Here is a 72,089-nt window from a genome sequence, read left to right as displayed (position 1 = left end):
TCTTTTTATAATCAAGGCATTGTTTAAAAACTTGTTATGTAAACGTCTAAGACTTCCAGTTCCCCATTAAAATGTAGACCCAATTTGAAGCGCCACGTTTCCTCAACAGTACGCTTTCGATATCCCACAAGGTCAAATACTTAGGAGATTATCTTGGACAGGGAACTGAACTAGAAGTGTAACATTTAGGTAAGTACTGAGAAGTTCCACAGATTTGGGCACTATGTAGACGGGGTCTAGGCTTGAAATGGGCTGCACAAGAATTAGACCAACATCATTACGGACAGTTAGATGCCCATCGGGTTATAACAACCAGGACGATAAGGTCACGTACACTCCTGTAGGGTAAAAAGGAGGTTAACGCCTTCACCTGGCCTCTCCGTTTTGCCATGCTGAAGCATCTTATATTGTAGCACGCCTTAGCAGTCCCGCTAGATGCACAGTGTTTGTTCATTGGTGCTTATTGCTTCGGGCCCTCCTACTTCTTACTAAAGCGGGACATCATTTCTGTACAAGAATGAAAAAATTACTTGCGTCTGCATCCGCCCGGCATTTAGACAGGGAGTGCTCGTACGTAGTCGGAGGGTCGGTACCATCTGAATATCGATCTCCCTATGATAAAACACAGTGCCAAGTCTGTGTCCATGGTTGCGGATATGAAAACGGAGGCGAATGTATTCTGCGCAGTGGATTCGTTTGAACCCTACAAGTCATCGGGTGTGGAAGATGTATTATTTGCTATGTTGCAAATAGGCGAGACCATACGCCATACGACTCTTTAAGATGATTTTTAGGGTGGCTGCAGTTTTTTGAATTTGGAGATGATTCTTCTATTGGTATATTGAGAGTTCAAAGCTGAAAGGAGGGCACGATTTAAAATATAATAGTTCGCTTATAAAATATAATAGTTCGCTTGAGCCAGAGTAGGTATCTCGTTCGGACTTGAGCAAGCTTGTCTCGACTCTGAATCGCTTTCCGACATGGGGTTAGACTTCACAGCCTCCACTATTTTGTGGCTTTTGGTTATCAATCGGGTTCTGAGGTCTTTCGAGAGGGAGAGGGCAAAGGTCGTTGTCTACGCGGATGACGTCTTCATCAAATATTACTGATCGCTTTCAGCGACGTTGAGGAAGCTATCTAAATGGGCGAAAGCTAATAGACATTGGCTAGAAAGACTCAGCTGGGACTTTTGACCAGGAGGTGAAGGCTGTAAAGAGGATTGTAAAAAGTGGGGTTTTATCAAGGGCTGCAAAGTCGATGTTTAGAAAAAGATTCGGTCGATTCTCATCTATGGATGAACTGTGCCCTCCGCAGGATGATCTACAAGGGTACCGTGGCGGTGCTGATCTCTGAAGCAAGAAGAAGTGCTTGAATGCCATGCTCGATCTTAAGTCTTTGCACCTGTATGTATGTTTGGTGTGTGGGAGAGAAGATCACCCTTAGGCTGAGAAAGCCAGGAACCTGGTTCTCCCTAAAATTTAGACCTGGTTCTCCCTTAAATTTGGTGTGTGGGAGAGAAGATCACCCTTAGAGTGAGAAAGCCAGGATCCTGGTTCTCCCTAAAATTTTGGATTCTTCTATTTTGCTTAGGGATCGGGGCGGCATGCTTTAGGTTTTCCTTCAACGTTGCTTTCCCTGAAATGGATCTGTGTACACGGATAGGTCTAAATTGGAAAGGGACTCCAGGGTAGGAGCCTTCATTCCTTCCCTCGAATCAGGGCTTCATTTAGACTTCTCGACGGCAGTAGCGTCATTCAGGTGGAGGTCTTCACTTTTCAGATTTCACTGAAGATGCGGAATGCACTGAAATCCGGGAGTGTCAACCCGATCGAGCTATTACGATATACGTAAACGTAATGTGATGCCGAGGCTGGTTAGATGTAAATAACTTCAAATCATGGGAAGGTCGGTCAGTCCCGAAACCCAGAGCCATCAAGGATTTACGGGCGACCAAAAAGTTACCCAGGAATAGGTCGCTATAAAGCGCAGATCGTACTACGAAGTAAATGGACCTTCCCCCGTTCTTGGTAGGCAACCAGGCATGGCCTGGCGCTGTGGGTTTCTTGGTGGCAAAGGTCCTGTGGCTGAGTATTTGCGGAACAGGAAATCCCTCATCCTGGGACTGAGGAAGCATTACCTCGGACTGCTATTAGAGTCCTTACTGGTCAGTGATAACCCAGTTCCTGCACGTCGCGCTAGACACAGGGACAGGTGGACTTCTGCAAGTTGTGCGATGGCGAGGTGAATTTGGTGACGGTGAAGCACCTTTTGTGCCAATGACTCGCAATTGGAGGAGAATAGAGAGGATAGTGGATGAACACCTTTTTTCATGCCTGAAATCGATCTGTAAAAGCCTGAAGTGGCGGACTGGGTGAAGCACTCACCTACAAGAGATGCTCTCTGGTCCTCCTGGTTCCCTTTTTGCCTTGTGCATTGGTTCCCATTCCCATTACTTACCTACATTGGTGTTTGCCTTTACGCTTTTCTTAGTATTCTTTTGCTCTTTTACCTTCCCCTGGGGCGAGGTCTCCTATTGACCACTAAATTTTCCTAATCGACCGTAGGTAACACCAAGGAGAGCACAGTTGTGATAATGGGGCCCTGAATGTAGTCAAGCTAAAGCCACTCAGAACTGTTACTTTGTATCTTCATTCCCTACGTCAACCACAACATTGCAGTTTAATGTACCTACTTTTTTGGCCACTACGGTATGCTTAACGAAAACGCTACTTGAACTGTACTACAACTTCATTTTTTATTTGCCATAATAGAAATATTTTCTCTAACAAACATGTCTGTCTTTTTTTCAGCACAGACAGGATGAGTAGGTAGATAGAGAGACAGGAAAAAGATTTAAAATATTATTATTTCACTATTATTATGATGGCGAGAAAAAAATCTCCTTCTAAAAAATTATAATTTATTGTATGAGATTTGCTTAATTGCACCAGGTTAACAGATTTTCTAGATCAGTGCAACAATGGCAGTGAAGGCGAACTTCCATACAACGGCAACCAACTAACAACAACAATCACTACTACCCACTTGCATAGTGGAAGAAAAAAGAAAAACTGTATCAATGCAAGCCATAGCATTGTTGTTGTTGATGTAACCATGTATTTTTATAAAGTTCATTAGCTTGTTGTTGTTTTTTATAGTTGTTGAGCTTCATTGTTTTTTACATCATTCTTTTTTTTTGTTGGGAATATTTCTTAACAGAGCACTGCTGCAGCACAACTAGTCTTTAACAGAGTACAAAGCGAGGGGAGTTTTGTTGCATTTGCTCTCTTTCTCCCACTTTCATTGGGGAGCTCTGACTTGAGACTGACTGAAATGGGGAAAAAACAAAAAACATGGCCGTTAATGGAGAGGGATAACAGAATTTTACAACACGTTAACACAAACCATACTACGATACGATGATTAATGTTCTCGGTCTACCAAGAAAGTTTTAGTTTTTTTGAAAAAGAAACCCAAAGCATGTTATACACATATATGTAGTGTTTGTGTAAAGAGAAAATAATGAATAATAAAACATTTGAAATGTTACAGTTTTATATAAAGGCGGGTACTTTGTTCGCTAGAGGATTTAAATATTCCATGGGGTGTATAAAAAATAAGAATCCGGACTTTAATATAATATTTGCATTTGTTTTTGTATTGTATTTTGCAATAAAATTTAATTCCGAAGAGGGCTCTAGAGTTCCTAGAAGAGTCTACCAGACTGAGAACCACTTCTACTAAATGTCCCATGAACATTCCATTTAGGAACAGGGGATATTTCTCCCATATCAATGAGTGCAGTCAGATTAAAGTTTAAGCCCAATGAAAATGGGCCTCATTTTTATGCCAAGACCGATCTGCTGGTCACTTAGCGACACCACTTGATAGAGAAGCTTTAACACGGCTCGATAACTTGCAAATGTAACCAACACTAGTAAGGGGATAATCACTTTTTGGGAGTATATCACAGAATTTCTAGGTAAATCTCCCTGACTTTTTAGGTCTCCCAGACCTTCTTCGAAAGTCTTTCAGACTTTCTTGGAGAGTCTCCAGAACTTTCTGGGAAAGTTTACCGGTCTTTCTTCCAGATTTTCTAGAATTTCTAGAAAGTCCCCCGATATTCTAGAAATTCCACGAAACTGATTTAGAATATCAAATGGTCTTTCCCAGAGTATCTGGAAGAGTCTCCCATTCTGTTTCGAAGAGTTTTTTAGACATTCTAGGAAAGTCTCTTAGACTTTCTGCGATTGTCTCTCAGTTTTTCTAGGATAGTCTCTCAGACTTCCTAGGAAGTCTGTCTTTCAAATGTCTCTCAGACTTTCTAGAATAGTCTCTCAATCTTTCTAGGATAGTCTCTGAAATTCTCTCACACTTTCTAGGAAAGTCTCTAGAAAAGTCTAGGAAAGTTTCTAGAAAAATCTCTGAGACTATCTAGGATAGTCTCTCAGTCTTTCCATGATAGTCTCTCAAACTTTCTAGGAACGTCTCTAAAACTTTCTGGGAAAGTCACTCAGATTTTCTAGAAATGTCTCTCAGATTTTCTAGGACATAATTTCAGAATTTCGAGGAAGTTCTCTCACACTTTCTGGGAAATTCTCTGAGACTATCTAGGATAGTGTCTCAGTCTTTCTACGATAGTCTCTCAAACTTTCTAGGAAAGTCTCACAAATTTCTAAGAAATTCTTTCAGACGTTCTAGAAAAATCTCTCAGACTTCTAGAAAAATCTCTCAGACTTCTCAGAAAATCTCTCAGAATTTTTAGGAAAGTCTCTCAGATTTTCTAGGAAGTCTCTCAGACTTTCTAGGAAAGTCTCTCAGACTTTCTAGGAAAGTCTCTCAGACTTTCTAGGAAAGTCTCTCAGACTTTCTAGGAAAGTCTTTCAGACTCTCTAGGTCAGATTTTTTAGGAAATTCTTTCCGACTTTCTAAGAAATTCCCTCAGACTTTCTAGTTAAGTCTCTCGAAAGTCTTCCATACTTCTCAGACCTTCTAGGAAAATCTCTCAGAATTTCTAGAAAAGTCTCTCAGACTTTCTAGGAAAGTCTCTCATACCTTCTAGGAAAATCTCTCAGAATTTCTAAAAAAGTCTCTCAGACTTTCTAGGAAATTCCCTCAGACTTTCTAGGAAAGTCTCTGGAAAATCTTCCATACTTTCTAGGAAGTTTCCATAAATAGAAAAGCATAACCGATTTTTTTTTTGGGCCCGGGCAGGTTCTTTATTTGAAATCTCCAACGATAATTCTTCGCTATAGATGCTTTTCTAACCCAAGGTCTCACTTCTATCATTACACCCACCACCATAAAATAGAGTGTATAGTTATATAGTCATTCTGTTTGTAATCGAAATATAAACTGCACATATTTATTTTTAATGATAGCGGTCGAAAGCGTAAAGCTAGTCTCTTGAAATTTTAAATAGATACTTCTTATCGATGTAGATCGTTGGGATTTGCAAATGAGTCATATAGGCTCTGATTTGGATATAGCTCTTATATAAAGTGGTCTTGCGACTTGACTTCTTGAGCCTCTAGAAAACGCAATTGCTATCCGATGGAGTTGAAAAAGATATTTGGCATGTAGAGTAAAATAATGGCCTTCAACTAAGTTAATTTTGTGTACATTTTTAGCAGAATCTATGGTGCTGGTTTCCCAAGATGCGGCCCGGTCAAACTAAGCACGTTTTTAATTGTTCTTCTTTTCTATTTCGCTCCCTCACCTACTTATAGCAATTTTGACACACCTTAATGTTGGCATGATGTATGATGTCCAATACCGTGCATATGTGTAAATAAAAAAATAAATAAATAAATATGACGAATCAGTTTCGTTCCCCACACAGTTGGGGGTAAATACACTCGCGACCAAATGACACACTGACTTGGGGAAGTCTTGACTAGGGACACAGGCAAACAGAAATTTCTGTGCGTAGCCAAATGGGAAAGACATTCATGCACGGTACAGCGAACAATGAAGCGCCGCGATAACAGGTGGGATTGGGGAAACACAACAAAACACATGCTGTATTAGACAACAACAACAATCAGTATTCACTAGTATAAACTTCTAGCAAAAGTATGGAGGGGGAATAGATATAACGTAAGAAGGTAAGTATGTGCTTTTATTCTCCTCGTCACGTTATAATGGGAGTGTTGGGGTACTGAAGATGATTTTGCGCACAAACTCAAGTGTTTGTGTATTAGAGATTGAAACTGGGATGCATTCTTTGACAAGGTAGAGGGCCAGGGTTGCCGTTGTTACACCGCAATAGAATTTTATAACAAATTAGGGGAGAATAAATCAAATGTCAACCAAAAGCCGGATTATAGGAATTAGGCATACGTTTGTATAAAACTACTGATATGCATTGTGGTAGTAGCCGAAATTCTATCTAGGCTTTTGACAAGGAGGTCCAAGTTATGGTATTACGCATATGGCCTAGTTACTTTTGCCAATGGCAGAATTCTGTCTTAAACTGGAGATACTAGATGGACATCTCAGAGGAGGACGGAGTTAGTTTTTACGAATGACGAAGATTCCCGAATTTAGACTGCCTCCTCTACAAATGGTACCTCAAAATGTTTAGTAAAATAGCGCTGTGATGTGTATCGGATACCAGTAATAAAACTTTAGAGGTTCTTTTGGAAATCAAACCAATATATGTGTACATTGGGGAATTGGCTGAAACTCCCTCTGCTGGGATGGGTTGCCAGCGAAATATCCAATTCTTTCGACTGACTTCTGTACTTGTCCTGGAAAACACATTTTCTGGTTGAATCGGTGAGATTGGAAGATGAAGTGATGAGGTTCGCCGAGTCAATCCAAACAAAACGAGAATAAACGAACCTAACCAGGAGATTAGCATATTGGTCGGTGACCACAAGCGGAACATATTAAAAACTGCAAAACAAAAAACAGGCCATATGTATAGAGGCCATTTTGTCAGATAGTTCGTTGAGCACCCAGGAAGAGATGGGGCATAAGGATGTATCTTAAAAAAGGCATAGAATATGCCACCCGATGCCAGACCTCAGCTTTCAGAGCTAAAAATGTTGCTAAACTCATTAGCATAGCCAAACCATCAGAAGGTATTGACATGTTAATGCCTAAGCATACGGGTGACAAAGGAGTAAAGTAACCAAAGGAATCTCTTAGTCTGTCCATCTGGTAAATATATGTTAAATGTGTTTGGTGGACCCTGTCCTCAAGCTTGCGAATCAAGAAGGAGAGTGATATATACCGACGTCTCTCCTTTAATTTCATACCTATCTCTACTCTGATGGGAGCACAACAGTTACATTACCGCCATAACCACACGTATCAACCAAAGGCTGGTGGGAAAATACCCTCTGAACGTTGGGTTCTTTTGGCACGAGATATATTCCGGAAATTCAGTCCGGATACGGTCGATCTCCTCTTACTTCAATGCCGCTAGCAGGTCTAATCTTCTAATATTAGCCAAGAGGGAGATTATGAACTAAATGTGTGACCAATAGTCCGATGTGGAGTTTAGGAACTCAAAGTCGAAGCTCCGTGTTTAATATCTACCTCACTTTGATCTTAGCCATAAGGCCGAGAAGTGGTCGTCATCATGATGGTTGGTCATATATTTACTATTACGGACCTCGTTCAGGGGTCTTGAGAAAGCAGTATGGATGGCGAGGCCATAAATCCCAGATATACCGAACTGAGACTTTTCACCAGGGCGTTTTTAGAGGACCGGTCCTGAAGGGGTGGAGCTGCCGTCTTCTCCGGAGATTAAGTACCTGGGCTTGATTTTTTGCCATAGACAAAGCTGGTGAAAGAACATCAAGTAAGGGATCAAAAGAGGACTAAATTCAATCTACTTCTAAGTCAACTTGATAGGAAGGAGCAAAGGGCTAAAGGCTATAAAAAGAAGGCTCCTTATCATTGAACTTAAACTTGAATTGGACAGCACTCAGTGATATAAGTTTACCGCTGTTCCTTAATGGAATAGTCATACAATAGTCTTCTCAACGGGTGCAGCGTCTTTCAGGTGGTGGCTTTTGCCATCTGGAAGGTACTGCGGATGATTTCAATGCGGGAGCGGATGGTCATCACGATATACCTGGAAAGCAAGGCGTCGCTGGAGACTCTATCGTGGAGCCATTTGACTTCGAAACTGGTTAGACGATGCATAGAGCTTCCTCGAAGCATGGTAAAATCTGTCATGCTCTGTTTTGTCCCGGACCAAGATCTGGCGGGGAACGAAGTGACCGACAAGTTAATCAGGAATGGATCACTGGTTAGGCGATACATAGAGCTTCCTCGAAGCATGGTAAAATCTGTCATGCTCTGTTTTGTCCCGGACCAAGGTCTGGCGGGGAACGAAGTGACCGACAAGTTAATAAGGAATGGATCGAGGTGTTACATACGGAATATATATATATACCACCATCCTATAGTGATGGATATAAAAATATAAGGAATCACAATATAAGGAATATGCTAGAAAAAGTTTCTGGAATCATGCCTGCAGCTGAAAAACAGAGAAAATATGTCCAAAATGCCAACCATCCGTTCTGCTAAGGTGAATTTTGAGTTACGGCAACTCTGATACTGGTACACCACTTGCATATAGGTATGTATACATAGTATATGCTCATAGGTGTTTTCAATTTGTATATATACGTATGCGGTATTAGATGAACAACCAACTTGGGAGAGGAAAGGAAGACGCCAAGTATAAACGACTTGTGCTAGAAATTTTTAAATGAAAAAGGAATTGTTGATGAATTCTGGTTTCCCAGGGAATGTATTAGAAATGTTTAGAATTTGGGGAAAACCCAGGAAGAAAAAAGGAAAGAGCTGGTCGCCATCAACAAAAGAACGCCACTCGTGGTGTTTAGGCATCAACGATTGTAGTAGTCAGCGCTGAGCATTAGAATCTAATAATTAATTTGGGTGGTTGGGGGAGGTGGGTTGCTGTGAAGATGATTTCTGGTAGATAATTTGTTTGCAATAAAAAATCGTTTAACCAACCCCCTTGCCTTATCAACTATACTAAAAGGCAAGCACCGTTTTTTTGTTTTTGTAGGTGATATTGATGGCGACATACTTTCCTTTCCAGCTTGCTTAGTTAGTTTAGGCTCTATCTACGTTCCAACAGAGAGAGTACAAACATTTTTAGTGAAATTTTCAATTAGGCGCACAGCATTCGTAATATAGGGCCCATCTACCTACCTACTGCCTCCTTTGAAGCAAATGTTCTTAGTCAAAGCCAACCAGCTGACGTAGTAGTCGCTCGTCGCACGTTAAATTCAAATGTTCTCATACATCATCATCATCATCATCAAAAAGCAACAATAACAACCAAGGCAAAACAAAAGCGTCGACGAATGGCGTAGTCGCCAACGTCACATCACATCCCCACCACATTAAAATACAAGTGTATGTGGGGGATATGTACATATGTAAGAATGTTCAATATGTAGGTAGGTAGGTAGGCATTTACCCCCGACTAACTAACTAACAATCAAACAAATCTACATTCAACCATATGCCTGTTGGTGAACTTATATGTACCTCATACACATGAAGGTGTGTTCGTTCGGACAGGCAATCTGCCAGCCGACTAACATTACCACGGAACAACTGACCGTTTATTCTCTTGTTTGTTCTTGTTCTATCTGTACCCCCAAAAAGGTGAATCTTGACAAATCAAACAAGAACAACAACACAAAGCATTATAAAACAAAAACAGCCATAACCTCTTCGTCTCTCCATGAGATGCTACAACGTTGAACCTATGGTGTACAGTGATGAGTTGAGAGCCATGGTGAGAAGTAGGGAGGGGTGAAGGAAAATCATGTTTGTGCTAAATACAATAATAATAAGGCAGATGATAAGTATGACTGCCAGCAATATCGAGTGATTTACGCAAAAACATCCATACATACCTACATACATATTATGTTTTATACTAATGGGCAACTACTACTAATAAAATCTACTGTGCTAAAATAAAAACAAGTCAGAACTTTATCGATAATGCCATATATTGTGTATAATTATATTTTTGTAATACATACATACATATATAAATACATATGTAGTATATTTGTTTAGATGTATGTACATATTTGCAATGCAAACGTTGCCCATTAAACATTTTCGCGCTCTATTTTGCTTTTTTTCTTTAGAATATGACTATTGTAGAACGTGTGCTCCAAGCATTTATTATACGTAAAATGTACACACACAAAATCCTCTACTTAAAAAAAAACGGGAAACAAAAGCAGCAATAAACAAAAAACAACAACAAAATCATAAAAAAAAACGCAACACATCACACCAAAACCGCATTACACTGCTGTAATGGGTTTCGGTGTGCCAGACTCTCCTCCAACCCACCCCTCTCCCACATATTTCTAAACTAACATTGACTCTGAAAATCATTTGACATTGGTGAGATTTGCCGGTTAATGTTTCTTCTCTTGCTCTCATACGCTCTAACGTACGAGTGCTTTGCAAGTTGGTAAATGTAACAATAACACAGTTGATAACACCCTCTCCACACTCAAGAACACAATTTCCCGTATACAACAACAACATACCATGAAGAAGTTCTAATGTGCGTCGCACCTTTGTTTGGTTACCTCTAATAGAGACTTCATAATTGTTAGTTTAGTTACAGTGTTGCCATTAGCAAACAGTTCTACAGTATAGAAATTCAGCATTTAATAGACGCATGATTTCGTTTCAAGTGGTTATTTTTTGTATAAATAACTAAATGTAGGGCAAAAAGCAATGCTAACTTTTAACGTTTGTACTGATAATGAAAGAGGAGCTAAAAATAGAAGACACTTGTAGGCAATGTTTAAAAAGCACTGGTTGCTTGAAAGTGCTAGTACAGAAACTGTATATCGTGGGTGACAGTGTTGTAGGATTGCAGGGGAAATGCGTATCTTTACTAAAAGCAGCGTGATTAACTCTGTTATAGTCGTAGATGACAGTGACATTGTCTGTGCGGTGGTTATACATGTTCGAAATTCATTTGAACAAAATCCTTTGTTTTTATGGTTAGGTCAGATATATTTACAGCTTAAGCTTCTTAAATATGAAATGTATTGTCTTATGCATTTCAATTCAATTTATTAATCAAAATTCGCCCTCCCGGGCTTTACATTGATAGTTATAAAATATTCCTAGTATAAACAACAAAATGACTTATCCGATATATGCGAATAATACAAAAATTAACACTAAAATAAAATAAATTAACAATTTAATGAGATGAAATAATGCATGTAAAAAGGAATAAAGACCTTACGCACCATGGCGAAACAATTAAAGGTGGTCTCATTTGAACAACAACCACAAACCATATGGTGTAATCCGCCATCTTGTCATCAAGCTGATCGACGTTTTGCCAAACACGCAAAACAAATTTGTATGTGTTTGTTTAAACGTGTGCGTACACGAACAGACAATATGCGAGAAAGAGGATAACAACAAAGAGAGTGCAAACAAAAATCTGACATCTTAATACCGTCAAATCCTGCCGGCTGTTAACAGCTTTTCGCGTGAGACCACCTTTTTAAATCCACCTTGCTAACGCACATTGATTTGTTTAAAACATTGTGAATGCTGCATGTGTGAGATTGCAACAGTGATGGAATTTTAGTTGACCAATCCATGGAAATGATCAGCCAGTTTATCTTTAAAAGTCCGCTGACATAACGAAATGTTTTTCAGATCATTTGGCAAAGTATTCCATAATCTCACCGAACGTATTGCCAAGGATCTCTCAAATATAATATGATGAAAACTTTCAATGCGTATTTGCGAATTTCGAGTTAAACTCAAGAATTGAAAGTAAGGGAGAAGACAAATCGGTTCTCCAAGCTTTAAAACCCCGTTTACACTGCTCATTAAATCCGGATTTAAGGCACTCGTCAGCTGATTTTATAAAGGGAAAACAGATGATCGTGCCATTCAATCCGGATTTAAAGAGCAGTGTAAGCGGTGTAAGAAACTGATGAGAAAAGTATTCATAATCCCGTTTACACCGACGACCGTAGATAAATCGCAGAATACCGTGGAATCACTTTTGCAGTTTATGAAGATTAGTTCTATTTGACCCTGTATAGACCTCGGCACTGAATGAGCCAGTGTATATTTTATGTGGGTTGGTAAAATAGCGTATAGACTGTATAGCTTCTTAAGGATAACGTTTAATTTAAGACATATACATATGCGTTATGTGCAGTGTAAAGAGGACATTGGAATCAATTTCCAAGCTTAAAGAAGTTACGTTATCTTCTTAAGTGATAACATTATTCTGGACAATAATAATCTGAGGCGAGTAAACACGGCGAGATCCACTGAATACAATACATTTGGTCATGCCAATATTAATTGTCAGGTTATTGGAACGAGCCCATTGACGACATATTCGACCAATATCATCATCAAGATTTTAGATGCATCTCTCCACGCTACCAGGGTCTAAAGTACTCAGTAACTGAAAATCATCAGCATATTTTGCTATGTCAGCATGTTGCTACAACGTCTAACGTCATTAACATAGGTTAGGTTAGGTTGAATGAGTTGCCTACCAAAGGTGGGTTCACTCGGAGGCCAGTTATCCGACATTAGTAAGGGGATAACCACCGCTGATGACTTTTCCGATGTTCACGCCGGGATTTGAACCCAGGCGTTCGGACATGCTAACCTCTGTGCCACGGCGGTCTCCACGCCCAATATAATCACTTTACTTGTTTGGGCCATTTAATTTCTTAGCTTAGTCTTCAAAAGCTATCCGCTTTTGCAAGCAAAACCAGGAACTTCCAAACCCTAATTTTAATAGGTTTGCGTATATCGGAGGAATATCGTATTTGGTTTAACTTAAAGATTTGGTCAAAAGTTTCTCCCAGCATTTTTCGTACAAGTTTCAAGTTTTTTTTTTCGCAAAGAACTTAGTCATTGAACTTAACGATTTGAAGCTTTCCCTCCATCGTATCTGTGCAAAGTGTTCTACATACTTGAGAAAAGTGTAATACTCCTCTTGCCGCAAAGCTAATGACTTACAACCACAATTTGAGTCGCTTTGCTTTCTATTGGCATTAGAAAACAATGATAAAAGAATTGACTTTCTCAGTTGGTGAGTGTAAGCTTTCTCTCAACGGACGCCAGCAGCAAAAATTTAATGAACGAATGAGGCAGCATGAATTGGATGGTAAGACGACTGTCAAACGCTCTTAACACATTTATACAACTTTGACTCATCGTTTCATGGCGGGTCACTTGCTACAAATGCTGAAAGTCTATTAAATGCAAAACTAAAGTTTGCAATAGTTCAAACAGTTTGGACTGCGCATACATGAAAGGAAACCAAACTGCCAACAAGCATTGGGGTAGATAAAGTTTGATTCAAACTGTAAATAAAAAAGATTGAATGAAGCATAGTGGACTGAAGAAGATACAAATAAATAATAGCAGTAGTCCACAAGTATTGTCAGCGGCAAATTAAAAGGCGAAGTTTTATAGGAACTCAACAAATTCTAGGTAATGAGCCGATTAATGTGTTGCCGTGATTAAATAGAGGCTTCTTTATACTCACTCCAGGATAAAAGTGTTAAGGTACGTACATTGGTACATGGAAAGTTTAGTCTAACAGTTTGTCTTATCTAGATAAGTTTAGAACTATACGGTGGCCATAATTGGGCCGTTATGTTAATGACAACTGCCAAAGGCTAGACGTCTATTTGACTATATCTCGATTAGACGCATATTTAAGGAGTTACAAGCAGTGTTAAGTTAAAACCAATAAGGAAAGGCAAAAGTCGGGCAGTGCCGATTTTATAATACCCCACACCAACCCTATAAATTCAAATTGGAAGCTATATCTAATTTTGATGGACCTCGGCGTATGGTTTCAGATGGATTATTAAACACTCCGTATCAAATTTCGAGCAAATATATCCAAACTGTAATAAATACGGTTGACAAAACCCCACATTATTGCAAATGATCCAAAATCTGATGAACATATATATGGGAGCTAAATCTGAACCTATTTCGAGCAAACTTCTTAGATATTGTGGTAGTCGTTGAGAAAAGCGTTGTACAAATCTTTGACAAGATTGGTTAATAAAAGCGCTTGCGGTGGCCATGGACGAGAAAATTGGGCGATATACATAAATGGCAGCTATATCTAAATCAGAGCCGATTTCTTTGAATTTCACCAGTTATGTTGAGAGTCATAAGAAAATTCTCCCTGCCAAATTCCCAGAGAATCGGTTGACAAATGAGCACCTTATTGCAACATTCCTCAAAATCGGGTGAACATATATATGGGAGCTGTATCCAAATCTGAACCGGTTTCTTCCAATTTCAGTAGGCTTCGTCTCTAGGCCGAAAAACATGCCTGTACCAAATTTGAAGACGATCGGATGAAAATTGCGACCTTTAGTTTGTACACAAATTGACATAGACTGACGGACTTAGCTAAATCGATTTATCAAAGGATCTTACCCTCTTCCTTTTGGGTGTTACAAACAAATGTACTAAGTTATAATACCCTTTACCACAGTAGTGGTGTAGGGTATAAAAATATTTTATGTAATGGTAATTTTGTTATAAGTTTAAGGAAGGAAGTAGCAGGGCGTTAGTATAGGAGCGAAGATCTTTCTTGCATTACAGGTACTTTCGTTTAATCAAAAGAGAAATATACAGATTAGGTAAGGTTGGAGGGCAGCCGCTTCACTCAGAGACCTCATGTCCATTGTGTTCAACCTAGAAGAGAGTAGAAGCGAATATGGAGAAAAATTTTATGAACATACACCACAGAGCGATACAAGACAACAAATAGGGACAGAAAAACGAAAATAACACATAGGACAAAAAGAAAAAACTCACTGTCGAGAGAATGGTCCAGTTAGCCATTTCAGATCTCTACAGAATTCCAGAATGAAAAGAGGGCTAAGACCCTGTAATGAGTCCAGGCTCGCAAAAATGTGTTCACCCATTATCCTGCGTCTACTCCTCGCAATTGCAGGGCAGTGACACAACAGGTGCTCGACCGTCTCCAACTCCTCCACGTCATCGCACATCTTAAGGAAGTATAGGGAGGAAGTTGCAGAGAGAGGCACATAGCGCGACGTCACAAAGCTGACGTTGCAATGGCCAGTCAGAACTTTTATAAGCAGTCCTAAGTCATGCTTTCTCAGCCCCATGATAAGCGAAATATTCGGTCACAGAGCCTTTGACACCCTACAATCTACAGTTGCCTTATATGTGAAGTTATCGTAGAAGGCGTTCCTACAAAGAAGTTCGCACAGTGGAAGTTTCGCTGATTTTCTGAAGTTCTGCGGCAATCAGTAATCAATTCCTGGCTAGCTCGTCTGCTGTTTCGTTCTCCGCCACGCCTTTATGACCTCGGATCCAGCAGAGCCTGGCAGTCTTTCCCATTTTTCAAAGAAGAACTTTGTATCTTCTAACCAGCTTTGACCTCATGCCCCTGACGCCAGAGCTTTCAGCGCCGCCATGTATATTGTGACAGTCCGATCGAGCAACCGCTTCCGCATTAACATCATCTCCAGTGCCTTCAGAATCGCGAAGACCTCAGCTTGAAAAACGCTGCACCCGTTCAGAGGTCTAAAAAAATTGGCTGATTCCAAGGAATTCAATAAAGACTCCTATTCCAGTGACCCCATACAATTTAGACCCATCCATGCATAAAGAAGGTTCCGGGAAGGGCGGTGTATTCTCTTGTCTAAAGCTTTGTGTCACACCAGACAACCATGTGTGAGAATTGGCCGAACGGGCGCCGTAATCATCCGGTGCACCATCCCCGGCCTCAGCCCCCAACTCCTTCCTACCGAGTTGCGACAGTAGTCGAGCGCAATCAGAGCTGCTCCCATCCTCAATCCATTCTTCCATCGCCTTAAGTCTATTAGCTGCAGTGGCTGTCCTCAATGGGTCGGATATCTAGAATAGTCACCAGTGCCCTAGTGGGCGTGGTCCTCATCGCTCCGCCTACGCCAAGATAACATGTTCTCTGAACCTGTTGTATGGTCCTAATGTTGCACTTTTTCTCCAAAGCAGTCCACCAAACTACTGAGACGTAAGTAAGTATTGGTCTAATCACGCTCCTATAGAGCCAGTAGACTATCCTACGGCCCGTTTACATAGTGCCCAACACCTGTGAGCCTTCTCAGTACGCTCCTGAATGTGACACTTCCAATTCAGTTTCCTGTCCAAGATCACACCTAAGTGAAGAGATTTGGATATAGCTCCCATATATTGGGTTGCCCAAAAAGTAATTGCGGATTTTTCATATAGTCGGAGTTGACAAATTTTTTCACAGCTTGTGACTCTGTAATTGCATTCTTTATTCTGTCAGTTATCAGCTGTAGTTTTAGCTTGCTTTAGAAAAAAGTGTAAAAAAGTATATTTGATTAAAGTTCATTCTAAGTTTTATTAAAAATGCATTTACTTTCTTTTAAAAAATCCGCAATTACTTTTTGGGCAACCCAATATAATTCCCTTCGATTTGACTTCTTTAGCACCTAGAAGTCGTAATTGTTATCAGATTTCGCTAGAATTTTGCAAAGAGTGTTCTGTTGGAACTTCCAACAGTCGTGCCATGTATGATCCAAATCGGTCCATAACCTGAAATACATAGCTTCCATATGAAATACAAATCTCCCGATTTGACATCTCGAACCCCTAGAAGCCACAATTGTAGTCTGATTTAGCTGAAATTTTGAACGAAGTGCTTTTGTCCGAATTCCAACAACCAAGTGCGGTCTATATCGATCTATAACCTGATATATCTTCCATATAAGCCCTTCTCCCGGTTTGACTTTTACTTGTTTCACGATCCGGTCTTGGTTTTACTTGCCTAACTAAGACTTCATAATGTATAGCTCACCTGGTTCCCCTTTATGTTTTGCCTCAAAAACTCCTCATTGTTCCCATGCCCGTGCACTGGCTAAGCGTAAACCACAGAATGGTGAAAAAGTGTTTCTTCTCAAGTATTGTTTTTTGTTGTTAGGCATTCGCCCTAATTGTTTGCTGGTCGGGCTGTGAGTCTGTCTGTCTATCTGTCAATTTTCAAACAGCAGTTTTGCATCCAGCATTGGATTAACAGGAAACCAAAAAGATGGACTGGTGGGCTCTTTAAGACAAACGACAACAAAGTAGTAGGCTTTCAAAAGTTACTTCTACTAAAAGCAAACAACCAATCACAGCAACAGTTTATTTATTCCATTGTGTGTTGTTTTTGTATTGTTATAAACAGACTGGCTATCCGACTGATGGGAACGATGATGACTGGCTCTCTCTCTCAGTCAGTCAGGGTCGTTTTAACAAACAAAAACAACTGTAAATAGTGCAAAATGTGAATTTTTCATTAGGCTCTCAGAGTGTTAAAAGAGTAGCTCGCCAGGGCTATGGGAACAATCATGACTAGTGAGTGGTGAGTAATTTCTGTGCTTGAAAAACATACGAGTTGGTATTCATATTAAAATGAATGTAGTACATATAAGTATATCAACAAGAGCTATAGATATGAATGGTTGTGTGTGTATGAAAAGACCCTCGTACAAAGTTGTGTTGTGCTTATCGACAACAAAACCCCAACAACCATTGACAAAGGCAGCAACAAATTAATGGCAGCTATAAAATAAATAAGCTGTGGAAGCTCACACAATAGGTTAGGGTTACCATATCAACAAATTCTAAAAAATAAAATGGATATTTATGTACAAACTGAAAGTCATATATTGCCTTCATATTCCAAAATTAGCGTTTTGGCTATACTTTGGGGAGAATTAATTCAAAGAAACTATTGTTTATTGTGATCAACGGTAATCGATCGATTATTCCTGAAGGGACTCCCGCTGAGGTCTCAATAGGGACTTGACAATTTTAAATTTTTGAATTTGTGAACGCACTCTTAAGGGCGGTACTATATTCGAAATTTGTTGAAGATTACGTTTTTTAGATAATAGATTTTGAAGCAAAAAAAAATTGCCGATTTCATTCAGTAGGATATTCCCTCATTACTTTTTTTGTAGTGTTTCAAAAAAAGTATCAGTGAAAAACATCTGTTTTCACCTGTGAAAAATGACTATAGTACCAACCTTTACACTAAACACCGGATCTGATGGAATATATACGTCGTTACTACAGAAGGAGGCCGACTATCTGGCGCCCCATCTGGCCACTATTTTCACAGCTTGCCTAGATCTTGCATATACTCCTTTTTTATGTTCACGCTGTGGTTCGAACCCACGCGTTCGGCTTCATAGGCGGACATGCTAACCTCTGCGCCACGGTGGCCTCCCATTGTGGGTCCGAGCCGCTTGGAACGTTATTCTACGTTCGGCTAGTGGAACAAATATTCTGTCATAGCCAATTAAAAAAAGAAGAAATTGCGTTACCGTGAATTGACAACGCTACCGCACATGCCAACAAGCCGATGACGTTGGAAGAGCTCTAGGCCAACATTAAACGGGGAATATCGACCGTTTCAACTGAAATGTGTGGTCGAGTCATCGAAAATTGAGGCCAACGTATTAACAGATGCAAACGTGGCTGTGGTGACCATATAAACGACGTCGTGTTCCCACAATACTTAATATACTTTATGTTATGGCAACTCTATTATCTTATTTTAGCTTTCATTTCTACTTTTTCACTCACTCATTGTGAGTCAGCAGCAAATCTTTAGGGCAAAGAGGAAAGTTCTTTATAGCAAAAGTCCATAAGCTACATGCTGGAAATTCTGGGCGCCTGTTGACTGTTTTAGTTAGTGAGCGATCCATTTTATTTTTTACGAAAAGTTTCATTAAAATGGTGGACGGCCACCGACCGACCGGGCTTCGCTTGCACCACATAATGGATGACGAACATTTTAATATCGTTCGTTCGCTTGTTCGTTGGTTGCTTGTTCGTAGTTCGCAGCTGTGTTCGTTCGTTCGTCTTAGCTTCATCATGCATGCACTCTTTCTTCATTTATTTTATTCCTAGAGGGTGGTAAAAAGCAAGCTGTACGTGTTTGTAGTTCATAAGTTGATGTTTAGAAATTTTGCTGGCTGAATTTTCATAATTCTTTGGATGACTAGGCATGTTGTTCTACTTTTGTGTACAGGGATTTATTTATTTAAAAAAAAAATATGAATTAAATATGCGACTTTTATGATTTTATCGTGTTTTTATTATGTTTTTTTTTTAATTATTTTTATTTCATGATTTTTTGAAAAGTTTTTTTTTCTTCTCTGTTTGTCATGCTTTCTGCTTAATCTCTGTTCGTTTCTTCAAAAGCCCTTTTCCCACATTATTATAATGTGAAATGAGAAGGAACACAAAAAGACTTTGTGGTTCGGTTCGGAAATTTAAGGTGCTTTTCTGTAAGTTTAGGTTTCGAAAGCGATTTTTGCAAGTTCAACAATGAGTAAAAAAACACAAACGAGCGAAAATATTTTAAAGTGCTTACTTCGAAAAGCAAAATATCAAACTTTGAATAAACGAGTACACATATGTATGTACATACATATGTACGTTGTCACATAAACTTTTATCAAAAATAAAGCCAATAATATTTTAATAAGGCTTTATATAGGTTAGGGGAGGATGTCGCCTTAGTCGTCTTTCGAACTGTTTGTTTGCTGATTAACTGTAGTAGAAGCACAGTCAATTAATTCTTTACTCAAAAAAGCGTACAAAGCCGAATCTTATGTACACTCCACCGATTCGGACCATAATTGATTTGATTGTTGAAGATCATTGTAGAAGACATTGTGTAAAATTTCAGCTAATTCGAGTAAGAATTGCGCCCTTAAGGGGCTCAAGAAGTAAAATAGGGAGATTGGTTTATATGGGAGCTGTATCGGGTTATAGACCGATTCGGACAATATTTAACACGTATGTTGAAGGTCATGGCAGAAGCCGTTGTACAAAATTTCACAAAATACGACATGCAAAATTTCAGCCAAATCGGATAAGAATTGCGCCCTCTAGTGGTTAAAGAAGTCAAGATCATAGATTGGTTTATATGGCAGCTATATCAGATTATGGATCGATTTGAACCATATTTGTCAAAGTTATTAAAAATTATTAAAAGTCATTTCAAAACACGCCATGCGAAATTTCAGCCAAATCGGATAGAAATTGCGCCCTCTAGACGCTCAAGAAGTAAAGACCCTAGATAGGTTTATATGACAGCTATATCCGGTTATGACCCAATTTCAACCATACTCACCACAGTTGTTAAAAGTCATAATTAAACACCTCATGGAAAATCTCAGCGAAATAGGATAAGAATTGTGCCCTCTAATGGCTCATGAAGTCAAGACCCAAGATCGGTTTATATGGCAGCTATATCAAAACATGGACCGATATAGCCCATTTGCAATCCCAACCGACCTACACTAATAATATATATTAGTGCAAAATGTCAAGCGGCTAGCTTTACTCCTTCCAAAGTTACTGTGCTTTCGACAAAAAAACGGACGGACTGACATGGCTAGATCGACTTAAAATGTCATGACGATCAAGAATATATATACTTTATTGGGTCTAAGAGGAATATTTCGAGGAGTTACAAACAGAATCACGAAATTAATATACCCCATCCTATGGTGGAGAGTTCAATGACAAACAGTAATTGTCATTGAACTTCATCACATATCGATATGTGCAGTCCGACTCAATCTCCCTAAAGAGGTGTTCCTTTTCATTGGTACCACGGGTGTCAGGAGCCACTGGAACTTTGGTTGCAGCCTGACAATGGTGAGGCCCCAGCGGGGAGTAACGTGGTGGCTGTGGTTTGAACCCAATTCACGTGTAGAGCCCAAACTCTGCGTGAAGTTGCGTTTTCAACCGCAGGTTTGGGTCATTATGGCAGGCATCTGCTTTTAAAGTCGACATTCGTGTTGATTTGACGGCGAGGAGTTGCGTTTTCAAAAGGTGGCGTGACCAATAGATCGGAAGAAGTTTTGGGTACTGTTCCGTTCCTAATCAAGGAGATGAATACGTCCAAATACGTGGGATCAAATTGGTACTCATGTGGGGGCGTTGCTATTAACCCGTGGGTTTTGGGCCTCGCAGGTATGGGCCATAATGGCAGGCATCTGCGTAAAAACTCGATATTCGAGTTGATTTGATGGCGTGGAGTTGTGTTTTCAAAAGGTGGCGTGACCCATAGATCGGAAGAAGTATTGGGTACTGTTCCGTTTCTAACCAAGGAGGTGAATACGTCCAAATGCGTGGTATAAAATTGGTACTCATGTGTAAGTACTACATGTGGGGGCGTTGGTACAAGCATTGTATTCACCCGTGACCCTTGGGCCTTGATGGCAGGCATCTGCGTTAAATCTTGACATTCGTATTGACTTGAAGGCATCGAGTTGCGTTTTCAACCGGGTGCCGTGACCCACAGATTGAAAGGATTTTTAGGTAGTGCTCCGCTCCTAACCAAGGAGGTGAATACGTCCAAAAACGTGGGATAAAATTGGTACTCATGTGGGGGCGTTGGTAGACACATTGTATTCACGCGTGGGCCTCACAGGTTTGGGCTATGATGACAGGCATATGCTTTAAAACTCGATATTTGTATTGATTTGACGTAGTGGAGTTGCGTTTTCAACAGGGTGGCGTGACCCATAGATCGAAAAAAGTTTTAGGTAGTGTTTCGCTCCTAACCAAGGGGGTTAACTCGTCTAAATACGTGGGATCAAATTTGTACTCATGTGTAGGTTACTACATGTGGGGGCGTTGGTATACGCATTGTATTCATCCGTGGACCTCGAAGGTTGGGGCCATGATGGCAGGCGTCTGCGTTAAAACTAGACATTCGTGTTGACTTGAAGGCGTGGAGTTGTGTTTTCAACCGGGTGGCGTGATCCATAGATCGGAGAGATTTTTAGGTAGTGCTTCGCTCCTAACCAAGGAGGGGAGCACGTTCAAATACGTGGGATAAAATTGGTACTCAAGTGTAGGTTACTACATGTTGGTAGTAATACGCATTGTATTCACCCTTGGGCCTTGGTATATGCATTGTATTCACCGTGGGCCTTGGATCTCGCAGGTTTGGGCCATGATGGCAGGCATCTTCTTTAAAACTGACTTAATGCCATTGAGTTCCACCAATATCGCCATATCCATCCATTTTATGGAAAATTGCAAAAATTTCATATAAAGGGTGATTTTTTAAGAGCTATAGGAAAATTAAAAAAAAAAAAAACATAAAAGGCATGAAGTCTTTATTTGGATCGAAAGCACGGTCCATAAAATTTAATGTTTGAAGATTATTTCATGGAAATGTAGTGTTGAACCTGAGGGTGTCTTTGCCAGCAGTGGGGTCCCCCTCGCGCATTAATCTGGATATCGTAGCAACAGAGCCTACATTACCAACATAATGATTACGAGGTACATGGCTAAGCCCTCCCAGGGGTTTGATAGGTCGGAGGCAGCGGCGGCATTAGCTTGAAAGCCATTTTGTGGCTTTGGAAAATCCTGTGGGTCAATTTGGGTTTTATCCTTTCTTTTGTGGGTTTTGGCCATTAAGGTGGGTTGTCGCTTTCTCTCTACTAATACGGACCTCGTTGAGAAAGCTGGTGGATGAACAAATCCAATAGGTTTGGCATTAACCCAGAAAGGCCGAGCCAGCCGTGACATTCGTCACCACACATGAGTTGTTGATACCGTAGCAATACACCAACCCTCTGGCATAAGCGTGGAAAGACCTCTGGGGGTGGCTTAGGTCAGGTTTAAGTGGCAGTCTGCCATAATATTCACATAAACTTTTTCGTCCATTGTGATACAATAGGAACAGGCGAAGGAAGATGCCTTCTAGTTCCTAGCTTACATGTCATTAGAGGAAAACCCACAGATTCCAGTTTCCCTGAAATATGTTAGGGGAAGCTCATCTGCTCTACAATTCCCTGGGATATCTCTTTGGCCCGGCTCCCAGAACAGATGAATTTTGAACTGTTCAGCCATCTCATTGTTTTTTTTTTTAAGAAACCATCAAGCTATTTTTCCTTTATTGCCTTTGGAAGGGTTTTAATAGCTCAACTGACAACCCATCGGCTCCTGCTGCCTTGCTGTTCTTGAGCAAATCCATATTTTCAAAAGTTCCAAACAGAAATGGAATATGTTAGATAGTTCCTAGCCTCGCAAGCTCATCTGCTTTACCACTCCATGGGATATCTTTATGGTCCGGCTCCCAGAACAGGTGAATTTTGAACCGTTCAGCCATCTCATTGAGATTTATACGACAATCGAGGGCGATTTTTGAATTCAATAATACGTTGTCCTGGGATTGGATAGCTGCCTGGCTGACTGAGAAGATATTTATCCTCGCTATGACCAGGCATCTTCGTTAAGAAACCATCCAAGAAACAATTTTTTTAAGCTATTTTTTTCCTTGATTGCCTTTGGAAGGGTTTTAATAGCTTAACTGACAACCCATCGGCTCCAGCTGCCTTGCTGTTCTTGAGCAAATCCATATTTTCAAAAGTTCCAGACAGAAAGACAATATGCACATACATATGTCATACATATCTAACATTAGAACATTTGTGTCATCAAGTTTCAAACTTTCATAGTTTCTTGCGAACAGCATAACTTCTGTCAGGTTAACAGGCTTCAGGCATACTGTCCAACTAGAGTTCGCGCCTTATGAAAGAGGAGGATTCGTTAAAGCCTCCCTTAACAAATCTGTGTATGGGAAACTTTAATGAAAAGCACAGAATAAATGAATGGCTGGCCGACCCACCGGCTGACTTTGTTGTTGTTTGCTAATCTGCCAAACCTAAGCTGTCAATTGCCATACAAGGGTGCTTTGGACTTTTAAGCACAAGCATATGAAGTACTTTTTCAATGCTCTCTAGCCTAGCTAGCATCTGTGGGCAACATTTTTAATAGCAAACATTTTGTGAAATTTTTTTCGAACAAAAAGAGTAAACGTAAGTTTTGATCACAGGCATTGGACTTTCAGACTAAGGGTTTCATGGAAAAAAGCCTTTATTGGAGGCCTGCTAGAATGGCTGTGTATATATTTTTGTTCTGTTTTTGTTTTTGCTATTTTAATATTAAGTGTAAGCTACTATGATGCCCCAGAAAGTATCGAAAAAAAAAGCGTTTTTTTGAAAAAGCATTTGAACTTGTACGAGACATGGCAAGAGATTTGCTTGGAAATCTACAACATGAACTTGAGAGAATGACTGCCAACGAACAACCAACCGAAAGCCATGGCAGGCATGCGACTTTTGACGTTGGTGCGGTTATAGAGAGAGAGAGAGAGAGGAAGTAGCGCGGAAGCACATCATCATGAACCATGAGTGTATTTAAAGCGAAAATAACTTTCATAAAACTTAAGAATAAAAGCAATTTCATAGCAAAATGCATGAAGCACAACAACAACAACCACACCACCACTGCCGCTGAGAAATTAAGAATAAAACTTTAGGAGATTTTTTTTTGTTTTTAACAAAATAACAAAAACTTTTGAAAGTTATAGATGATGGGAGCCAAAAATCAGAAAGGCTTTAGCTAGATGACATTTTCGTATTGGAATTAATCTCGTTCGAACATACAGACCCGCACACACACACACACACACACACACCCAGGGGCCTTAAGCAGGTCGGTTGTAAGGGGCAAGCTGTGCATGTTTGTATATGTTGAACTTTTTTTGTTTCAATTTGAATGTTTTTTTTTGTAATATTCTTAATAAAAGCTTAAAGCCTGCCCATAGCAGCTGATACAGAACTAATGTAGGCCGGTCCTCTTTATAAGGGAAACAAATGTGGGCAATGAAAACGTGCTAAGTTCGGCCGAGCCGATCATGGTAATTTTAATCTACGTTCCAAATTCCTGGCAAACCAGGCAAAAATGAAATGTTCATGGGCAAATTTGCAAGAGGAGAGTAGGGAGCAATCACAGGCCACACCCACCTAAGTTTCACCCAGATTGAAGTATAACAGCCTTTAAGATGGTAAGCTTATACGCCTTCAGACCCCGACATGAATAAAGCAAGTACTCTATCGTCTCCTCCTCATCAAAACAACTTATGCATTATAGCATTATGCGGTGTTCCCACTTGCGCCCCCTACCGCACAGTTGCCGTTTATTACTCCTGTAATAGGGCTCAGTGATCTTTTATCAAAAGCCAGCAGCTCCTTCGATCACCTTCGATCGAAATTAGGTCAGAGTGTTCTAGCTGTACAGCATCCATGTACATTTTCCCATCTCCCCTCCCACAAGTCATAGGTAAGACATTAGCACTGATTTCATCAAGTGATTCCAAATATTTCACCACGCACCTCGACTTTATTGTTCTCAAATACAAGGCCTGAAGCGCCTCCTACTGTCCACATAAAACCAGAGTTTCGAAGCAGATAAAAAATATGCCGTGTGACAATGGGTAGAGATATCCCTTTGAAATTTGAAATGGTTAGCGCTGAGGTGTTAACGAGATCATGTTTTAAGGCCCTAGGTTGTCCGGGCGCCTTTTGACAGGCCCCTTAATTTGGCCGCCTCAGTATTTCAAAAAAAAATTTCGCGCTGACAAATCTTCATTTATATATCTACCCATTCTCACACGGCATATTTCTTACTAGTTTTTTTTTCGATTTTCTCCCACTGTGTGAGCGTTCTCCTTCAGCATGCCAAGCCCTCTCAGACTAAGAGCAACTTTGGCGGCACAGTTTCGAATATAGACCTGAATAGGTTGCATATCCAACATCGCTTACAAGACTGCATGCGGTGTGAATCTCAACGCTCCCGTGATTCTGACTCAGGCGACCTTCGCGGACTCCCTGGTTCGAGTCTTCCTACCTACGGCCTTCCACTATACCAGCGATCTATATGCCTGGTCTCACAATTGATACCGTACATCCTCCTGAAGGAGTTGAAGGCTCCGACTGTCTTCCGTCTTATTTACTACACATTCCATTTCCAGAACAGCTTTGAAACGAGGATCAGGCCTAGGTACTTTTCCTCCTTAGAGAACTACAGAGTGATCTTGTCTGAAGATGGCAGTGTAAAGTCTGTTATCTTATATATCCAGGTAAAGGCATCATTATGAAAGAGGAGGATTCGTTAAAGTCTTGCTTGGGTGAGTCCTCGAGCCATTTCTCGCAACAGAATCGACGAGAACACTCCTCCTTAGGCGTTCCCTTTGCCACCCGCCTCCTGACAACACCATCTTCCAAGTCCGCGTTGATAATCCAGCCGCATAGCATATTATTCGTCCACCGGGAGATATGGGGGGCAATGCTCGTGAGGTCCAGATTGGCGACTATCGGTCCTATCACATTGTTAAATGCCCCCTTGATATCGAGGAAGACCACCATAGAGTATTTTTGTTCAGTTCGAACTACCTTCCAAAATTTTTCATTTAATTATGCTAATACCAATTTCTTCATTCCGTTTAAAACATGGAGGGAGGTCAAGGTGGTCTTTATCCCCAAGGTGGGAAAAATAAGCCACAGCACGACGAAGGATTATAGGCCTATTAGTCTGTCATCGTTTTTGCAGAAAACGCTGAAGGTGAGAGGGGGACCTGAAGGTGAGAGGGCGGCGGAGACGGCCATTCATGAAGTTGTACGAGAGGATATTGAGGGGGCCTTCAATAACGTGGAGATAGGATCGATAGTCGCCGCACTGGACCACAAAGGTATTGACCCCTTAATTTCCCAGTGGACCAACAATATGCTCTATGGCAGGATTATGCGAACCTGGGTGATAGTGTGGTCAGAAGGCGGTTGACCAGAGGAACGCCACAGGAGAGGATTTCTTTCCGATTCTTGGAACCTCGTGATAAATAAAATCCTGATGGATCTCTCGAAGATAATCGTTTATGCGAACGACGTCGTGTTGCTGTTCCGAGGCAGGTTTCTGGCGATGATCAGCGATATCATGGAAGGGTCACTGAGGGGATTGTAGCGATGGGCTACTAGAAATGGGTTGGGGATCAACCCAAGGAAGGCGGGTGTTCATCACCCGTAGATACAAGATACCGGAGTTCAGACTCCTTAGACGGGATCACCCTGTAACTGTCGGAGGAGGAGAAGTACCTTGGCATAGTCATCGATTCGAAGCTGTCCTGGAAGAATAATACCTAGAAGAAAGGCCGTAGGGTGCTGTGCGCTTTTTACTCCTGCAGAAGTATGTTTGGTAGGAAGTGGGGGTAACGCCCAAAATGATTTATTGAATGTATAGGGCCATCGTGAGACCAGTACTGACCTATGGAGCACTAGTATAGTGGAAAGCCGTGGAGAAGAAGACTCGTATGAGGGAATACGAGAAGGTCCAGGGTCTGACCTGCGTCGACGTTATAGGGGCACTGAAATCCGCACTAAAGGCAGGTCTGGAAGCAATGCCGCATATGCAGTCAATCGGGTCCTATATTCGAACCTGCGCCGCCAATTCGCGCTTAGGCTGAGGCAAATCGGCATGATGAAGGAAGACAATTGCGGCCACAGTTCTAATCTGGATTTTATGGATGCGAAGGATAGACTGAGGAGGATCTCCGACTACCTGGCACCAGTACCGACTGGAATAAGGGCTTTCAGGATTCGTTTTCTGGAGTGCGGAGGATGGGACCTCGAACTTCACCGATGGCTCCAAGACGGAGTCTGGTACTGGATTGGAGGTCTACTCCGACGCACTCAATATCGGTATGTCTCTGAGACTGCCGGATGAATATACAGTTTTTCAGGCAGAGGTCTGTGCCATTACAGTAGCCGCAAGAGAAATTCTGGTAAGGGATTTGCCGCCCCTAAAACTCAGGAGTTATGTGGACAGTATGGCGGCGCTCAAGTCCTTGGGGTTGAGGGAGGTGAGGTCGATGTGCGTGACGGATTGTTTGGAGTCTCTGGATATGCCCCGTGTCCACTATGTAACGCTGACATGGGTTGCCGGACATGAGGGAATGAGGGGGCGGACGAATGCGCCAGGATGGGTTCCTCTGCGCCTGGCGAACCTGCTACCAGTCTTGCCTACGTGCCATTTGGCGAGCTACTGAACACTGTAGAAGAGATGGTAACGAGATGGGATTTGGCGGATGGTTGCCGGACTGCTGGGGCGCTCTGGCCTGTTATCGACCGGAGTGGAACGATATAGTTGCTGGCGTTCGATAAGAGGTCGATGAGTACCTTAACAGGGGTCATGGACACGGACACTGTGCCATAGGCCGCATGGCGGCACTCATGGGTATACGGCATAATGACTTCTGCAGGAGTTGCCGTAGGGTGAGGATGAGGAGGAGACTATCGAGCACTTGTTATGTTCTAGTCCGGATCTACAGGGACACAGGCTCTGCTTTCTGGGGAACCGATTCTTCTGCGATCTGGGTGAACTTGCGAACGTTCCTCTGGGTGGTCTCCTGAGATTTGTTGACAGGACGGGATGATTCCGATAGGGGTGCCATAAGCTTCGGTCCGTGCTTGCTTGGGGATGGGCGTTTTTCTAAGGGGTAGGGATACGATCCAGCTATGCAGAAGGGCCGAAAGGGTCTTGGATATGGCATATGACTGGGATAGACCCAGAGGTATCAATGTTAACCCAGAGAAGACTGAAATACACCTGTTCACGAGGAAGACGAAGGAGGTCCAATTAAGCGCACCATATTTCCTCAATGAAACGATTTCGATATCTGACAAGGTCAAAGACTTTGGTGTGATCTTGGACAGGAAACTGAATTGGAAGTGTCACATTCAGGAGCGTACTGAGAAGGCTCACAGATATTGGGCACTATGTAGACGCGCCATAGGCTTGAAATGGGGCCTAAATCCAAGGATAATCCACTGGACCTACAGGAGCGTGATTAGACCAATACTTACTTACGCCTCAGTCGTTTGGTGGACTGCTATGGAGAAGAAGTCCAACATAAGAACAATACAACAGGATCAGAGAACATGTTGTCTTGGAGTAGGCGGAGCGATGAGGACCACGCCCACTAGGGCACTGAAGACTATTCTAGATATCCGACCTATTGACATACAGATTAAGTGTGAGGCAGCCACTGCGGCTATGAGGCTTAAGGCGATGAGAGAACGGATTGAGGAAGGGGACTGCTCAAACGACGGCGGAATAATTGAGGCGACGATAGGGAAACTGGAAGAAATGGAAGAGGTTTCCGATCGAATACCTTGAAGTCGAGTGCGAGGCACTGCTGCTAGTGTCACAGTTTCAAATTGACGGAACCCTTGTATTCCCATCTGGAAGATCATGTTACACGGATGGATTAAAGCTAGAGGACCGAGTGGGCCTGGGGTGTCTACATTGAGAAACCAGGGAAACCTGCCTGACCATAAAACGGTCCTGCAGGCGGAGATCCGGACGATCACGGAAGGCGTAAGGTGGTGTGGTGTTAACGCAAGGACGTCGAGTACGAACATCTTTACGGACAGCAAACAGCCCATAAGGGCAATATCAACCAGGACGGTAAGATCACGAACAGTCTTGGAATGTAAGAAGAAGATTAAAGCCTTCTCTTAGGTTGGCACGATCCGGATAGTTTATGTGCAGGGCCATAGCGGAGTAACTGGGAATGAGAAAGCAGAAGATTTGGCAGTGAAGGCCGAGAGAACTGCCGTCAATAAACTTGGTTAACCGAAATCTTTCGTGTCGACGCAGTCCGAGTTAAGCGCATGGGCGACGAATGCACATATAACACTGTGGAACAGCGAAACGGTGAAAATTATATAGGGAGATCCAGATCGTGGGAAGACGAGGCTATTACTGAAAGGAAGAAAGAAGGAGATCAATATAGCGTCAAGTGATAGCATGTGTACGACATGCGGGGAAGATGTTGAGACGATGGAGCATTTCCCTTGTCATTGCCCGGCTTTCGCGTCTAACAGATACCGCCACTTAGGTGGGGACACGATACCAGACATGAACCGACTTAGAGGCGTGGAATGGAAAACAATTAAGGATTTTGAAGTATCACGGAATTCCTAACTTAGATTTTGATTTCGAGGTTAATTTTTTAATTATTCAGAGCGCACAACAAGTCGATTACTGGCTCAAGGGCATGTCCACAGTGGCATGGGGCGGATAAATATCCGCACACTCTTTTCAACCAAACCTAGTCCGAGGACTCACATCCCCTTCCTTTCTGGGGTATCACAATGGGCCAAACTGGCTTCCGATTAAACTCACTTATGGTGGGCTACCCATTCCACCAAATTCGTCATTCCGTTTAAAACACATCGAAATAGTGATCTGAGACCCATCAAAGCGTCTTGACATTCTAGTCGTTTTAGGCATGTCGGTCGACAGCAACCTTCGAAGACGTAAATCTAGGCTCTTGAACATTCTATTAGTGTAGGTCGGTTTAGTAAGTCAATGGGCCAAATCGGCTTAGATATTGCTGCCATACAAATCGAGTTCCCGATGTTTACATCTTGAGCCTTTAGAGGACGCAACTCTTTTCCGACTTGGGCGAAATTTTGAACATGGCGTTTTATTATGATTTCTTACAACTATGCAGATTTGATCTATAGGGCGATATAGCTCGATTTGACTTCTTAAGTCTATAGAGGCCAAAATTCTTATCCGGCTTGGCTGAAATTTGCAATATCGATCTCGTCTCTTGACTTCTTGACCCCTATAACTTGATATAGAGCTCATATGTATTTGAAAAATTCATTCAAAGAACTAGTCACTTGCGATTCATGGTGGAGGGTGTATAACATTCGGCCCGGCCGAACTTAATGAGGTTTTACTTGTTTTCAGTATAGCTGCCATATAAACCGATCTTAACTTATTGAGCCGCTAGAGGGCGCAATTCTCATCCGATTTGGCTAAAATTTTGCATGAGGTTTTTTGATATGACTTCCAAAAACAGTGATAAATATGGCGCAAATCGGTACATAACCTGATATAGCTGCCATATAAACTGATCTAGGATCTTGACTTTTTGAGCCTCTAGAGAGAGCAATTCTCATTCGATTTGGCACAAATTTTGTGCAACGGCTTCTCCCATGGCCTTAAACATGCGTGTGCAATATGGTCTGAATCGATCTATAGCTTAATACAGCTCCCATATAAACCGATCTCCCGATTTTCTTCTTGAGCCCCGAATCGGACTCATTATTTTTTGTTTGCCTAAAAAGAGATACTGGGCAAACAACTCGACAGATGCAATCCATGGTGGAGGTTACATAACATTCGGCCCGGCCGAACTTAACGAGCTTTTACTTGTTTTCAGTAAATTTAAATTTCCTAATGTATTTTGAACATTTAAAATATTTTTTTAAACTCATTCAAAAGTTGATAACAGCAGTATAAGTTCTTTACTACTTAGAAAACAACCGAACGAACACAGGAATACGCAGTTGTTCTAAAAAATGCCAAGCAAAAAAACAATCAGTGACCGCCCATAGCTACCTTCCACCCCGAAGACACTCGGTTGTTTATTTTTCCCCACAATTCGGTTTTCTCGCTCGCTCGTTCACCGAAAATAAACTCTTCGGTGTAGAATTCTTAAAAGCCATACCAGGCCTCCATAAATGCCTGCTGCGCGACTGCTTAGCTGCTTATCCATGCAAAAGTTTCTTAGCTTTGTTTATTGTCCAAGCTAAAATTTTCTCTGTTCATTGTAAGGGTATGCCATATTGCCACATGGGGTGAGTAAATTCACAATGGATGTGTGTGGTTTTTATATATAATATAATTATATAATTATATATAATATTTTTATATAACCACCAACCAGCGCCATGCCATCAATGTGGAACGGAATATTCTGCGAGATAAATAAATGTAATGTAATGGTAGTAGGGGGGTGGAGGCCATCGTAGCGCTGAGGTCAGCATGTCTGCCTGCCTATGACGCTAAACGCCTGGATTCGAATCCTGGCGAGACCATCAGAAAATTTTTCAGCTGTGGTTTTCCCCTCCTAATGCCTGCAACATTGTGAGGTATGCCATGTAAAACTTCTCTCCAAAGAGATGTCGCATTGCGACACGCCGTTAGAACTCGGTTATAACAAGGAGGCCTATCATATCAGTGAGCTTAAAACTTGAATCGGACTGGTTTGCCCCTGTTCCTCCCCATGGGCAAAATTTGCATTTGCAATGGTAAAGTGGTTAAAATCAGAAAATTTTCCTGACCGCATCACAACATTAAACTTTTTCTATATAACAAAATTCTGGTCCCCGTTGAACAGAACCGAGTACTTATTTCAAATAATCTACCAAATCCACACTATCCTCCATTTTCTAAGATCTAACGCCGCTGCATTTCTTATTATCTTACGCACACTCTAACAACCTCTCAATAACGTTTATTATTCGTAACTAAAAATACCTTGACATTTATTTTCATATTTGGGCCGAAATCCCGGCGGTACTGCAATACCGGGCCAACCCGTGACAGAAGTGGAGCAAGCCCCTAAACTTCCGTCTATTTCCAAAAATCAGTTTAACATTTGTTGTCCTCCGATGGAGGATCTATCAGATGTTAAGCTGATAAGAACAGATACTACACTTTGATCTTAGCCATAAGGCCGAGAAGCGATAACTATACATTGCCAAACGGCAACGTCTTATGGCTGTCTTCTAACAAACAGAATGAGAATGAATAGAAAATTAAAAAAACTCAAACTGCCTACTTCATATACAATGAATAAGCAAAACACATACAACAAAATATTCAAGAAGAGTACAAATCGAAAATTTAACTTAACAACAACGGCTGCCGTTAAATGGGTATGCCATGTGAGAAGTGTGGAATGAATAAACAACAACCATATTAGGGTGTTTTGTTTCTACCTCGAATGCATGAGTATTGAGCATTGTGGTGAACATTTTTATACCCTCCACCAGGGACGTACGTAGAACATTTTATTCAATGAAATGAGCTATAAACACAATGAAATGAGCTCAATGAAATATTCTTTAAAGACAACATTTGGCTCACATTTTTGCTAAAGGCAAAATTGAAATGACATTTTTTCTACACGCAAAATTTCTTTAAAGGCAAAATTTTATTGAAAAATTCTCTAAAGATAAAAATTGGTTAGGGCCCTCCTGGATAAAAATGTTTATACCCACCACCGAAGGATGGGGTTATATTCATTTTGTCATTCCGTTTGCAACACATCGAAATATCCATTTCCGACCCTATAATGTGTATATATATTCTTGATCAGCGTAAAAATCAAGACGATCTAGCCATGTCCGTCAGTCTGTCTGTTGAAATCACGCTACAGTCTTTAAAAATAGATATATTGAGCTAAAATTTTGCACAGATTCTTTTTTTGTCCATAAGCAGGTTATATTCGAAGATGGGCTAAATCGGACTATATCTTGATATAGCCCCCATATAGACCGATCCGCCGTTTTAGGGTCTTAGGCCCTTAAAAGCCACATTTATAATCGGATTTTGCTAAAATTTCGGACAGTGAGTTGTGTTAAGCCTCTCGACATGCCTCTTTAATTTGGCCCAGATCGGTCCAGATTTGGATATAGCTGACATATAGACCGATCTCTCGATTTGAGGTTTTGGATCCATAAAAGGGGCATTTACTGCCCGATGTCGCCGAAATTTGGGAGAGTGAGTTAAGTTAAGCCCCTCGACATACTTCTGCAATATGGCACAGATCGGTCCAGATTTGGATATAGCTGCCATATAGACCGATCCGCCAATTTAGGGTCTTAGGCCCATAAAAGCCACATTTATTATCCGATTTTGCTGAAATTTGGGACTGTGAGTTGTGTTAGGCCCTTCGACATCTTTCTTCAATTTGGCCTAGATAGGTTCAGATTTGGATATAGCTGCCATATAGACCGATCTATCGATTTGAGGTTTTGGACCCATAAAAGGCGCATTTACTGCCCGATGTCGCCGAAATTTGGGAGAGTGAGTTAAGTAAAGCCCCTCGACATACTTCTGTAATATGGCGCAGATCGGTCCAGATTTGGATATAGCTGTCATATAGACCGATCCGCCGATTAAGGGTCTTAGGCCCATAAAAGCCACATTTATTATCCGATTTTGCTGAAATTTGGGACTGTGAGTTGTGTAAGGCCCTTCGACATCTTTCTTCAATTTGGTCTAGATCGATTCAGATTTAGCTGCCATATAGACCGATCTCTCGATTTGAGGTTTTCGGCCCATAAAAGGCGCATTTATTGTCCGATGTCACCGAAATTTGGTCGTTCAGGTACTTTATTCACCAGCATAAGAGCGCACGAGAGAGATCAAATTTTGACAATTCGAAAATCAAGAACCTGCAATTTCTAGAGGGACTTATTTGCCAGCAGAAATTTGCAACTTTAAACAGAGGTTTTATAAAGTTCTGCTGTTTCATGAAAATCAGCTGTTACATGAAAATACAAAAGCTAACACCAAAATGGATCAAAAAGCAGAGGTAAGTAAAAAATAAAAATATTGTTTATTGGTAATTATTAAATTTGTTTAATATATTTATTTACTTTTAATAAAGATTAGATTTCTTAAGTGTTTTAAATGGAAATGGAACACTAGCTGTGTTCGGGAACTCCAAAAAATTTTTACAAATTTTTACTGGAAGTCGTCCGCGTACTTTATTTGCCAGTAGAAGAGAGCGCGAAAGAGAGAGCAAATTTTGGCAGTTAGAAAATAGAGAACCTGCAAATTTCTACTGGGACGTTTTTTGCCAGCAGAAATTTGCAACTTTATTATTATTTAAATTTGTTCCATTTTTATTTACTTTTAATGAAGATTCATGGCAGAGCTAGTGTTCAGGTACAGAAAACTTGACAAATGAAGTTTTTATCTCAAGTCGGGTGTTCTACATTAGAAGGTAATTTGGGGAATTATTTGGAAATTCGTCCGCGTACTTTATTTGCCAGCAGAAGAGAGCGAGAGAGAGAGAGAGAGAGCATTTTGGCAGTTAGAAAATAGAGAACCTGTAAATTTCTACTGGGACTTTTTTTGCCAACAGAAATTTGCAACTTTAAAATTGTTTCATTTTTATTTACTTTTAATGAAGATTCATGGCAGCAGCTAGTGTTCAGGTACAGAAAACTCGACAAATGAAGTTTTAATTTTTTAGTCGGGTGTTCTACGTTAGAAAGCAATTTGCGGAATTATTTGGAAAATCTTGAAAAATTAAAACATTGTATCTTTCCGGACATCAAGAAAAGAGCAATCACCGGTTTCTTAAGTGTTTTGATGGAATCATCCTCTTCGGAGAGCTTCGATGAAACCAACACCGTTCCTTTGAATTTGTTAAGGAGGGAAGATGATGCCATGTGATTGAGTGGGTCTAGCTGGGCAGTTAAACAAGTGACGAACAGTGCAAATTTGTCTGGTAATTGTAATCGGATACAGATATCTTCAATGATAACAAAGTGTCCCTAGCCGCCACATGACCAAATAGAAAGCTCCCTTAGCCTAATATCAGTGGTCGTAGCAATTTATCTAGCCACAATACCCAAAAGCATTAGGTGGTTAGTCCAAGGTATCTTTGTAAGCACAACAGCAGTTGTAGTCCTATGCAGCCTTCGAAATGCATGCTAATGTTCGGCGAATGGAAATTGTCCACCGGGAGGATCGGGAGGTGTAGTGCCTCCTGCGTCTAGGGTACTGATGAGTTAAGGGCTCTCGTTCTGAACGACTTGCCCTTGCTCGTGCCCTTTCCAGGTTGCATTAGTGGGATCACACTGCCCATCTGCTAAACATCGGGTACTATAATAGTGTTCAGACAGGCTGAGGACAGTTGTAAGGTACTCTACTACAGACAAATCACGATTCTTCAGCATCAGTGTAGAGATTCCGTCTGGGACCAGCGATTTGGCGCCGCGGATGACATTCGTAGTTTCGGGCACGGTAAATTGTGATGGCTGTCCAAAGGCACGGAGATCACGGATACGATGAATGGCTTTTTTTCTGGCCATGTCACTCTCGGGTCAATAAATAGACGTTTATCTAAGGAAAATACCACAACAAGTATCGCCAGCATTTTTTATTGTAAAACTATTGTTTTCCTAAGCAAGCAAAAAAAAAAAACAACTAAAACAAAAATCAGCTGTTCGAGTACTTTTGCTTGCAACTTTTTAATGAGAGTAAAATCGCTCTAAAGTTGAATTTATTGGGTTGCCCAAAAAGTAATTGCGGATTTTTTAAAAGAAAGTAAATGCATTTTTAATAAAACTTAGAATGAACTTTAATCAAATATACTTTTTTTACACTTTTTTTCTAAAGCAAGCTAAAAGTAACAGCTGATAACTAACAGAAGAAAGAATGCAATTACAGAGTCACAAGCTGTGAAAATATTTGACAACGCCGACTATATGAAAAATCCGCAATTACTTTTTAGGCAACCCATACATACTATTGGGACATACAATACACGAAGCACTTATGCGTGCTTAAGCAGTCAGATGCGCCCACATGCGTTGGAATTGTTTGCGAAAACGCCTCTATGATACAAATACCACATTAAACACGCTCGACAAACCTATTAGCTGTACTTTTCCCAATGCATGCGTTTTCGGGTAATGACAGATTTTTTGTGTGCAACACGCTTACACTGCTTCCATGATATGCACATAATTCTGTGCATCTGTTGGAAATTGTTTTGATGGCTTCGAATCAGGGCACATGGAGCAATAGCGAGAGTCATTGCCATTATTCGAAACCATCAATACAACTTTCAACAGATGCACATCATGAGCGCGTAGAGGAGCGTCGCGCTGAAAAATGCTACTCTGCAAACAAATGTTAAAAAAGCAGCTCGCAAAAGTTAAACAATTTTTAATTTTAACGACCAAAAACTCTACTTCACGTGTGGCAGAATGACGCTCTCTTTCAAGCGTCAAAGTTGAAAAAATTTTAAACGTTTTCGCTTTGCTTTTGTGGAATTTGTGTACAGAGTTGCATTGCTAAGCTCAACGCGCTCATTGTGTTTCGGCCTTTAGAGAGTTGACCACGTTTTTGTATAAATATTTGGGGGGCCTTCCTACACCCCCCCCCCCATGGGAAACTATAATGGGCCTAAATTAATGGTCTTTGTAATGTAGAGTACGAATCTGATATTATCTGTAGACACCAAATATCTGGGTCAGGTCCTGCCTTACAAACATTTAGTATTTTAATGTAAAATACTAATTAATAAAAATAACACTTAACAATTATGTATTGTATGAAGGCGTATTGAATAAGGTGGCCGCATCAGCGAATTGCTACAACAAAGCATCTTTTTTGGGAATTTGATATGTCAAAATTTGTAAACATGGCGAAAAAAAGTCGATTCGCCCTGACATTTAAAATTTTTGCTACGATCAATCAGAGCAAGAAGAAAGAAGTTTATTAATTTTTGAGTATCAAATTTTTAAATGTATTTTCTTACATTTAAAAATGTTCAAAATTCTAATTAGCTCCATAGGCTTTACGTGTACCCCTTTTGGCTCTTGGATATCTGTCGGATTTTCAGGTCATTTGAAAAGGACAGTTAAAGTTTGTTGGCTACAAGGATGACGTTGTCAACATGGTCTGTGGCCGTTCAGAGTGCATATAGTATGCTGCCAAAATACTAGGTAACTTGGTAGTAGATGTGACGAAGCTGCCACTCTCACTACTGAATGTCCTGAAAAGCCATTGCAATGTCAGGAGACACAAAAGACCTAAGTTCTCTGAGTGAAACTGGTAGTGAATGACCATTATATACCCTAAGTTTAAAAACCATAACAGCAGCAAACACAATTTATAAAATATTTATTTTGAAGTTTGTATTTTTGTACGGCGAATTCAAAAATGAGTTGACATATCAAATTCTCTCAGCTGAGTTGATGCGGCCACCTGATGAATATGCCTTGTATGGTTGCCCAAAAAGTAATTGCGGATTTTTCATATAGTCAGCGTTGACAAATTTTTTCACAGCTTGTGACTCTGTAATTGCATTCTTTCTTCTGTCAGTTATCAGCTGTGACTTTTAGCTTGCTTTAGAAAAAAAGTGTAAAAAAAGTATATTTGATTAAAGTTCATTCTAAGTTTTATTAAAAATGCATTTACTTTCTTTTAAAAAATCCGCAATTACTTTTTGGGCAACCCAATAGGTAACTTGGTATGTTGAGGGGACCTCTTCTAGATGTGATGGAGCTGTCCTGAAAAGCCATTGCATTGTCAGGCGACACAAAATACCTAAGTTCACTGGGTGAAACTGATAGTGTATGACCATTATATACCCTAAGTTTAAAACCCAAAACAGCAGCAAACACAATTTATAAAATATTTATTTTTAAGTTTATATTTTTGTACGGCGAATTCAAAAATGAGTTGACATATCAAATTCTCTCAGCTTATTTGATGCGGCCACCTGATAAATACACCTTTTATTGTACTGTAAACCAAAGGGACATGATGGCAGTCCTCTGGCCTACAAGGCCAAATCGTCTACTCTTTAAGATCTCTGTATCATTTGTATTGTCCTTATGGTGAAATTTCGAAGGAAAAAAATTCAAAAAACCGTTACTTTTTTTGCAAACACTTTGACAATCACCAAATTATCTAAAGTTGGAAGGGAATTGGAAATTTCTCTATGCACTGCAGTGCTGGTGTTGCATTTTCAATTATTTTGAAATGCATTTTCAAAATCTATTTTTAAAATTGTCATTTTCGCACATCAGCCAGCCAGCCAGCTGATTATTAAATGCCATAGCACAAAAGAAAAAAGTCAAATTGTGCAGAATCGTCATTATCTGGTGTGGGAATTACATGTAAGTAAGAGCAACAACATAAAGTAGGCAAAAAATAATTTAAAAAAAAAATGAATCTGTATGATTAACAAAAACTAAATGTGATTAAGAAACTAAAGTGAATAAGATAACTAAAATTTTATTAAATACCTTATACTCTAGATGCTAATCGACAATTTTGAAATGCGTTTACAAATTCTTCATCTTTACAGCATTGCATAATCGATAATTAAAATGGCTTTACCCGAAGAACTTGCTAAAAATATGCAAAAATTCCAGGTTTGTTTTTGTAAGGGGATACGCAAAAGTTTTCGTTTTTATTCTTTGGTTCATTTGTTGCAATTTCAGGCTAAAAGCACCGTGCCTGTGTTTCTCAAAGGTGGACCTGCCGACAAAGTTTTATTTGGTGTTACCGTTGGCCTCTGTGGCATTGGTCTGCTAAGCATCTTAGAAATGGTCTACACCATGGGTTTCAAAAAGAAGAATGCTTGAATCAAAATGTTTCTCAGCCACAAATCTTTGAATTTTAAAGAAATATTAATAATAAAATCTTTATCATAGGCCAATCTTTGTTTTTTTTAATAAAATCATCATTTTGCAACAAAATTTTTTACGAAAATCTAACTAAAAATATTGCTGTGAAAAAAAATTTCATTTTTTCAAACTTCGAAAAATGCACTCCTTTGCATTACTTTGAAAAATTCAGCTTTTCCTAAAATCCCACCTTACCCAAAACAACCCATCACATAAAAATGATGTGATGGGTCCACAGCAAAATGTGGTCCACAGCAATCGGATAACGCTTCTAGGGGCTGAAGAAGTCTAATCGGGAGACCGGTTTATATGGGAGCTATATCAGGTTACAGACTGATTTGGACCGCACAGCTGCTGGAAGCCGTAATAGAACACCGCATGCAAAATTTTAGCCAAATCGGATAAAAATTGCGGCTTTCAGGGGTTCCAGATGCGAAATCGTAGTACAATTTATATGGGAGCTATATCAGGTTATAGAGTGATTTAAACCGTATTTGGAACAACTGTTGGAAGCCATAACAGAAGACTACGTGCAAAATTTTAGCCAAGTCGGACAAAAATTGCGGCTTGTAAGGGCTCAAGAAGTCAAATACGGAGTTCGGTTTATATGGGGGCTATATCTAAATCTGAATTGATATGGCCCATTTACAATCCCCGACGACCTACATCAATAAAGAAGTGTCTGTGCAAAATGTTAAGCGGATATGTTTATTGGTTCGACCGCTATCTCGATTTCCACAGGCGAATGAACGGACAGACGGGCGGACATTGCTGGTTCTACTCAGATTGTCAAGAGGATCAAGAATGTATATACTTTATAGGGTCTCAGATCAAAATTTGTAGGTGTTACAAATGGAATGACTAGATTAGTATACTCTCTATCCTATGGTGGTGGGTATACAAAAATTTATTTTTTATACTTTAGGATGTATAGGCTGATACTATATTCGCTTTTTTTATTTTACTTTTTTTAAATAATAGATTTTATTCAGTTATTAAAATTGTGAAAAACGAACATAGTACCAGCAATAACAAAGCAAACCGGAACATTGACCTTAGATAAAACAAAGAAAACAAGTAAAAAGGGATTAAGTTCGGCCGGGCCGAACTTGGAAACCCACCACCTCGGGTATATATGAAAATCCCCTTTCGTCGCAATCCGGTGAAAATTGTACACTTACTCACCCAAATTCCGATCTTTACCATATTTGGGTCGGATGTCGGGTGGCCTAAAACTACTGTTTCAAATTTCAGCGAAATTGGATAAAAAATAAAGCATTTATTCGCTTCAGACCCTTTATCGGGATATTGGTCTGTATGGCAGCTATATCTAAATATAGTCCAATCCGAGCCATATTTGGGACGGATGTCGGGAGAACTAAGACTACCCACTGTTTAAAATTTCAGCGAAATCGTGTAATAAATAAAGCTTTTATGAGCTTCAGACCCTTTATCGGCAGATCGGTCTATATGACAGCTATATCTAAATATAGTTCGATCCGAAGCATATTTGGGTCCTATTTGAGGAGGCCTAAAACTACTTACTGTTTAAAATTTCAGCGAAATCGGTTAAAAAATAAAGCTTTTATGGGCTTCAGACCCTTTATCGGGAGATCGATCTATATGGCAGCTATACCTAAATATAGTCCGTCATGATCCATATTTAGGACAGATATCAAGAGGCTTAAGATAACCCTCTGTTTCAAATTTCAGCAAAATCAGGCAATAAGTAAAGCTTTTATGGGTTTCAGACCCCTTATCGGCAGATCGGTATATATGGCAGCAGCGATATGGACCATATTTGCAGCAGTTGTTGGGAGGCCTAAAACTACTCATTGTTTCAAATTTCAGCGAAATCTGATGAAAAATAAAGCATTTATGGGCATTAGAACCTTTATCGGAAAATGTTCCGATGTTCCGATTTGGCCCGTTGAAGAACGTAACCAGCGTGCATCAAAAATACGTATCTGTGCCAAATTTCAGCTCAATATCTCAGTTTTTGAAGGCTGTAGAGTGATAACAACAGACGGGCGGACAGACGGACAGACACACGGAAATCGTTAAATCGTCTTAGAATTTTACGACGATCCGAAATATATATATACTTTGTAGGGTCAGAAATTGATATTTCGATGTGTTGCAAACGGAATAACCAAATGAATATACCCCCTATCCTACGCTGGTGGCTACAAGCAAGCACTTCGGCATGAGCCACTCCTAGGAAAACAAAAACAAACACTGTGTTTGCAGCTTCTATGGGAGAATCGAATTTTAAATCTGTAAAACTGAAATTTATGTTATTACTATTTTAATATTTATTAAGCATCCATTTTTTATTACTAACTTAAGAAAAAAAATTCTTTTATTTTCTTTCTTAATATTTAGTTTTTAGATACATGGACCCATGAAATTAACGAAACCGTTACATTAAGATGCCAGCCAACTGCCCATCTCTATTGTGAATGACCAATGATGTGATGGTGAATTATCAAGTGTGTACTAACAAAAATTAACTTCAATATTTTCACACACGAAGTTGAATAGTCGATTGGATAATAATCGACTAATAAACTGGATTGAATTGGACCATTTGAACCTTCGGGAACCCCCAAATAAGCGCCCTACCCGTATGTTACCGCTGGTCTGACACTGGCACTGTAAATCTTTAGGCCAACCACGTCTCCTTTCCTACATATTGTGGGCTCCCGATAGGGATCAGAAGTATTCAAAGCAGACACTTTGCGACAAAATAAATGTTTGCTGTGGTATCGCATCTTAATACTGGCGACATTTGTGAAGTAAGCAGAGTATTCTGTTTAGCTTTTCGAGTGAAATGCTGTCAATCTCCATAAGTTAGCGAAAAATAGGCGGAAAAGTAGTAATCTGCTTTTAGTGAAGAAATTGGGAAAAAATTCTTGTGGCAGCCCTTGAAAGCATTCATGGTTAGTTTTTCTTTTTTATTTGCGAAAAAATAAATTAAATAGAGAGCAGATAAACAAACGTATTTTGGTATTGAAACAAACACAAAAAAAAAAACGCAATGATAGCATAATACTTTTGTGAAAATTTTTCATAATTAATGAGGGAATGTCCCCTAGAATGAAATCAGCAAGTCCTTTTGCTTCAAAATCGATTACCTTAAAAAGTCAGGATTGCCATGATATGTTTTTCACAAATATGTGTGGCCATCCGCAGAAGTCTTCGATTGTGAATGGCGAAATAAAATTAAAACCTATTATTTATAAAATTTAATGTGCAAATCATAATAAATTTTATTTGACTTCTATGCCCACATGTGTTTTGCAAATTTTATTTATTAATTTTACAAATATTTTAACTTTTTTTATTGTATTGTTTTGACAGGTTGGCAAATGGCGTTGCCATCTCATGGCATTCAAGCATACTTTCACTGGAAACATTTTTTGCGTTTTATTTATGCTCTTCACGGCTTGTCTATCCGGTACTAAAATAAAACACAGCAATTAATAGAGCTTCATATTTATTTTCCTGATCATGTACTTTTTTAAATTACTAAAACCGTTACAATAAGACGCAAGTCCACAACCCCTATTTACTGTGAATGACCAATGATATGATGGTGAATAATCGGTTACTCGGTTACTCAAAGTTTATTGTGTTTTTATTCTATTGTGGTATTTATTCCTCGCAAATTTTATGTTATAAAACCAGGAAAATGTTAAACAAAATCACAACAAGGACTGAATAAAAGTTAAGAAAACTTGGCATTGCCAAAAGCAATGCTCTTTGGGAGTTGGTTGTAGTTGTAATCAAAAAGTAAAAAAGATATACGGGGCGAGCTACTCGAATAACAGGCGTGACAATATAATTGGATAAGGCAAAATATAAAACAACAAAGAACAAAAACATACAAATACAAGCTACCTTTGGAACGGTTCTTTAGAGCAATTGAAAGTAAGTATTGCAGAAAGATTCCACGTACTGACAATGGAAGATTGGTTATTCTGTAGCAGTTAAAACACCCTAGTTTGTGTGGACCCCTTTTGCGAAGACTGAAACCTTGGGCAAAGTTGCCGCAAACGAGAGATACATGAGTAACCAGTTTTGTGAGATATGTGACAATTTCTTTTTTTTTGTGTTAATGTTGTTTTCCTTGTTTCTAGCAACAAAAGCCCCCAACAACATGGAACCCAACGATGAAGTTGTAGAACGCCAAAAATTGGTAGATGTAGAAACTGAAGAAGATGTTACAAATAGCGCCCCCAAATCAGCAACTCCTGCCTCACCAATGGCCATGCCCAAAATTAATGTAAGTTTGCTCGAAACTACAACAAAGACTTGTGCTTGGTGCTAATGATGACAAAGGCATTGAACTTTGTCTTATCGCTGTTTTAGCAAGCATGCATTGAGACATGTATTAGAGATGTTCTACTTATTCCTTCCTCTACTTATGACTCACTTCCGTTATTTCTTTATTTTGCTTTGGTTTTCTAGATTAAGAGTATATCAAGTGGTGATAGCCGCAATTCAGCATCATGTTCTATAGAGCGTTCCGAAAAAATCGGTCATACATCTGCCAAAGTAACATACATCAATGAAAGACGTCCCCGGCCACATTTGCATGGCACTCACGATGAAAGATTCGAGTTTAAATCGCGTCCAAGAAAACTGTTAAAAGGTAAGAGTTAGTTAAACATCCAAAGCTCAACGAAGTCGATCTAGCTGCAGGTGTGAAGATGAGAATCCTTTGGGCTTTGGTTGTGTAGTTTTTCCCCCTCTCTTTGTAAATGTTTCATTGCAGTCGCTGAGGGCGTGTCTGGTGTTCATATCATGACATCTATAATAACAAACATAATTGCAACTTACCATCTCAATCTTACATATTTTTATAATTTTTACTAATCCAATTTGCATTTTGCAAAATGTCATAACTCAGATTTTGAGCTTTATTGTAAAAGGCAAGCTCTATTGTATTACGGGGTTTGAAGTGCAAACATCCATTTCCCTTTTTGAGTTATGACATTCTTGCAATCAATTGGCATATCATCTTTGCTTTTGTTCCCTTTTTGTCTTTTGTATATTCATTTGTTTACTGTTATCAATAGTTTTGCCCCAAATACTTTTTAACTCTACTTATAGAACATCGATTAATGAATTTTTCCATAATTGTTTTAATCTCTAAACAGCGCATAATTCAATCATAATAGATGTCATATAGTAAATAAAACTTTTTAATTTTTGTGAGTGTTTTCTAGAAACTATAAAAATAGATTATTTGTATGTCTTTAGGATAAGAACTGCTGTATAGGCCGTACAAAAATATTTTATAAAAGTAAAACCTTTAGTGTCCATATGCATAGAAAAAATTATGGGCGTTTATTAATTTCTGCAATCTGTTGTGAGCACATATGCCGTTGTAATAGCTAGGCGAAACTGGTTTATATGATTTGTTATTAAAAGCATTGGGTATGCATTGGGAGAAACCGATACAGATTAGATGATCCTATTGAGGATTATGTTTCCGTTTGTCTAAGCATTAAGGATTTCACATGTCCAAATGCTCGTATCACATAGGGGCACATAGTGGCTTAAGAAGTCAAATGAGAAGATCAGTTCATAGGAGGGCAATATCTATTTACGGTCTTTGTACCATATTTAGTATGGGCATAAGTTTTACGAATTGTAATTTTGGGGGACCAAACAGTCAAGTCGAGGGATCGGCTTATATGCTTTTTATGGGAAAGCACTTACCCTTGAGGGTAAGATAAAGCGTGTAGTTTTAAAGAAAATAGCCTACTAAACTATCTGCAGGGAGGCCACCGTTGCCCAGGGACAAGTATGGTTCGAACCATGGCGGAATATCAGAAAAATTCGGCGGTTGCTTTAACCTAAAATGTATGAAACTTCCTTTGCCTTTTGTACTCGGTGGAACGGAGATGAAGGAGGCTCAGTCTAACTATGAGAAGGCTCTACATCAAAACTAATCGAACCAAGTTAAGTGCGCACTGTAACCTATACAAAGAGTCCCTGAACGAGTACAAAAGGGAAATTAAATCGGCCAATTAAATCAGCTCCTTTTCGGACTCGGCTATGCAAATTTTGCGAAATTGCAAATTTTGCCCATGAACATTCCACTAAGGAACAGGGGCAAACCTCTCACATATCAATGAGTACAGTCCGATTCAAGTTTTTAGCTCAATGACAAGGGGCCTCCTTTTTATAGCCAAATCCGAATGGCGTGCCGCAGTGCGACACCTCTTTGAAGAGAAATTTTACACGGCATAGTATCTCACAAATGTTTCCAGCATTGGGAGGGGAAAACCACCGTTTGAAATTTTTTTTATGGTCTCGCCAGGATTCGAACCCAAGCGTTCAGCGTCATAGGCGGACATGTTAACCTCTGCGCTACGGTGGCCTCCTTATGTCTTATAATGAACTTAAAATTGCATCGGACAACACTCCTTGATATGTGAGAAGTTTGCCCCTGTACTTTAATGGAATGTTCATGGGCAAAATTTATAAATTTGAATGCTTTCTGGAGGCAACCGTAACTCAGAGGATAGCATGTCTGCCTGGGTTAGGCAACTGTAGTTGCCAACCGCTTCACTCGAAGACCTCTGGTCCATTGTATTCGCCCTGCAAAGAAAAAAATAGGTGAGAAGAGAGGAATGAAAGCCATTAGAACTAAAAAGCCGGTATAGAGACTGACCGAGCCACACCGACTAAAGGCCACCCTCCGTCAGCCATCACAGAATTCTTGCAGAATTCCAGAACGACTTGAGGGGTCAAGTTCAGTGAAGAGAAAAGGTTTTCACCCAAAATCCTACGCCTTCACCCCGTAATCGCGGGGCCTTTGCACAGCAGATGTTCAATCGTCTCAAACCTCAAACCTAGCTCATCGCTATGTCAGCGACCTGACATTACAAGACTCCCACCAACAATACATGGTACGCTTCCCCAGCTCACACCACACACAGACCACAGAGCCTTGGCATAGAGCTGGTAAACTATCGATAATCGCAACATTCGATATTTCTAATAATAAATATCGGTAGTATCGATTCTATCGTTAATTTCCCATCACCTATCTACCAACGAAAATGAGAAGTAAACATCAGGAGATCGATTTGTATAGAAGCAATATTAATGGACAGACCGAATAAAACCAAAATTAATAAAGTCAGTTGAAAGTCAAGAGAAAAATCATTGTACAAAATTTTAGCCCAATCGGATGAAAATTGAGCTCTCTATAGGCGCAATGTGGCAAATCTCCCATTTTTTGCACAATTTTGCAAAAAAAAATTTATTGCCGATAGTATCGATTGGAAAAATATCAATCGATATTAAGACAAAAAATAAAACATCGATATTTTGCCAACTCTACCTTGGCAACCCTGCAGCCCAAAAAGACCATCCCACGCTGAGTCAACATATTCGTCATAGTATGATTTCACCATCCCGAACAGCCAACACAAAGAAGGTTTTTACTATCGTCGTTACACTCCCAAAGTCCATCCGCGACCCACGCCTGGCCAGCTTGTATTTTGCTTCGTATATCTGGCCTTGACGCTGAAAGCCTGGCTTCGAATCCTGGCGAGAAATTCCAAGAAAATGGTCAGCGGCGGTTATCTTATCCTAATGCTGGCGGCATATGTGAGTTACTATGCCATGTAAATAGTATAGTGCCATGTAAAAACTTCTCTCCAAAGAGCCTGCGGCACGCTAAAATGAGGTCCCTTACCATAAAGGAGGTCGCTTACCAATGAGCTCAAATTTGAATCGGACGCATAAATTGGTTCGAAGTTTGCCCCTTGTTCTTCAATGGAATTTTTGTGGGCAAATATGCGGTGCACTAGTTGTTGCGGCGAATCGGTCAATTTTCATCCAAGAATGTATAGTCGGGTATCAGGTTCTGAATAGTTGTATCCTCCGTAGGATGATAGAGAAGGTACAGAGTACTATGAGCGGAAGTTAAGCGGCCTTTAAGGGTCTGGCGTTGGGTAATGTAAGGTCGACACTTGTTTAGAGACGCAAAGAATGTTTTACTTATTACAGGCTTTGTTCGGTTCCAGGTCATCAAGGGGTGATGAGAAATAAGGCGGCTGACGCTAGGAAAGGATTACTGTTTAGTATTGTTCATGCAAGTGAACCAGTGAAAACACATTCTCTTAGAGTGGATATCAGATTTGTAATCTACTCCCAAAAACCATTAATTTGAGTCTACTTGCAAACACCTTTCATGCAAGTCCCGTATTGATCCGCATGTATATCTGTTTGAGGGGGTTTTTTGGAGGGTGGGTTCCCCAGACGCCCTACCCCAAATTTACATGTCAGATTCGTGTTTCTGGGATACGATAGTTTGATTCGATGCACAGTAGACTGATTACACTGTAGTTGGTCTTCCTTCATGTTATTGTTGTTGTAACAGTTTGTTGTGTTCTATCTTTCGTCTGCTAAATTCTATTTAGTGTCAAGACCCAGGAACTCTGTGACTAAGATGGGGTGCGTCTACAAGGATCTGGGTCTGAGTCGAGTGGGTCTAGCTGGGCAGTTAAACAGGTGACGTGTATCGTGCGGTCCCTGTTTACAATCGGGACATACATCTTGCACGTCGGCATCAATCCTGGCTCAGTAGGAGTTGAGGCGGCTGCATCTGCCAGAACGTAATTGAGCCAGAACTACTCAGGTTTGCCGGTGGAGATCAATCTCTTCAAGTGCAATGGGAGGCGGTCGTTCTCCAAGGACTAAATTCACCGCGTAGCCATTTACCGCATCTGATACCCTGTCTGCATGAATGTTGTCTACACCTACTTGATATGCCGCTTGGTCTAGAGGGTCTCTCTTGTAGCGCTGAACCTCACGCTCTAGATCATGATCTACCTTAAGGCTTCTGGGCGGGGGATATCTATCCACAAGATTATGATTTGGGTGGCCTCTGCGATAACAGCCAAAAAGGTATTGCTTAGACAGCATGTAGTTATGTCTTCGCACTGGTAGGATCTTTGTCTCCTGATGGAGGTGGTCCACATGAGATCTGAGGAGACAGCCCGTCGCAGTTCGGAGGGCGGCATTCTGACAGATCTGAATTTTATTCCACTGCGTGTCACAAAGCTGACGAGACCACACTGGCGCTGCATAACTTACCACAGACCGGCCAATTGCTTTGTACGTGGTCAACAAGGTCTCTTTGTCTGCACCCCAAGTGCTGCCGGCAGGTGACTTGAGGACCTTGTTTCTACTTTTGACTTTATCGCAAATTGCTGTGGCATGTGGGGAGAATGTGTAACAGCTGTCAAATGTGATGCCAAGTATTTTGGAACACTTGATGGTCGGAATCATTTCTCCATCGATCATCACAGTTAGCTCAGTATTCACCTCACGCGTATTTGTTGTGAATAATGTGGCTGAAGATTTGGTGGCAGTTATCTTCAGATTTCTTGCAGCGAAATATGAGGCAAGTTCGTTGAGGTAGATGTTCAACCCATCGCAGATGTCAATAATGGGTGGGGGGGCCTCTCTATGCCGTCTCGAGGGGGTGGAATAGAGGATAGGTAGAGGTTAAACAGTGCCGGAGATATCACCCCATCTGTTTCAATCTACGGTGCTTCGACTTCTTATCCCTAAATTCCACAAATTACTGGCGAAACAGATAATTCGCGACCCACCGTTTCAAGCCTGGCTGGAGGAACGTGTTGGCGATGTTCTCAAATAATTTGGCATGGCTGGACGTGTCGAATGCCTTCGATAGGTCCAGTGCCACGAACACCGTCCTATCACTTGGCCTGGGCGGATTGAAGCCACTGCAAATTTGTGCGGTGATAGCATGCAAAGCTGTTGTTGTGCTATGCAGTCTTCGAAATACATGTTAATGCTCGGCGAATGGAAATTCTTCTACGAGGCTGGGTAGGAGTGATGCCTCAAGCGCCTTTGCTACTGGTGAGAGAAAAGGGAGATCGGTGTGTACGACTCCCCCAAACTCGGATTATTGTTGATGAAGCCACATTTACATGTGGAGGTAGCGATCCTAGTCCAGATCCTTCCGGTCCATAGAACCGATCGCCGCGGGAACGTGATGGCTATTGGTTATTTAAAGGCGCCAATAACTCGTCTTGTTATATCCAGCATCATAGGCACTCAGTATTTAAGCAAGACCCGGTGCCGCCCGGCCTCTCACTGAGACTCTCCACTCGATACCGCTGATTGCCAGCAACTGCAGTTACAGCTACTCCGTATGAAGCATTCCACTATCCGCAAGCTGTGCACGCGGCCGGTAGCTCCCAGTTAAACTTCCCGTGATAAAAATGAACACCACACAGATTGGAGCTCAATGTCCCAGCTCATTTGGTGTTCGCAGTTATTTCGTGCCGGGCCTCCCTTCATCGGGGTTGCGTTCTTCTACAAATGCAAATTTGCACATGAAAATTCCATTAAGGAACAGTTGCAAACGTCACACATATCAATAAGTGCTGTCCGATTCAAGTTTTAAACTCAATGATAAGGGACCTTCATTTTATAGCCGAGTCCGAGCGGCGTGCCGCAGTGCGATACCTCTTTATGGAGAAGTTTTTACATGGCTGTTATACCAAATGGTACAGTACCTCCCAAATGTCGCAAGCATTAGGAGAGGACAGGCACCGCTGAAAATTTTTACAATGATCTTGTCCAGTCGTTCAGCGTCATAGGCGGACATGCTAACCTCTGCGCTAGGGTGGCCTCCAAGTTCGTTCTTCTAGCCAGTTGGAATTAGCGTGTCGCCTTCAATTATAAACGCTTTGATGGTGAACCAAAGGCTCCTGCTGCTTTGTTCTCCTTTATCTGCGTTACTACTATTTTGCCACCATTCTGAATAGGTGGTAAGCACTAAATACTGTCGTCGAAGAACTGTTCAGCGGCACCAGGTTCAAGAACCGTTTTGTTGTTGGTGTTTTTGTTCTAACAATGTGTTGCATTTTCGTCCATTTTTTGTTGACTTACTTTCGGTTAAACATTCAGATCTAGGAACTATGTAACTATTTTAAGAATATTAACGAATCTGATATTCACATTGGTAATCTTTGAAGCCACAAGATTACCAATGTGATATCCACTCCAAAAAACTGCCAACATTAAAAAGATTTCAAACTATTGGGTTGCCCAAAAAGTAATTGCGGATTTTTTAAAAGAAAGTAAATGCATTTTTAATAAAACTTAGAATGAACTTTAATCAAATATACTTTTTTACACTTTTTTTCTAAAGCAAGCTAAAAGTAACAGCTGATAACTGACAGAAGAAAGAATGCAATTACAGAGTCACAAGCTGTGAAAAAATTTGCCAACGCCGACTATATGAAAAATCCGCAATTACTTTTTGGGCAACCCATATTTTACTCATTCAGGTATGCGGTAATACGGCCCCTCGTAATTCGAGCTAGCTACCAACTCAACTACCGTTGGGCTCGCGTTCATAGTGATCCGGTCGTAATTTGAGTAGAATTGCCCAGACAGATGTTAACTTCTTCAGATACAATGTATGGCGAATGGTTTCCAAAAAAGGCATTCTCTTGATAGCTGTTTACCGCTGAATCGAGCGCCTTGACTAACCTAACACCTGTGTTATTCGAGACTAACGCACTTCGACTACTGCCTGCCGCCTAACTTTATTTGTTAGCATTTTAGTTTTTTTTTCGCACATTTATTTGTGAAATATTGTTCCATGAAATATGTCAGAAGCTTTAGATTTACATATCCCTTTAGATGTCCTTTATCAAATTACCATTTGTCCTTAAGGGAGTCATTTGTTTTCTTAGCCCAATGGTAGCCACATTTATTCCCAAATGTTGTCATGTAAACCATGATGTCATTACTTTAAAAACCGACACCGAATACTAGAAAGTAAACTAAAAACGAAAGATATCCTCCTCCACCAAATGGAGAGTTATTTTAAAGGGTGCTATTAAATATCTTTCAGTTATTTTCATATTGCCATATTTCACGTAGTAATAATTTCTATTATACCATCGGGCTTACCCATACCCCCGGAATGGGGTGTCACATAGCGCTTGTGCATAACAATTAGTGAGGACAACAAAAAAAACGAGTACTTGTTGATGCTTCTTGTACAATCATATGCCAATTTTTTATTTTTGCATTTTCCTCTTTGTCCAAGTCACGAATTGTGACAAATCAACAAACAAGAGTGAGCATTATTACCCTTTACAATGGATGTAATTCACCCTCCGAAAACATAAAATAATATATCCTGGTTTATGCATCCCACGACAAACTAATGCCGGCCTTGCGTCACAGTGTGACACAAAAAATATTTTAGAAACATAAAATGAGGCGCAGTACAAAAAAAAAATGTTTTTAATAAAACGTTCCCTTGAAAATATTTATTAAATTTATTGGGTTGCCCAAAAAGTAATTGCGGATTTTTTAAAAGAAAGTAAATGCATTTTTAATAAAACTTAGAATGAACTTTAATCAAATATACTTTTTTTACACGTTTTTTTCTAAAGCAAGCTAAAAGTAACAGCTGATAACTGACAGAAGAAAGAATGCAATTACAGAGTCACAAGCTGTGAAAAAATTTGTCAACGCCGACTATATGAAAAATCCGCAATTACTTTTTGGGCAACCCAATACAAGAGAAAAAGAATACAAATAGAGTTTCACAATAGTGCGGTGGTGAAACACAGTAGACTGTAAGTTAAATAGAAGAGAAACCAACGCACATGCCAGCAATGGAAGCTGGCTGGGTGGATCAAAAAAGGGAATTTACTGAATGGGGGCTCACAGTAGTCCACAATAACTAGAGGTATGTGTGCCGTATGAGAATTCAGTCACGAAAACAGTTAAATACTAAATTTCCCATGAACATTTCATTAAGGAACGGGGGCAAACTTCTCACATATCAATGAGTGCAGCTCGATTCAAGTTTAAGCTGAATGATAATGGACCTCCTTTCTAGCCGATTCCGAACGGCCTGCCGCAGTGCGACACTTCTTTGGAGAGACGTTTTTACATAGCATAGAACCTCACAAATGTCGCCAGCATTGGGAGGGGATAACCACCGCTGAAAAATTTTCCAGTTATTCTCGCCTGGATTCGAACCCAGGGTTTCAGCACCAAAGGCGGACATGCTAACCTCTGAGCTACAATGGCCTCCGTCTATAGGCATATATTGGGTTGCCCAAAAAGTAATTGCGGATTTTTCATATAGTCGGCGTTGACAAATTTTTTCACAGCTTGTGACTCTGTAATTGCATTCTTTCTTCTGTCAGTTATCAGCTGTTACTTTTAGCTTGCTTTAGAAAAAACGTGTAAAAAAAGTAAATTTGATTAAAGTTCATTCTAAGTTTCATTAAAAATGCATTTACTTTCTTTTAAAAAATCCGCAATTACTTTTTGGGCAACCCAATAGATCAAGTATGGTATTCAGGGACTTCCTAGGAGAGCACTTGCTTGCCCCATCTATTAGAACTGCCGCGGTACACTAGACGTTCTTGAACGCCCGGCATGGGAAAACTATGAGCACCACAGCACAGGATGGAAATTTTAGCTCAAATCTATGGGGTGTTCTTCGTTGTCATGAGAAGCTTAGCTGGGAGCTACCCGTCCACAGGTTGCGGGTGGAGGAATGCTCCATACGGAGTAGCTGTAACTGCTTTCGCGGACAATCAGCGGTATCGAGTGGAGAGTCTCAGTGAGAGGCCGGGCGGCACCGGGTCTAGCATTAAAACTGAGTGCCTATGGCGACAAGACGAGTTATTGGCGCCTTTACATAACCATTGGATATAATGTTCCCTCGGCGATTGGTCGTATAGACCGGAATGAGTTTGCTCACCTATATTAGCTTAACGAAGTTCGCCATCCCCACCTGCAAATGTGGCTACAACAACAACATCGATTACACCACCGACAGGAATATTGTACACTCTATGTTTAAGGCCTGTCCCTGGCCCTAAATCCAACCTATCTGGTTACAACAAAAGTAGAGCCTGCTCAGTTTCTTTACCCAGTGTCCTTTCTCCAGTGTAGTTTAAAAAAAAAATTACGCCCATGAACTTTGCCCTTCAGAAAATAGAGCTCTATTCCTTCCAGGATACGTTCTCTGAATACTCCAAGCCTCAATCTTCTGAATGAATAGTACCAGCATAGTCTTTCTTTGGTTTACGCCAAGCCCATTAACCATCGGCCTTCCAGACAGGTTCTCTGAACACTCCAAGCCTCTATCTTCTGAATAAATACTACCAGAAGTCTTTCTAAGGTTTATTCCAAGCTCATTGGCCGTCGCCCTTCCAGACAGTTTCCTTAATGTGCCGTAAATGAGGTCTGTTAAAGTATAGAGAATGTGGCTAACCACCATGATGGCGACGTAATCCGCGTAGGCAACAACTTTCAGCCATACGTCACCCATTTATAACCAAGAGCCACATAACAGAGGATAAGACCTTTGCTTGTAGTGTTCTTCTAGTCACTATCTACTACTTCAAGGTTAGGCTCCTTAAAAACCCCTACTATACAGGTGAATAGTATCAACTGAATATTTCTGAGTTTTATGTCAAGTCCATTGGTGATGGCTAAACCAGATAGATTTCTCAGCGCCCACTGATTGAGGTCCGTAATCGGTCACCCACCACAATGAAGTCATCCGTGTAGACAACGACCATCACCCTCTCCTCGAAAAGCTCAGAATCCAATTAGATAAACACAAGTTACCAAAGAGGGGATAAAACCCCTCCTTGTACAATCCCCCTAATTGAGCCAAGACTAAGTTGATAGTCCGCCTTTCTGCACCCTAATATCCTAATTCACCAAAAGAGTGGGAATTCCCATGTTCACCAGGGTGTCATGTATGGAGTACAACTTCACATACCAACCTACCCAAACTCCCACCCACCATTACAGCGACGTCAACTATCCTCGTCATAAAGTACCTGCTTGCAGCGTTCCTCTAATCACAATATTGCTAATCGACCAACCGCCAATGATGCGTCCCGTCACGGGATAGCTGTGAGCACCACACGGGCCGGAACATTGAGGTCCGATCTGTGTGGTGTTCATTGCTGTCACTAAAAGCTTAGCTGCGGGCTACCGGACGCATCCACAGGTTGCGGATAGTAGAATACTCTATACGGAGTAGCTGCTCGCGGCGATCGGTCCTTTGGACCGGAACAAGCCAGCTCACCTGCAAGAGCTTGAGGAGGATCGTCACCTCAATATGAAAATATGGCCACAACAACAGTAATGCATTGATAATTCTGCAATTCAGCATCGTATCAAACCAGTTTACCAGAAGAGGGGGATCCTCATGTCCATCAGAGAATCATCTATGTGCAAGAAGGGCGCCAATTCGAATTCTTTCTATTGCAATGGTACTATCATATCAAGATTGGCATTGTCTATCGAACGGCCGTTAAGATAAGTATAATATAGCTGCTATCCAATGATGGCATGAGTAGGTTTCCAATCCTTCTAATATGAGTCCAATGTTTCTCCAGGGTCTCTCAGATGAAAAGTAGAAGGTTAATTGGTATGTAATTCTTGTTCAGAAAGTGGTTTGGTTTTCCCGCTTTAGGTATGAAAACCATCAAAATATTTCTGCCATCCAGTTGTCACAAACTTCAGCAAAACACCATTTGCACCGCATGACGAACGGTCCTGCTCTCTATCACATATCATGTAATACCATTCGGTGATTGTTGACTTGTAGGGTTTAAACGAACCACTTTTCCCTCTATTATGATCTCCTTAAGCACAGACAATGCCTCGGCACAGTCTTGTATGAGAAAGGCATCAGTAGCATTTGGATACAACGACCCGCTGGCCGTTCATTTCATCTATCCATTCCCAAAAATCGACCCCTGGAGCTCTCTTGCTCCTTTAAATCTTTTTTTTTTTTGGTTTAGGGACTTATTTTGTATGTCCTAGTCCCCACGCAGCTTGGTTTGATTAGCCTCAGTGCCGAGCCTACTTTTAGCCGGTTTAAACTTCCTATTTGTGCACCTATCTCGCCCGTTGTTATTGTTGTAGCGGTGTATTGTTGCAAGTGAGAAAAACATCGAACAATTGGTGTCAATGCCAGCCCAATAGCCAGAATTAATTACCAAGGGAGACTGTAGTGAACAGTGTGGCTGAAGATTTGGTGCCAGATATCTTCAGATTTCTTGCAGCGAAATATGAGGCAAGCTCGTTGAGGTAGACGTTCAACCTATCGCAGATATCATCAATGGGTGGGGGGCCTGATGCCAAGATCGTACAATCGTCCGCATATGATACGATCTCTATGTCGTCTGGAGGGGGTGGAATTGAGGATAGGTAGAGGTTAAACAGAGCCGGAGATATCACCCCACCTTGGCGAACTCCCTGTCCAAATGACTGGCGACCACACAGATAATTCGCGACCCATCGTCTCTGGAGGGCCGTGTTGCCACACTGTTCACTACAAATACGCGTGAGGTGAATACTGAGCTGACTGTGATGGTCGATGGAGAAATGATTCCGACCATCAAGTGTCCCAAAATACTTGGCGTCACATTTGACAGCTTTTACACTTTCTCCCCACATGCCACAGCAATCTGCAATAAAGTCAAAAGTAGAAACAAGGTCCTCAAGTCACTCGCTAGCAGCACTTTGGGTGCAGACAAAGAAACCTTGTTGACCTCGTACAAAGCAATTGGCCGGTCTGTGGTAAGTTATGCAGCGCCAGTGTGGTCTCGTCAACTTTGTGACACGCAGTGGAATAATATTCAGATCTGTCAGAATGCCGCCCTCCGAACTGCGACGGGCTGTCTCCTCAGTTCTCATGTGGACCACCTCCATCGGGAGGCAAAGATCCTACCAGTGCGAAGACATAACTACATGCTGTCTAAGCAATACCTTTTGGGCTGTTATAGCGGAAACCATCCAAATCATCATCTTGTGGATTGATACCCACCGCCCAGAAGCCTTAAGGTAGATCTACACGATCTAGAGCGTGAGGTTCAGCGCTACAATAGAGAACCCCTAGATCAAGCGGGTCTGAACAACATTCATGCAGACACGGTAGCAGACGCGGTAATTGGCTACCGGGTGAATGTAGTCCTTGGAACGACCTTGGATTGCACCCGAAGAAATCGACCTCCCCCGGCAAACCAGAGTGGTTCTGACTCAATTACGTTCCGGCAGATGCAGCCGCCTCAATTCCCACAGAGCTAGGATTGATGCCGACGTGCAAGATGTATGTCCCAAATGTAACCAGGGACCACACGATACACGTCGCCTGTTTAACTGCCCGGCCAGACCCACTCGACTCAGACCCAGATCCCTGTAGACGCACCCCATCTTAGTCGCAGAGTTCCTGGGTCTTGTCACTCAACAGAATCAAGCAGACGAAAGATAGAACACAACAAACTGCTACAACAACAACAACAACCAAGGGAGACTAACATCATCAGCCCAATAGCCAGAACTAATTACCAAGAGAGACTAACATCATCTGCTGTTATGGTATCCCGGTGAATTCTATTTTAGCCTGCCTGATATGCAGCTGGATCATCAGCTGCTATGGTATCCTGGTGATTTCTATTTTAGCCTGCCTGATATGCAGCTGGATCATCAGCTGCTATGGTATCCTGGTGAATTCTATTGGGTTGCCCAAAAAGTAATTGCGAATATTTCATATAGTCGGCGTTGACAAATTTTTTCACAGCTTGTGTCTCTGTAATTGCATTCTTTCTTCTGTCAGTTATCAGCTGTTACTTTTAGCTTGCTTTAAAAAGGTTTAAAAAATCCGCAGTTACTTTTTGGGCAACCCAATATTTTAGCCTGCCTGATATGCAGCTGCATCTAGAGGCTCTTTCTTTTAGCGCTGAATCACCATAGGTCATGAAGCTCCAAACTAACATTACTGGGTAGAGCAATTCACTTCATAAAGCTTACACAAATGATATCCGCCTTTTTAATCGGATAAAATTGTTGCTTTCTAGGCACTTTTGCAATTCCCAAATGAAAAAACATGTATAAAAGCACCTATGCAAAATTTCATGCACCTATGCAAAATTTCATAACCGAATGCTTAGGAGATTGTGACATCTCTACTTCGAGATGTCCTTCTGGCTGCTGCTAAGACCATCAAGGGCTTGTTAGATTGATAGTTCAAGCTGTTATAAACAAAACAAGTATACCCCCCATTCTATGGTAGTGAAGGGTATTAAAATTACAAATTTGCTTTGTAATCATAGTTTTGGCCAACAGTGTGCCAAGTTAAAGGCTGTTAACGCTGTAGTGTAGCATGTTGATATCAAGACGCCACACAAAAAGTAGTCAGTTATAATTTTGGCGCCACACAGTTGTAACGTTACAAGCAGTTCGCCTGTTTGGCCTCATCACTAAGGCTGTTAGCCATACAGTTTAGAGTACATTTTATTGGTTTTTGGGTTTAGTTTTGGGTTCGTTTCATTTCATTTGGCATATTAATAATAATTTTATTGTGTTTTGTTTTTCTTTTATTAAAACTTATTATTTTATTGTTTTCTTGATTTTCTTTTCGTTTTTGTTACGTTTTAACCCCTACCCCAACGTCATCATACATCTTTATGCTAAAAATCCATCATTGTCATTGACAATGGCGACCAACTCAATGACATCGATAACTTCAATTAACTCCTCGTGCATTACAATAACTGCTGCTGCTGTTGGTGTTGTTATACCCGAATCTGCCTTTTCCTTGACAACGAATACTAATGCTGGCAATGTGGCCATAACGGATACGTCTTGCCTTGATGGATACCATCATCATCATCATCATTGTTGTCGTTCTCATCGTCATCACCATAATCATGAAAACCATGGTCGTCAACGGGGGCATGATTGCCGCACTGCAGATAGCTTTGATAATAGCATAAATGACATTACACACTTAAGTAGTGGCAGTGATACCCCAAGTGATGAGAGCACCACGAACATTGATGAAGTACTGACGTTGCAAAGTAAACAGCATACTGCCATCATCAACAACAACAACAACAATGACTATAACAACATATGCACAACAAATTTAAGTCAACCATTTGCGGCCTCGAAAATTGTCTCCTCTGCTGCTGCCTCAGTGGCTATTGCCACCGGTGCGAAACATCATAATGGCATCTTTAGCGGCGAAACTGATGAAGGAGGAGGAGGAGGTGGTGGTGTTGGTATTGGTGGAGGCAGTGGTCAGCATCATAAAATTAATAATAATAACAACAGCAGCAGTACGAATAGCAGTGGTGGCGGTGCGCACTATCATTCACATGTTGGTGTCATTGCTAATACTCGACGCAAGCCGAGCCTCAGCACTGGCACCGGCACCGGTGTCAGCGTTAGCGCTGGCTATCCCGGCCTAATGTCATCTATGAACACCAGCAACAATCTCAGTGATAAATTTGATCAACGTCCCATTAAACACCATTCTTTTGTCTCAGAAGTGCCGGATGTTAAACATATGGAGCGTGCCCTGTTAGGATTATTGGATGACTTTCATTCGGGGAAGCTGAAAGCATTTGGTGAGTAATAGTTTTATATATATTTAATAAAAAAAATAATGATAAAGAAATGTATTCCCTCTCCCAACATAATGGTTCTCTATCATTTACACCACTGACCTTCCCAATAACATATGGAACATGTTGTCTGTACTTGAAAACCCCGCTTGGTATCCAACTCTTTATAATGGTGGCCCCTAAATGTTCCATGATTTTAATGAATGGCTTAAGATTTATTTTTCTAAAAGCTTTTGGTGGCGTAACTCGTCTTCCGGGCTTGCGTAGGAATACCTCTCTGGTCTCTAGTCAGGCGTTTACTATATAAGCTAGCCTAAGGCATGCATTGACTTTGGCGGACATATGTGGCACAATATATCTTGCCTCCTTCTGCAGTAATGCCGGCAATATTCCTTCAGGCCCCGTTGACTTAAATGGCTCGAAGCTTTTTATAGTTTTCTTGGTCATGTTTTCATGAAGAACTCTTAATTGGCCCCACAGTCTACAGGTTCGGATGGACAGTGGCCAATGGCAAATGGATTTTCATCAAAATTTTGACCATGTCTTCCGTTGTCACCGCACTATTACTCATAGATTTGGATATGATTATTCAGGGAAACATTTTAATCCCAGCAACATCAATACTTATGTCGACCTGTTGGCAGAACAGCTTCCAGGAGATACGTTTTGCTTTTCTGGTTATTTTATACTTCCTGGGTCTATCTGTTGGATTGCCCACAAAAATTATTGCGGATTTTTTAAAAGAAAGTAAATGCATTTTTAATAATACTTAGAATGAACTTTAATCAAATATACTTTTTTTAGACTTTTTTTCTAACGCAAGCTAAAAGTAACAGCTGATAACTGACAGAAGAAAGAATGCAATTACAGAGTCACAAGCTGTGAAAAAATTTGTCAACGCCGACTATATGAAAAATCCGCAATTACTTTTTGGGCAACCCAATAGTTATCGTCCTAGTATAGTACTTGCCCAATATCATCTGCACCTTATCTGGATAGTTGGCTTTCCGGTGTCTTGATTTGGCAACTCTGCGTTGTTGTTGAGTTGGTGCATGCTGTCAAATATCACACAACAACAACACCTAAGAAATTCTAGTATTGCCAACCTTAGCTATTTGGACCCAATCAGCATTGGGTAGTTTTACAGGTTGCCAGGTTGGTTTATTTAGCAGAGGTTAGCATGTCCGCCTATGACGCTGAACGCCTGGCGAGAACATTAGAAAAAATTTCAGCGGTGGTTATCCCCTCCTAATGCTGACGAAATCTATGAGGTACTATGCCATGTTAAAACTTTCTCCCAAAAAGGGTCGCATTATTGAGGCACGCCGTTCGGACTCGGCTATAAAAAAGGAGGTCCCTTATCATTGAGCTTAAAATGAGAATCGGACAGCACTCAGTGATATGTGAGAAGTTTGTTTGTTTGGAATGTTCATAGGCAAATTTGCATTATGCCAGCGATTTCTGTATCTAACGCTCTTTGTTACTCCCTCCACAAATATATACTCAGCAAATGTTATAGCGTGCTTGGCCGAGTCGTCAAGACGACTTAAAAGAAGGGCGCATGACCATGTTAAACCTTTGAAGACATATAGCCGAGAGCCCATACACATCGTTGATGACAATTTCATATAGTTGTCGCGAAAATCATGCATGACATTTTAAGCGACATTGTGAACAAACATGTCATCATGTCTCATGGCTATTCAATTCAATCATGCATGACGTTTTAAGCGACATTGTGAACAAACATGTCATCATGTCTCATGGCTATTCAATTGACGGATCATTTACCATGCCTTTAGAGAACGTCAGTTTTTCAAAGAAAAAATAAAAAAAATTTAAGTTCTCAATAAAAAAAAATTGTGCTGATTCGGACTCCTAGACGGACTCGTAGACACTGTTAGTGAATTCGTCGACAATAAAATTTTATAACAGACAATCTGTATGACACGTCAGCAGATATGCCATACCGGTGATAAGATTCAAATTCTCTTAAAGAAGTTCTTGAAGACATTGTCATGATTGGCGTTTGAACTGCTGGGGATAGCTCGTCGTTGTAGCCACACTTGCATGTGGAGGTAGTGGGCCTCGTAAAGGGATAGCTCGATACCAACGCTTGGTTCTGCGAACCTCTTTACATGCCTCGTTCAGGCTGCATTGAGAAAGCTTTCTAGATGGGCGATGATCAACATGCTGGCATAGACACCAGAAAGACTGAGCCTGTACTATTTTTCAGAAAGATTGTGGCAACGAAAGTTGTAGACGGTAAGTTTTGCCTACACATTTATGCTCATTATCCAAAGTTTAATGGCATGTTTTTCTAATTCTGTGCAGAGCGAAAGCTGAATTTTGTTGGGGTTTTTCAAAAAAAATTGATAAAATTAATTTCTATGGCGGATCCTGGTACCAATGAACTGTGGCCCAGAAACTAGAGAAAACTTGTGTTTTTAGGAAGAGGAAGCTTGCCAGCTGCCATTCTATCTCGCTCTGGAGGGCAAGTACCTTGGCGTAGTTCTTCTTCAGAGAATGAATAGGAAAGGGAATGTCGAGAAAAGGGTTAAAGAGATCAAAAGGGGACTGACTTCTGCAACTTGATAGATAGATTGATTGATGGCTAAAGCCGGGACAGTGCACTTGATGTTTACGGCAGTGAATTTCTGGTCTTGCATTAGACTCTGGTTTGTTGTGGGAGGATGGTCCAGAAGGTGCAGAGTACTGCGGCGCCACCTCCACATACAAATACGCTTACAACAACAACAATAGCTTCGGCGGGGCTTATCTCGTAGGCAAGTATGAGCGTGTGAAAGGTGGCGCTCAACATCATGCTCCATCTAACTCCCTGTTAAGTAGGTTTTGAATCCGTCTAGGAGTCCGAATCAGCTACACAGAAGAGTCGAAGAAGAAAAACAAAGGTGGGCCAATGGATAAAAAGTAAAACCTAATGGCATTATAACAGGTTCAGAGAATATGTTATCTTGGCATATGCGGGCGAATGGAGAAAAAGTGCAACTTAAAGCGGGACGAGGAGAACCGTACCTTAATATCCAGCCCATAGACATATAGTTGAAGTTTGAGACAGATATCCGGCCCATAGACATATAGATTAAGTATGAGACAGCCACTGCGGCTTTAAGGTTAAAAGTGACAGGAGTATGAATATTTAGCAGGTCATACAATCGCGGGATGATAGTGTTGACGATAGGAAACCTAAATGGAATAGAAAAAGTTTTGGATCGGAAACCTTGAGACAGCACTTGGTCGATGCGTGTTACAGCTGCCAGCGGACGGTTTTGGATTGACGGAACTCTGGTATTGCCATCAATAAATTCAGATGGATGTTGTTGTTGCTGTAATCACATTTTTATGTGGAGGTGGCGATCCTTATCAAGCTCCATAAGTGAGCTCCATATCGATCGCCGCCTGAACGTTATTGCCATTGTTTATTTAAAGGCGCCAATAACTCGCCTTGTCATATCGAGTATCATAGGCACTCAGGGTATAAGCAAGAGCCGGAGCCGGCCGGCCTCTCACTGAGATTCTCCCCTCGATACCACTAATTGTCCGCCACTGCATTTGCAACTACTCCATATATGGAGCATCCCACCATCCGCAACCTGTGGATGGTGGATTCCCAGCTGAGCTTCTCGTAATGACGATGAACACCATACAAATCGGAACTTAGAGTTCCAAACCGTGTGGTGCTCATAATCATCCAGTGCCAGGATGACTGTACAGAGTGGCCCTGGAGGTCTACATTGAGGACCAAGGGACTGAGATGTGATAATACGGGCGCACCTATGCAGAATAGATGCGATAACTAAAAGGCGACGACTTCGAGACCTGTTATCATTCCTAGTTTTGCAAATGCGAGGCCTGGTCTCCGAATTCCATGTTTATATCTTTTTAACATTTAACCCTCCGACGTTTGTGTCATCCCTTGTTGCCCTTATAACGAAGTACAAGGTCCACAAGGTACTTTTTGTATGAAATTTTATGTGAAAACACATTTTTTTATTTTTTTTTTTGTTTTGATTTATTATTATTAAAAATGCTTTTATATGTAACATTAATAATTTTTTATGAGTTTTTTTTTATCAAAAAAGCCCTAAAAAAACTATTGTTGTATAGAGTGTCCCTCGTCAAACATATTGGGTTGCCCAAAAAGTAATTGCGGATTTCTTAAAAGAAAGTAAATGCATTTTTAATAAAACTTAGAATGAACTTTAATCAAATATACATTTTTTACACTTTTTTCTAAAGCAAGCTAAAAGTAACAACTGATAACTGATAGAATAAAGAATGCAATTACAGAGTCACAAGCTGTGAAAAAATTTGTCAACGCCGACTATATGAAAAATCCGCAATTACTTTTTGGGCAACCCATATTATCTGTGCATAAGTGTGTTGAATTCTCCGCACATACTGGATTGTTACAGGAATGGCAATAGGCTTTTGTTTTCCGCTGCCGTCCGTTCTCAGAACGGCATAGGCAATATGACAGTATGTTCATTCCAGAAGCAAACGACTGTGCAGCTCCTTCTGCCGGTCTTGATAACATCTAAAAAGAACAAAATTGTGTAGCAATTCTGCTTTTGAACATTAAAATTGTTCTTTCTTACCTTTACATCAAATGATTCCATTGCGTTCCATATCCTTGGATATGCGGTTATTCGGTTGTTCAGAGCTCGTTCCTCTATTTTTGGTAGTGTCAATTATTTTATCAGCATCTGTAGGAATGACCGTCGTGTGTCACTTCTTTTTATTGGCTTCATCTCGTTGTATGAAATAAATGCAGCTAATGCAGCAATGTCCACCATATTATAAAACATGGCCAATGGCCAGCAGTTTATTGAGCCCTTGCGTGTATATGCGCCAAGCATCTGGTCCATTGTATCAACGCCCGACTTGTTGGCGTTCTAATCAAAAATAGCTAGTGGCTTCTTCTTTTCCGTTTGCATGTCCACACCGCAAATAGAATGTTGTGTCGACAGCAAAATTGCCGCTTTGATCTTCTTGGGAACATATGAACATAGTGCTATGTCGCCTTCGATGACGCCGTCGGCAGCAAAATTACCGCTTTGTTCTTCTTGGGAACATATGAACATAGTGATATATCGCCTTCGTTGAATCCAAACATTGTGCTGTTGACAGGGCGCGTATAATTTTTTTTTGAAATTTCCGAGGCACACATGTCATACGCCAAAAAGTGTTCGGCATAAATTGTGCAGCCTGTATTTAAATATCTCTCCGAATGTTGAAGTACAACATTCTGCCCTTGACTCACCTCTCGTGTCTGGTCAGGCAATTTCCAAGAGTAAATTATTATTTGACAGGATAAAATGATTTTGAGTCGCACAACCATCTTATCTATATACCGTACTTGGCAGGCTTGGAATGTATTGTGTGAAGCGAGTGCGGCCTCTGTATGGGAATAACAGCTCATCAACGGTCAATGCATCATGCGGAGTGTAAGCTGCTCCAAGTTAGACTGTAGCATTTGTCATATGACATTTGGGGGTCGGTTTGAATTTGAAAATGAAAAAAGGACCTTCTCACCCGCCGGAGGGATTTTGAATTATGTGAGCAGCACTAAATTCCGGGCGCAAATCTCTTTGGAGATACTCTTTGGATTAAGAGCGCAAAAGAAACCAATTACTGGTTTAGGCATGGTGGCTAAGCTGAGGTAGTGCGGAACATGGCATTCCTCGAGCTTTGTGCACTCCTTCATTCTGCTTACGGCTAAAATACTACGCGGCCGTAGGGTATATGCGACGTGACGAGCTACTACCAGCCCTTTGCTGACGGAATAGATGTCGTTTTCCAGGAAAAGGAGTTCTGGGCCGGATGAGTCCAGGTTGAAAAAGTGGGAACTTGGAAAGGAGTTTTTATTAAGTTCATAGAGTTTTCATTAAGTTAGCAAACTGCTGCAGGCAGGTAATGTCTTTTGGGCGAAGGTCTTCTCGATCTTGAAGAGTCTGGAAATGTTTTCGATGAAGAGAAGACTGAGTAAACGAACTATCAGTATATACGTGAGCACTCAAGTAGCGCTGAAGTCATACTTTCAGACCTTCGACAAATGAGGCGAATAACCAGCTAGCAAGGATGAGTGTTTACCATGCTTCTGATTTAATGAACGTACGAACTCCTTAGTAGGATAGGCGCTTTTCACCATGACTAAGCAAATTGGGCGTGAACTAGTGCTATGGCTTGCAACAAGTTGACCAAGTGCCCTATGAGCGAGTTTTTCACGATTGAAGACAGCATTTACACCCCTAGGACTCAGGAATCATGAATCGGAACTGTCTTGTAATTTCGGATGAAATTATCTCGTATATTCGTATGTTCCCTTTAGACACATAATCCTCTCGTTATTCTGAATTGCTGCAAATAGAGGCTTGAAATGGCTGATTAGAAAAAACTCTCACCTATAGGTGTTCTTCTCTCATCTGCCTGGCTTTCATCGCTTTCAAAGGAATTGATTCCCTTATCTTCTCTTTTTAACAAAATATGATTGAGATTGCAAATTTTGCCCATGAACATTCCACTAAGGAACAGGGGCAAACTTCTTACACATCTATGAGTGCAGTCCGATTCAAGTTTTAAGCTCAATGATAAGGGGCCTCCTTTTTATAGCCGAGTCCGAACGGCATGCCGCAGTGCGACACCTCTTTGGGGAGAAGTTTTACATGGCATAGTATCTCACAAATGTTGCCAGCATTAGGAGGGGAAAATCACCGCAGAAAATTTTCTGCGTGCCATCTTAGCTCTCACATTGTTAGACCTCTTTTTTTCAATAGATTGTAGATTTCAAAACTTTCGATTAACGGGTCCCACATATCAATACACAAGCTGCAAACTTTAAACAAGACTAACTAAAATGTTCTCCATTACTAGCCAACAGACTGGAAAATCTAAAAAACAACAACTTTCACACCTTAGCTGCAGAATATCACTTTTTAATAATTCTCATTAAATGGCATTAAAATTTGCGATAAATTTCAACAACAAAGCGACCACTTAAATTTAATCTTATCTTATCGATAGAAATGATATTTGCCTTTGAGGGCCCTATTTCTCTCACTGCGACAAGTGTTCTACCACTTTCCAATTTCAATTGTTGTTTACTAACCATTTGTGTTTGGCCTATTCAACAGGTTCCGGTTGTACCATGGACCAAATGACCAAAATTCGTGAACAACAGGAAAGCTTGGCCAAATTGCACTTCGAATTGGCCGCTTCGGAGGAAGACTCGCTGGATAATGGCAACGACTTTAACGCTGCCAAAGCTCAAGAGAATATGTTACAACTAATGCAAAGGCTGGAACAGCTTTCGATATCCATTGAACAACTGCAGACGAGTCATACTGGACTTTGAGATTTGCTTCAGGCGGCGTGTAACAACGTAGATGGCATGCATACAGTGATGACGACAACAACGATGAGGACTGCAGCAGCAGCAGGTGCAGCTAACAACTCCAATGAAGGTGCAACACACCCAGAGCAGCCATCACAAGCGGAGGTTGATACACGTTTGCTTTTACTATTGTTGTGATTTAATTTTCTAAAAATCAAACCTAACGGAACAGAACAGAACAACTGTGCAAATTTATGGTTCTATTATTTGATTAACAAAAATTAAGAGAAAACCAAACTTTCTAAAATAGTGTCTATTCTCCAATTAACCAGCACCTCAAAAACAGCAACCCCATCCTGTTCCCTCTCAATGTTTTTTTTTTTGTTATCTTATGTTTTTTTTATACTCGTTTGTGTGTAAGTTTATTGATTTCCTTTCGTTTTTTCATTTTTAATTACCTTGTTTTTTTGTATGTCCATCATTGTCAACAAATACTTTATATGATAATTATTAAGAAAATAATATATATATATATATATATATAAAAAAAATCAAAGATTTGAGAAAAAAAGACCTTTTTTATGGTAGTCGAGTTTTTTTGTAGATTTGTTTTTGTCAATAAGGGATAAAAACCTAATTAGTAATAATAATAATTTTAAAGTGATTATCAAAAAATACAAAAATATCATAAAAACTTAAACACACACGCTTTTATAATTCACAAGAGGTGGGTATAAGGCACAAATCATGATGAATGCCAACTTTCGCTAAAAGCTTTGGCAAATATCATTTTTCATCTTAAACTGAGTTCAGATCATATTTCAGGTTTTTGATATTCCCATTTTCAGCCAAAAAACGCCGCGATTTCGAACCAAACACGCAGGATTTCTTAAACCAAAAAAAAATTTGAAACTTTGTCCTATCCTCTTTTTAATTTGTCACTAATTCGCTGATTTTGAATGTTTCGAAATTTTGATGATTTATAGCCTTTAGTAAAAAATGGTCGAAAAAACTTTTTTCGATTTTCGCAAAAAACTGTGGCGAATATAGTTTCTCATCGTAAACTGAATACAGAGCATATTTCAGGTTTTCGATATTCCCATTTTTGGCCAAAAAACGCGGCGTCTTCGAAGCAAAGACGCTCAATTTTTATAATCTGAAAACAATATTCGAATCGCTATCCCGTCCTCAATTAAATTCGTCAGTAATTTTCGGATTTTGAATATTTCGAAATTTTGATGATTTTCGAAAATTTTAACCACTTAAGCCTTTAGTAAAAAATGGTCGAAAAAACTTTTTTTCGATTTTCGCAAAAAACTGTGGCGAATATAGTTTCTCATCGTAAACTGAATACAGAGCATATTTCAGGTTTTCGATATTCCCATTTTTGGCCAAAAAACGCGGCGTCTTCGTAGTAAAGGCGCTCAATTTTTATAATCTGAAAACAATATTCGAATCGCTGTCGCATCCTCGTATAAATTCGCCATTAATTCGCAGATTTTGAATATTTCGAAATTTTGATGATTTTCGAAAATTTTAACCACTTATAGCCTTTAGTAAAAAATGGTCAAAAAAACTTTTTTTCGATTTTCGCAAAAAACTGTGGCGAATATAGTTTCTCATCGTAAACTGAATACGGAGCATATTTCAGGTTTTCGATATTCCCATTTTTGGCCAAAAAACGCGGCGTTTTCGAAGCAAAGACGCTCAATTTTTATAATCTGAAAACAATATTCGAATCGCTGTCGCATCCTCAATTAAATTCGTCAGTAATTTTCAGATTTTGAATGTTTCGAAATTTTGATGATTTTCGAAAATTTTAACCACTTATAGCCTTTAGTAAAAAATGGTCAAAAAAAACTTTTTTTCGATTTTCGCAAAAAACTGTGGCGAATATAGTTTCTCATCGTAAACTGAATACAGAGCATATTTCAGGTTTTCGATATTCCCATTTTTGGCCAAAAAACGCGGCGTCTTCGAAGCAAAGACGCTCAATTTTTATAATCTGAAAACAATATTCGAATCGCTATCCCGTCCTCAATTAAATTCGTCAGTAATTTTCGGATTTTGAATATTTCGAAATTTTGATGATTTTCGAAAATTTTAACCACTTATAGCCTTTAGTAAAAAATGGTCGAAAAAACTTTTTTTCGATTTTCGCAAAAAACTGTGGCGAATATAGTTTCTCATCGTAAACTGAATACAGAGCATATTTCAGGTTTTCGATATTCCCATTTTTGGCCAAAAAACGCGGCGTCTTCGTAGTAAAGGCGCTCAATTTTTATAATCTGAAAACAATATTCGAATCGCTGTCTCATCCTCGTTAAAATTCGTCAGTAATTTTCAGGTTTTGAATATTTCGAAATTTTGATGATTTTCGAAAATTTTAACCACTTATAGCCTTTAGTAAAAAATGGTCAAAAAAACTTTTTTTCGATTTTCGCAAAAAACTGTGGCGAATATAGTTTCTCATCGTAAACTGAATACAGAGCATATTTCAGGTTTTCGATATTCCCATTTTTGGCCAAAAAACGCGGCGTTTTCGAAGCAAAGACGCTCAATTTTTATAATCTGAAAACAATATTCGAATCGCTGTCTCATCCTCGTTTAAATTCGTCAGTAATTTTCAGGTTTTGAATATTTCGAAATTTTGATGATTTTCGAAAATTTTAACCACTTATAGCCTTTAGTAAAAAATGGTCAAAAAAACTTTTTTTCGATTTTCGCAAAAAACTGTGGCGAATATAGTTTCTCATCGTCAACTGAATACAGAGCATATTTCAGGTTTTTGATATTCCCATTTTTGGCCAAAAAACGCGGCGTTTTCGAAGCAAAGACGCTCAATTTTTATAATCTGAAAACAATATTCAAATCGCTATCCCATCCTCAATTAAATTCGTCAGTAATTTTCAGATTTTGAATATTTCGAAATTTTGATGATTTCCGAAAATTTTAACCACTTATAGCCTTTAGTAAAAAATGGTCAAAAAAACTTTTTTTCGATTTTTGCAAAAAACTGTGGCGAATATAGTTTCTCATCGTAAACTGAATACAGAGCATATTTCAGGTTTTCGATATTCCCATTTTTGGCCAAAAAACGCGGCGTTTTCGAAGCAAAGACGCTCAATTTTTATAATCTGAAAACAATATTCGAATCGCTGTCGCATCCTCAATTAAATTCGTCAGTATTTTCAGGTTTTGAATATTTCGAAACTTTGATGATTTTCGAAAATGTTAACCACTTATAGCCTTTAGTAAAAATGGTCAAAAAAACTTTTTTTCGATTTTCGCAAAAAACTGTGGCGAATATAGTTTCTCATTGTAAACTGAATACAGAGCATATTTCAGGTTTTCGATATTCCCATTTTTGGCCAAAAAACGCGGCGTTTTCGAAGCAAAGACGCTCAATTTTTATAATCTGAAAACAATATTCGAATCGCTATCCCGTCCTCAATTAAATTCGCCATTAATTCGCAGATTTTGAATATTTCGAAATTTTGATGATTTTCGAAAATTTTAACCACTTATAGCCTTTAGTAAAAAATGGTCAAAAAAACTTTTTTTCGATTTTCGCAAAAAACTGTGGCGAATATAGTTTCTCATCGTAAACTGAATACAGAGCATATTTCAGGTTTTCGATATTCCCATTTTTGGCCAAAAAACGCGGCGTTTTCGAAGCAAAGACGCTCAATTTTTATAATCTGAAAACAATATTCGAATCGCTGTCTCATCCTCGTTTAAATTCGTCAGTAATTTTCAGGTTTTGAATATTTCGAAATTTTGATGATTTTCGAAAATTTTAACCACTTATAGCCTTTAGTAAAAAATGGTCAAAAAAACTTTTTTTCGATTTTCGCAAAAAACTGTGGCGAATATAGTTTCTCATCGTAAACTGAATACAGAGCATATTTCAGGTTTTCGATATTCCCATTTTTGGCCAAAAAACGCGGCGTCTTCGAAGCAAAGACGCTCAATTTTTATAATCTGAAAACAATATTCGAATCGCTATCCCGTCCTCAATTAAATTCGTCAGTAATTTTCGGATTTTGAATATTTCGAAATTTTGATGATTTTCGAAAATTTTAACCACTTATAGCCTTTAGTAAAAAATGGTCGAAAAAACTTTTTTTCGATTTTCGCAAAAAACTGTGGCGAATATAGTTTCTCATCGTAAACTGAATACAGAGCATATTTCAGGTTTTCGATATTCCCATTTTTGGCCAAAAAACGCGGCGTCTTCGTAGTAAAGGCGCTCAATTTTTATAATCTGAAAACAATATTCGAATCGCTGTCTCATCCTCGTTAAAATTCGTCAGTAATTTTCAGGTTTTGAATATTTCGAAATTTTGATGATTTTCGAAAATTTTAACCACTTATAGCCTTTAGTAAAAAATGGTCAAAAAAACTTTTTTTCGATTTTCGCAAAAAACTGTGGCGAATATAGTTTCTCATCGTCAACTGAATACAGAGCATATTTCAGGTTTTTGATATTCCCATTTTTGGCCAAAAAACGCGGCGTTTTCGAAGCAAAGACGCTCAATTTTTATAATCTGAAAACAATATTCAAATCGCTATCCCATCCTCAATTAAATTCGTCAGTAATTTTCAGATTTTGAATATTTCGAAATTTTGATGATTTCCGAAAATTTTAACCACTTATAGCCTTTAGTAAAAAATGGTCAAAAAAACTTTTTTTCGATTTTTGCAAAAAACTGTGGCGAATATAGTTTCTCATCGTAAACTGAATACAGAGCATATTTCAGGTTTTCGATATTCCCATTTTTGGCCAAAAAACGCGGCGTTTTCGAAGCAAAGACGCTCAATTTTTATAATCTGAAAACAATATTCGAATCGCTGTCGCATCCTCAATTAAATTCGTCAGTATTTTCAGGTTTTGAATATTTCGAAACTTTGATGATTTTCGAAAATGTTAACCACTTATAGCCTTTAGTAAAAATGGTCAAAAAAACTTTTTTTCGATTTTCGCAAAAAACTGTGGCGAATATAGTTTCTCATTGTAAACTGAATACAGAGCATATTTCAGGTTTTCGATATTCCCATTTTTGGCCAAAAAACGCGGCGTTTTCGAAGCAAAGACGCTCAATTTTTATAATCTGAAAACAATATTCGAATCGCTATCCCGTCCTCAATTAAATTCGCCATTAATTCGCAGATTTTGAATATTTCGAAATTTTGATGATTTTCGAAAATTTTAACCACTTATAGCCTTTAGTAAAAAATGGTCAAAAAAACTTTTTTTCGATTTTCGCAAAAAACTGTGGCGAATATAGTTTCTCATCGTAAACTGAATACAGAGCATATTTCAGGTTTTCGATATTCCCATTTTTGGCCAAAAAACGCGGCGTTTTCGAAGCAAAGACGCTCAATTTTTATAATCTGAAAACAATATTCGAATCGCTGTCTCATCCTCGTTTAAATTCGTCAGTAATTTTCAGGTTTTGAATATTTCGAAATTTTGATGATTTTCGAAAATTTTAACCACTTATAGCCTTTAGTAAAAAATGGTCAAAAAAACTTTTTTTCGATTTTCGCAAAAAACTGTGGCGAATATAGTTTCTCATCGTCAACTGAATACAGAGCATATTTCAGGTTTTTGATATTCCCATTTTTGGCCAAAAAACGCGGCGTCTTCGAAGCAAAGACGCTCAATTTTTATAATCTGAAAACAATATTCGAATCGCTATCCCGTCCTCAATTAAATTCGTCAGTAATTTTCGGATTTTGAATATTTCGAAATTTTGATGATTTTCGAAAATTTTAACCACTTATAGCCTTTAGTAAAAAATGGTCGAAAAAACTTTTTTTCGATTTTCGCAAAAAACTGTGGCGAATATAGTTTCTCATCGTAAACTGAATACAGAGCATATTTCAGGTTTTCGATATTCCCATTTTTGGCCAAAAAACGCGGCGTCTTCGTAGTAAAGGCGCTCAATTTTTATAATCTGAAAACAATATTCGAATCGCTGTCGCATCCTCGTATAAATTCGCCATTAATTCGCAGATTTTGAATATTTCGAAATTTTGATGATT

At 40.0% G+C, this 72,089-nt stretch overlaps 2 protein-coding genes and 1 non-coding gene across 7 annotated transcripts; 2 read left to right on the top strand and 1 right to left on the bottom strand.

Moving 5' to 3' along the window:
• Positions 1-32,313: 32,313 nt before the first annotated feature.
• On the bottom strand, positions 32,314-32,509 carry LOC131996454 (U2 spliceosomal RNA). The gene has a single exon (XR_009397875.1). It is a non-coding gene; the product is annotated as a U2 spliceosomal RNA (small nuclear RNA).
• Positions 32,510-38,590: 6,081 nt separating this feature from the next.
• LOC131995758 (uncharacterized) lies at positions 38,591-39,238 on the top strand. Of its 2 annotated transcripts, none has more exons than XM_059364750.1 (3): positions 38,591-38,693; positions 38,885-38,951; positions 39,021-39,238. In XM_059364750.1, exons 2-3 carry the CDS (start codon positions 38,907-38,909, stop codon positions 39,162-39,164), a joined length of 189 nt encoding a protein of 62 aa, XP_059220733.1. In that variant the 5' UTR covers positions 38,591-38,693; positions 38,885-38,906; the 3' UTR covers positions 39,165-39,238. The 2 variants fall into 2 exon arrangements, with proteins under 2 accessions (XP_059220733.1, XP_059220734.1); XM_059364751.1 differs by lacking the exon at positions 38,591-38,693 and adding an exon at positions 38,697-38,716.
• Positions 39,239-42,820: 3,582 nt separating this feature from the next.
• Positions 42,821-66,576, top strand: LOC106089702 (coiled-coil domain-containing protein 28B). 4 transcript variants are annotated; one of them, XM_013255656.2, is made up of 6 exons: positions 42,821-43,139; positions 43,196-43,279; positions 43,349-43,494; positions 43,680-43,863; positions 58,031-58,687; positions 65,839-66,576. In XM_013255656.2, exons 2-6 carry the CDS (start codon positions 43,276-43,278, stop codon positions 66,057-66,059), a joined length of 1,212 nt encoding a protein of 403 aa, XP_013111110.2. In that variant the 5' UTR covers positions 42,821-43,139; positions 43,196-43,275; the 3' UTR covers positions 66,060-66,576. The 4 variants fall into 4 exon arrangements, with proteins under 4 accessions (XP_013111110.2, XP_013111111.2, XP_013111112.1 ...); XM_013255658.2 differs by having other exon boundaries at positions 42,826-43,139; positions 58,610-58,687; XM_059364749.1 differs by having other exon boundaries at positions 42,827-43,139; positions 58,607-58,687.
• The last annotated feature ends 5,513 nt before the right edge of the window (positions 66,577-72,089 follow it).

This window comes from Stomoxys calcitrans, chromosome 3, assembly GCF_963082655.1.
Source record: "Stomoxys calcitrans chromosome 3, idStoCalc2.1, whole genome shotgun sequence".
Taxonomy (NCBI): Eukaryota; Metazoa; Arthropoda; class Insecta; order Diptera; family Muscidae; genus Stomoxys; species Stomoxys calcitrans.
The sequence above is the reverse complement of the archived record's forward strand: the minus strand, read 5'-3'. Positions and strand labels throughout refer to the sequence as shown.

Excerpts from the sequence above, each read along its gene's own strand:
- LOC131995758 (XM_059364750.1), top strand. The coding sequence starts at position 38,907 with ATGGCTTTACCCGAAGAACTTGCTAAAAATATGCAAAAATTCCAG. Across the intron at positions 38,952-39,020 it reads AAAATATGCAAAAATTCCAG|GCTAAAAGCACCGTGCCTGT; the intron begins GTTTGTTTTTGT and ends TTGCAATTTCAG.
- LOC106089702 (XM_013255656.2), top strand. Across the intron at positions 43,864-58,030 it reads TCCAAGAAAACTGTTAAAAG|ATAGCTTTGATAATAGCATA; the intron begins GTAAGAGTTAGT and ends GCCGCACTGCAG. Across the intron at positions 58,688-65,838 it reads GGGGAAGCTGAAAGCATTTG|GTTCCGGTTGTACCATGGAC; the intron begins GTGAGTAATAGT and ends CCTATTCAACAG.